Source organism: Cryptomeria japonica, chromosome 10, assembly GCF_030272615.1.
Source record: "Cryptomeria japonica chromosome 10, Sugi_1.0, whole genome shotgun sequence".
Classification (NCBI taxonomy): Eukaryota; Viridiplantae; Streptophyta; class Pinopsida; order Cupressales; family Cupressaceae; genus Cryptomeria; species Cryptomeria japonica.
This window is the reverse complement of record NC_081414.1, coordinates 760,078,569-760,150,657: the sequence shown is the minus strand read 5'-3', so window position 1 is coordinate 760,150,657 and position 72,089 is coordinate 760,078,569. Positions and strand designations below refer to the sequence as shown.

General features: G+C 37.5%; 2 protein-coding genes across 2 annotated transcripts; one reads left to right on the top strand and one right to left on the bottom strand.

Annotated features, from left to right (window-relative positions):
- Positions 1-26,561: 26,561 nt before the first annotated feature.
- Positions 26,562-27,416, top strand: LOC131030730 (18.1 kDa class I heat shock protein-like). The gene is made up of 3 exons (XM_057961625.2): positions 26,562-26,621; positions 26,717-26,919; positions 27,070-27,416. The coding sequence occupies exons 2-3, from the start codon at positions 26,748-26,750 to the stop codon at positions 27,339-27,341; spliced, it is 444 nt and encodes a 147-aa protein (XP_057817608.2). The 5' UTR covers positions 26,562-26,621; positions 26,717-26,747; the 3' UTR covers positions 27,342-27,416.
- A 3,139-nt stretch (positions 27,417-30,555) lies between these two features.
- Positions 30,556-61,587, bottom strand: LOC131030727 (transmembrane emp24 domain-containing protein p24delta9). The gene is made up of 4 exons (XM_057961622.2): positions 61,050-61,587; positions 59,614-59,823; positions 31,054-31,130; positions 30,556-30,969 (listed from the first exon to the last, which is right to left on the bottom strand). The coding sequence occupies exons 1-4, from the start codon at positions 61,278-61,280 to the stop codon at positions 30,825-30,827; spliced, it is 663 nt and encodes a 220-aa protein (XP_057817605.1). The 5' UTR covers positions 61,281-61,587; the 3' UTR covers positions 30,556-30,824.
- Between the last annotated feature and the right edge of the window lie 10,502 nt (positions 61,588-72,089).

The following is a 72,089-nucleotide window of genomic DNA, read 5'->3' as shown; positions in this document are numbered from 1 at the left end:
ACTTGAAGTTCCTTCCATAAACTAATCTCTATAGATTCCGAAAACAGGATCTTCTTCAATTTCTTAAACTTCTTCTGAGGCACCAGGCTCTGATACAAATTGTTGGAAACCAATAACACTGAGAGGGGGGGGTGAATTAGTGTTCTACTAGAATGGAGAAATTTAACCTTATTAATACAACAACTTATCAACCGATAAACATAAAAGCATATAAAAATAAGCAAAAATGTAATCACAAATATGAACACCATAACACCATAGATTTATACGTGGAAAACCTCAAAGAGGAAAAACCACGATGGGATTGGAGACCCACAATATCTATCCACCGATCAAATGAATAAATATTACAATAAGGGGTCTGCACATGCAGGAAGGCCAACAGCCTAGAGCACACTGCTCATCACAAAAGGAGTCTTGCTAATTACATAAAACATCAGAAAATAATCTAGAATGAAGATTGAACTACAAGAATAGCATCTCTCATGCCTGAGTACAATTTTGGTTAAGCTCAGTACCGAAGGAATAAATCCTCTTACATAAACCCAACTCGATCACCTATGATAGATCAAATCCTTTACATGAATAATTACAACATTATTCGCTCACATACATCCTGATCATTATCCCTTCTATTTTCTACCATGATCTACAAAGAGATCTTACATCATATATATACGAACCCTCAACCACAAACAATAAGATTGGCCACTACACAATAAAACAATTACATAATTACAAAACATGTCGTCCTAAGACCAAACAAATAATATCCAATCCATAAGATATCCCGAAAACACATCGAGAAGTCCAATCCACACATTACATTAAGTCAGTCCATTGGCTAGATAAACTAGGACCCAGTTTAGGTCCACACACGCTAAATCAATGATCCCAATCAACCAAGTCTCAAACATGATCACCATCAACATCCTGAATCTATACTAGAAGCCGCACCAACACCACTTATGCATAACATCAAAGATCTTCATAAAATATCTGCCGATGAAACCCTCACCGGTTCAACAAACCAAGCTTAGTAGCATACAAGATAGAATTCGGTCACCAAATCAAAACCAACTGACTGAACATGAATCTGAGTAGCATGAATAAGCCTATTCCATAACCCAAACATACCAGATCATACCGGATCATCATGATCTAGTCCAACCAGAAACCAATCATCCTACCGAGACCAACCAGATACCAGTAAATGGCTAAAGCAGCTAGTGTTGTTGGTGTTACCAATGTTGCCATCAATGACAAACATCAATGCAACACATAATCAATTCATCCAAATAACCAACAAACATATGGCAGATCAAGTCCAAAAAGGTAACCCTCGGATGGTTTTCCACCATTGTTTAATTAAGTTATTGATTGAACAAACCCTAGTGGAAACAAATCTTGGAATACAGTGGGTAAACTTTCTTGCTATATGTAGGGCTCAACTATTAAGCCGGGTACCTAGTATTAGGGAAGCTGCGGGCACTTCATCCTCCTGGCCTACTGAAATTCCTAGTGAAAGTTCTTCTGGTGAAGATGAGGATACCACTCCAAAGGTTGCAAAGAAAACTCATGTGGCATGAGGGCTTGCAACTAAGGGTAAAAAGAAGGAGAAGATAGCATAAGAAAGTATGATTAAGAAAAAGAAGAAGGATAAACTCCTTGGTCTTACTTTGAGAGAACCAGTATCACAGATAGTCATCTCTAAAAAGAAAAAAGGGAAGAAATCTAAAACCTCTGCAGCAACCCGAAAAATGGAGAAACCAATTGTTGAAGCAAGCCAATTTGGCTAGAAAAGGAAGCAAACAGAGAAACCCTCTACAAACAAACGACCTATTAGAACCAATCATAAGTTGAAAAATAAATTCAAGAGAAAAATAGCTGAAGGAGAGAAGATTGATATTTCGAGCTCAGATTTTGAAAAGGGAGAGGCTCCTCAAAAATATTCTCCTGAAATTCCATCTCCACCTTCCTCTGCTAATGAGGAAGAAAACCAAGAGCAAGAAATGTCCCACTCTGAAGAATTATCTAAAGAGGAAGGAGAATCAGGAGATGTGGAATTCTATGAAGCGGGGAATGTAGCTCATTATATCACTCAGTTCATGATAGAAAAAGAGACACAGGATGATGCAATAGAAGAAGAAAAAGTAGCAGAAGAAGAAGCAAATGCAGAAGAGGAGGTGTCAATTCATTCTGGAGAAATTAGAATTGACCTAAATATTGGAGACACTCCTAACCCTCTGTAAATCCACCGTAAGGAACCTAATATTGAGAAGGGGACTACTGCATCTGGATTTTGGCTGAAGCTACTAAAAAAGTGAATCTAGAGGAGCAAAGGAAGAAGATTATGGTAAGTAAACACAATCCTCCCTCATTTTCCTAGGTTTCAGTTGCTATTGAATTTTGGAAGTTATTAGAAAAGAGGGAGGAAGAATGGAAAAAGGAGAAGGAAATGTTAGAAGAAAAACTAAGAAAGAAATATGCAGAAATAAATAGGTTAGAGGATAGAATAGACAATATTGCTACTCTACTACCTCAAGCAATTGAGTTTAGGCCACCTCCTAGCATATACTCCCTTTATTTGAAGGAATAGCATCTTTCTTACAAGATAAGCAAGGAGTTTTTTTAATTAAGTTCATCAATAATGACCCCTGAAGAATTAATCAATGCTTATAACACCTCCTCTCCCCAGTAGAAGAATTTGCTATTTGAATTTTATATTCATAATTATGCCATCCCATATACTCCACAGTGGAATCCACTCCTCTCAATCAGAGACATTCACCTTGGGGAATTTATGTCTTACATTTAGAATGAGAATAATAGAGGTGAGCAAGCTAAGGAATACCTAGACATGGAGTAGATTGTTCCTTTTCCATTGAGAGATGAAATAGGAGATCTTGATGAAATATATTATAGATGGAATCAATTTACTATTGAAGCATATGTTAAGAAGAGGATCCTATTATTGAGGGAAGAAGTTTATGGTGAATATGATTAGAGCCAGCAGCCAAAAGAGTATATGGACACCTAGACCATAGATGGAATTGGCTGCCTGAAGATCTGAAATGAGTAGAGCCTCATTCCCTCTGGAATTATCATGCAGCACTCAGAAGAGAAGCCAATTACATTCACTTGGGTTGAGCTCAACAAGAAAAGTGGATACACGTTATCTTCCAGCCACCCATGTTATGGTGGCCTATTCCACATTGGGAAGAATTGCAGTATTACGATGTAGAATAAGAGAGGGACAGATGGGAGAATTTCAAAAAGGATTAGGGGTTCTATTGGAGCCCTATTTCTAAGATGAGAGAGAAAACTTATGTTGATGATTTCAGACTGCTTACCTGGAAAGAGAATCAAAAACATTTTGATAGTGGACCAACAAAATCTTCACTTGGGGGGTGTGATGAGCCTTAGTTTTATGCTTTTATTTGCAGACATTTTGCTATGCTTGGGATTTTTATATATTTATTGATGGGCTTTATATCATGCTTTAAGCGACTTTATGGACCTATTTGATCATTATGTTAACTATAGTTTGAGACCTTTATTTTGACAAAAGCATGAACTTTATGAATGTAAGTATAAAGTATTTATTGTCTTTGTGTGATTGATGAATGTGTTGCAATGGATGCTCATGAAATGTGGATGGGAATGCTTGCTCTGATCTTGGTGTTGTAGCTGCATGGAAAAATACTATGATAAAATGGGGCTTCATTTATAGTAGCATGGCAACATGGATAGGACTAGACAGTAGGGCGTGAAGGGGTCAAGGATTGTTTCAACTCGGGTGCTAGTTGTCCAAGCTCATTAAGGAATCTTCATAACAATCATGATTCATTAATAGTTATATTAATAGTCATGATAGATGTTAGAGAATATTTAGGGAAGATTTGCAGATGTTCAAGGATGACACAGAGTCCTAATTGTCTTAGTTTTCCTAGATTTCATAGTCTAAATAAAAGCCTCCACCTAGATATTAGGAAATGGAGTGACTCTTATGGGAACTGTTGCAAGAATGGATGTTATAAACCCTTCTCGTGTTCCTTAGATAGTTAGTTATTGTTTTTGTATCAATAAATGTTATGTTTTTCAACTGATTTTTGAATAAAGAGTATATCTACTTTCTGAATAAGCTTACAGTGTTTTAATTTGGTTGTGTGAGCTCAATAAGTTAGTTTTGTTGTAACTTTCATTTCAAAAGACTCGCCCAAGGGGGGCCACTTGTTAAGGATTATGTCTAGTTATCTTTTATGCACTTTATCTTGCAATTTATCTAATTTCATTCTATTAAATTGTTTATTGTTTTCTCCTACAGCCATTGGCTATTACTCTATGTTTGTTCCTGTAGCCAAGACAAAGAAGAATAGTTATTTGTGTAACTTGGAAGAATTTACATTTTGATAGTAGAAGTTAGTATAATCTTTTTGAGTTATGATTTTAAAGCAAGTTCTTTTTGAATGAAGATTTGTTTAGTAATTCCATTTGCTTTTAGAAGGATAGATTTATTCCTAGACACACTTGGTGCATATATTTTGTTGTCCCATTTAAAAATGTACGTCCTCGGATTGATAAGATAAATGAGTCAAGGTAGTGGGGTTTGGATAGATACTCAGTTAGGAACTTGTGTCTTTAAGTTGAGTGCTAAGTTGTGTGTAACATCCATTGTTTTGAACCAACAAAAACCATGCACTAATGATGAGTCACATTGTTTGTCACTAGGAGCAAGGGTTAATGCTTTTGAAAAATGTGAAGATAAGTCAAGATTAACATCAATAAACTCATACATATCATCATAATCATTAGAATCAACATTATTAGCATGAATAACATCATCATCTATATTAATAAAAATAGAATATCTAACAAGAAAAGAGCATGAACCGTCATTTTTCTTAAGCATTTTTAATTTTGGTGATTTAGGTTGAACTTCCTCTCTAGGGTTAGGAAAAGAATGGAAAAATGGGATCAAGTCAATATTTAGTGTCTTTATGGAGGAAATGGTTTGGGAAGCAACTTCACAAGCCTTAGCACGACGTCTTCGTTCACATTCTCTCACACAACGGTTCTTTTTAGTTTTAGTCAAGACTTGTGAATGTTGCAATTTAAATAGGCTTTGTATCTTCATTTAAAGGAGGGGGGATGAGAGAAAACCTACTAGGTTGAGACATATAAGATGTCAAGCGCTCTCCTTTGTAATATGTAGGAGGTGAGACTAAGGCATATATGGGAGGAATATATAGAGTAGGAAGAATACCAAGACCATTATGGGGAGGAGGAGTATCCATAGGTATAGGATCTCTAGGCTTACTCAAGGAGATGATCATCTCATTTTTCCACTTCTAATAAGATAAGAAAAGGATCACTTCGAGGCTTGAGATGTTCAATTTGTTGAGGACAAATGTAATCAAGGGAGAAATTACAACATTTTGTTGTGGGTTGGTAAAGGCTATGATTAATTGTTATCATAGTGTCATTTTGAGGGAATTTTAAACATTTATGGATTGTATAAGAAATAACTTCTATGGAAGAGAGCCAAGGATGTCCCAACTTCAAACAAAATTGATCCAATGTAGGAAGGATAGCAAAAGCCACATCTAAGCACTTAGTACCAACCTCAACAAGGAGAGTAATAGAACCTGTGATGGGTGACTCATTCATACATTGGAATACGAAAGAGCCTAAGAGAGTGATTCTCTTTGACTAACTCTTACAAAAGAGAGTCAATGAATACTTTTAGGGTTTAGGGAAATTTGAATGTAAAAATTAAAAATTATGATTAAGCAATGCATTTTTTTGTAACAATGATTGATTAATCAATTAATTGAGAAATTTGAATTGTGATTTTGAATAATAAATGTCTTTATATCATAACATAACATGTAACAATAATCAGATCTGAAAATACTTTTGAAAAATTATGCAACACACAAGTTAATTCTAGAATAAAAAATTAGGGTTTTTTGTGATTTTAAACCTCTAAATCTATGAAATTCAATTGAAAGTAACAATTATGAGTGCAAATTTGAATTTTAAAATGCATTAAAAATTATATCTAAGACAATAAATTAGAATTAGGCATGCAAAATGTTGGGTTCACCAAAATCTAATGTAGTGAAAATTGAGAATTAGGGTTTAAGATAATAATACCACTAACTAGCCCAATTAACACCGCAATGTTAAAAGAGGGTTGAACCCAGTAGATCTAGGCTCAATCCTTATGGGAAAGAGACTAAGATTTTGATTGGATTCAACTAGTTGATTATGATTTACCCTCTTTCTTAAGTTGAATTAGATTGATTGTAAAATTAGGGTAAAACAATGAATTATTGAAGCAATATGACATAAGCAGTAAGCTATGGATATCCCATTGAGCCACAAACTTGGATCTAGGCAAAATAAGATCTGTCTAACTATAATATCAAAAAATGTACCCTATGCAACTCAACGCGACAAATGGAATTTTCCTCCACATTATTGGAGGTCCAGTGTTGCCATCTTTGTCCTTTTGTCCATCAAGACCACCTTGTCAGCTTCAAACTAGAATTCTACCAACTCTATTGGCATGACACCTTCAAGACTATAGCATGGCATGGAGATGTCTACAAAGCGCGCTAGTGTCTGGCGAATCTAACAGTCTTCAGGTGGCCATTTGAGTGTTACGCCTGCACCCGAAAGGAATCATAACGCCCTTGCATGCGACCACTGACGTCGACTTTCCTTCTAGAGCCTTTATCTATCACGTTTGAAGGCATTTGGAGGGATTCTTTTGGGGAAAAAGTATTTTTTCTTATAGGTTGAAGCTCTTGGCAATCTCTTTGGACAGCATTCATGATTTCTCTTGCGAAGACTACATTGTTGCAGCTCTACGAATAGCTCATGATACCATTTTCACTCGCATCATGAAAAGGGGAGTTTACTCATCATTTTCTCCTTCTATTTTACATATTATCATTCCTTGTCTTGCATCATTTTCCAATTGTCTTTATCATTTATTTTTCCCCATGGCTTTTATCTAGGTTATCTGTGGTGATGCAAACACTAAAACGGGGGTCTGACTTAGGTAGGCTCCAAAAGAACAACCCCCAACATTTTCCTTTTTCTTGTGTGTAGGTTCTCAATCGTGAGAAAGAAGTTAATTAACAGGAGGCTTCAATCATGGATTGGTCGTGACTTCTTTTTTTTCTTTCTATTTTGTTGTAGTCATTTTCATATTTCTCAACTATTAGCTTAGTTTATTGGTTTTATGTGTTTCATTGTATCATCCACGCATTTGGATATTTCTGTATGGATTCATGTACCTTATATGTACAAGACGATGATGTGTTGCCCTGTTGTCCCAAACCTACATGCTCGTCCTTAGGACAAAGGCTTGGTAGATCCGTTTGATAACCCCAGATTGCGAGAAGTTGCTCTAGTCTATCATTTTTATCCCCTAGCTCATCTTAGCACCAGTTCGAGTGAGGTATCAAAGGGTGGATTTTTTCTCTAGGATTCATCATCCTTGAGGTAGAAAATTTCCTCCATTACATTTTGGTGAACCCGACATGAACCAACCTTTATTTTTGCATTATTTCCTCCATTACATTTTGGTAGCCATAGTTAGGAGGTCATCTAGGCATATTTTTCCTCCTGATTGTTTTAGTCCTCCTTTTCCCAACATGATGTTTAATTATCAACTTCTTGACCCGAATGATTTCTTGTCTTCTTGTCCCCTTAAGTCCATTTTGACAAGGGGGGCCTCTCCACCTAGTTCGCAATCCAACTCTTAGAGTAATTCTCCTAGAAATTCCACTCCATCTTCCCCTCCCGTTGTTGATCATGACTTTGTTCTCACTATTGATTTTGAGAAAATTGACATGCTTGAGAAGAATCTAAGAGACTTTGAGGGTTTTTTAAATTGGGAGAATGTCCTCCCCCATGCTGGAAATATCGTCAACACTCTAAGAGACATGTTGATCTCAGATAGGAGAGGCCTGGAGATATTGAGGGTATTATCTATGATTGTCAGGAATCATGTGCCTTTAGCTAGTGCCTCTCCTAAGGATAGCCAGTTCGACGTTTGTGGCTCTCAACTTGGTGTGGTAGTAGTACACATGGTTGATCTCAGTCCTACTATTCTTAGTATCACTTCTTCATCTACCCCCTTAGGCTATACGGGTATGTCTAATGGCTCAACCTTTTCCTTCGCTATAGCCTAGATGTCTACAATTAGCACTAGCACTATATTTTTCAGTGGCACTAGTCCTTCAGGAGGTTCCAATGGAGGTGATGGCGGATCTAGCCCACCTCCAACTCCTCCACCTAGTAATCCAGTATTAAATGCCATCTTATAGAACATGGGACAGTTGTAGTCTCAACTCACGAACCTGGTTTCTGCCTCTAGTCAATCATCTATGCCTGCATATTACAGAAAGAGTCCCCTTGATATCACCATCTTGAACACTATCCTTCCTACTGTAGATGAATCATTGAAATTTGATAGGTTTAATGGTGATGGGGACCCTAATGTGCACATTGATTCTTTTATGACCATGTACAGTGACTATCATAGCCTGGACTTGTGTTGCTTAAACTATTCTTATGGTCCCTTAAGGGTACCATGTTAGAATGGTATAGCTCTCTAACCGATCATTCTATCCGCACCTTTGATCAGCTTATGGAACTTTTCCTTAGACGGTTTCAAGCTAACATTGGCATTAGGGTCACTATCGCTGACCTTTTTCATTTTAAACAAAAGACGAATGAAAAGGTCAAAGATTTTATCTCAGGAAATCAATCAATTTCCACCAAAATCCCCTTTTCTCTACTAGATAACGATCTGCAAAGGATGTTTATCAGCAATCTACAATCAGCATTTAGGGAGAAGCTATCTCTCAATTGATATCAAAAATTTGCTAGCATGTATTTCGTGCTTATAGACTACTAGCACACCATGTCGTAGTTCAGAGATTCTACTTTGAACCCTCATGGTGGGTCCTTTGTAGGCACATCCATGAAAGGGACTAGGAAGAATAAGGTAGTAGCTAATGTCATGGTTGTCCCTCCAATAGCTATTTGATAAGGCTTGCAACAAAATAAGGTCTTCACAAAATTGAATGACTCTTACTTGAGCATAATGTTGTGATTGTTGAAAGAAAATCTAATCACCCTTCCTGAGATTAGACTGTTGTCTGGTAGCAGACCCTATCCGCATTGGTAGGATGGATCCAAATTCTTCCATTACCATCATGTTCCTAGTCATGACACTGAGCAATGCTATCATCTTTGACACATTATCTAGGACCACATCAACAGTGGTGCATTCAAATTTGATGCACCGAAACACAAGTCAAACAAGTCCTTTGATAAAACCAACAGCGACTTGCAAATCTATACCAATCCCTTTCCCTCACATTCAAAAAAATTCATCTCTGCATCGATCCTTCTTTGGATGATGATCCATTCATTAACATGGTCACCATCACTCCCATTTTCTCGCCTCCTAGTAAGAAGGGTAAGTTGTCTGGCATATCTTTAACATTCACCCCTTTGGATGCCCCATATTGTGGAGAGCCCACTCCTCTATAAATATCTGCCAAGTTGAATGGTCAAACTATCACAGGTGTCATGGTTGACCCATCATGCGAAATCGATGTTATTACATAGGAGACTCTAATCATAAATGGTTGGCATAGGCTTGCATACGATGAATGTCGAGCGACCCTGAGGACACATGATGGGTTCTCTATTTCTCCTTTGGGTAGCATCACCTTCACAGTCCTTGTAGGACCCAAGGTGGTATCTTCTGCATTTGTGATCATTCCTAAGTCAGACCTATTTTGAGCTAAGCTAGGCATTCCCTAGTTGATTTCCATGGAGCCAGTCCCTTCAGCAATTCATAAATGTCTCAAGTTTCCCCATGAGGGTTTGGTGCAGGTCATCCCGGATACTAGATATCGACCCCTGGTGGCCCGTGGAGATTTTTTATTAGATCATTTTTGGCCTACTCTGGTAGGACCCATTCTTCCCCATGGTTATTTCATGTACCGTGCATACTATCAGTATAAGGCGAGGGAGTCGGCCCCTAAATCAGTGTATCCAAGTTTTTCATTGCCTCTTCCTGCATCAACCTCTGCTCCATCTATTCCGATCTTGGAGCGGGTGGTGCCTCATGTCTCCTCATCATCAGAGGTCAAGGTTGAGCCATCTCCCTTGAATAGACCTCCACATCCATCTAGGACTACACAGCTTCTTGTGGTGTCTTTTATTCTTATGACTACACGTACTGTAGAAAAGGGAAAGGTACCTATGTTGTCAAAGTTTGTGGCCCAACCTCCCTTTGATCTCTTGAACATGGTCGATATCCCTCATACCTTTCGTTATGAGAAAGGGAAGCATTACTCTCGATTTCACTCATCACCGCTCATTTTTGCTTCACAGTTTGCGTCGGCACCCTCTGTTCCTCTATGATGGGAAGCCCTTCTCAAAGAGAGCTAATTACTTGTTTAAGTGCAGTCAGGCATTATCCTAGTGGGATTCATGCATTGTTCATATGGTCTACTAATCAATTTAGACACCTCATCTCTCTAAGAGTGCTCCCAATCCAGATGTGCTCGCTGGTTGCTCAAGCATGGTTGAGATTCACAAGGGTAAATCCAACCTTACACTCTAAAACCCCTAACAAGTGCTTGCAGAGGTTGTAGTAGGTATTTGGGATGTTTTTCAAGGACAATCAATTGGTTTTGAGTGAGGTTTTTATTATTTTCCCCATCACTCCTTCCTTTTCCTATTTTCTAGGCCTAGTAGCCCTAGAGCCCCAACTAACCCTACCTAACCGGTTTTTGTGAATTTTCTCCCAATTTCTCCAAAGCCCCACACAAACTCTTTGCTGATCAAGATACCCTTTTGGAATTAATTTCCAATTTCTAAATTTAGGAATCTCAATCTAATTGTACAGGTACAAAACCCGAGAAATGCTTGTTTTAGGTGGTTTTGGGCTTGTTTTGGTCTTTTTCCAAGAGTTAGGTGTCTTCCTTGATCTGCCACACCTCCAAATTCACACATATGTTATTCCACACATCACTTGATCATCCCAAACACTTTGTAACTCCAACCCTTCTCATTCTTGCAAACACTTGCATAATCTCATTCATTTCCTAATCGGGCTATGACTAAGCTTGCCTAGGAAATGATGCTCATTGGCCTTTCAATGACCTCCAAAGGAAAATAAAATCTATATACATTGTACAAAGTTTCCATGCCTCGAGTCCCAAGGGCTATTAAGAATAACTCACAGGACTTTAAGCTGGAACCATGTTTGGGCCTCTCAAACCCTTACTCAGGCCGAGAGCTTGCAAAATTGAAAACTCAGTTCAAACCTACCAATAAAGTAACCAAATTGCTTTTTGAGAACTACAAGAACATTTACAAAACAACACACAAAGTACATCAATGCAATCAATCCATTAAGTATGGATTGCTGCTTTAATTCTTAAAAAATGCAATGTAAAACTTCAAAAATGGTCACAAAATGTATTCCAATCAACTCCAGTCATTCAACAACCTTATTACATTCATTCTTAGAGCTTGTATATGCCATTTGTATATGCAACCTCTTCAATTTTTCTTCCTACCCATTGATGAACCTCCCCCTAAATGGGTGTAGGTTTTCATTGCTCCTTCTTTCGAGCCACCTCTCATTACCTCTTTGTCGGACATGCCTCCATTGTCTCGGCCCATCAACATATTGGATACGCAAGTGGTGTCTAGTGCATATTTATCTACTCCTCCTACTTCACAACCATCCTAGCATTAGAGTTTTCCTGGAGTAGTTCAGCCTGCTACAGTTAAAGTGAGACTTGCTTCTCCTGTCTAACCCAAATGCAAGCTTGAACAGGGCCTCACTCTAGCATTTCAATGGCATAAATCCTTGCAGGTATGTTCCTCCTCCCTTCCTTTTCTTGTTTCAGTGCTTGTTGTTTTTCCTATCTCTTTGTGTGTGATTGAGAAGGCCTCGCCTTCTCTTGAGTTTGTCACTGCCCCTATTCTAGAGGCTAGTAGTCCTATTGTGATTTCAAATTCTCCGAGTGAGTCACTTGCTTCTTCTATAGAGGCTTGCATGTTTGACTCCTTGGAAAATATCCTGGCCTTATCCATGATCTTCACGTGATCGTTGACCCTTACCTCCTTCGAGCCTGTGGACGCGGTCATTGCTACTACTTCATCCCTTGCTCTCGTTGCTGGTGAGGCATCCAATGAATCTCTTGTGGTTGTGCCACTTCAATCTCATCCTCCCTCCTCATATGATATCAATTGGGAGGAAGATGACCTGGTCGTTGAAGGCCTCTAGGGCCCTATCTTTCTTTATCTTGTAGCATATTTTGTGTGCATGCCTATGTACTTTATTTATATGTGTGTTCCCTCTTGAAGGACCCAAGTTACTATGTAGGTACTTGGATACAGGAGGTTGACTATCTTTATCTGTTGTGCACTCTCGGAGGACCCGCGTTACTCTGTAGGTGCTCAAATAAAGAATATTTTATATTGTACATCTTCTTCTATTTGTCTCTCTACTTTTTGTATCTATCGTATTTTGTTTTTTCGACCCTAAGGGACGATGCAAAGCATTGGGGCATTTTGTGCTTCCTTCCATGTTGACCCAACTTTTTATTTTATCTTTGTCTTCAAGTGTTGTTCTTCAGATCTGAGAACTTTGGCATCATGACGATATACCCATCTCGCAGTTGTATTGTGTATCTCTTCTCACTCCTATGGCTTCTGATGCAAAACTATCGGATCCACGTGTCCTCTTGCCTTTTATTTCTGATGTTGTGGACATATTTGTGTCACTAGCTAATGGTGGCATTCCATGAAAAAATCTCACTATTTTGACGTGCCAAAAATACTCTTCTCCTTAGAATGACATGCCTTTCACGCATATCATTCTAAGGGGGAGCCATCATATCTGTATAATCTACTTTTGTCATTTAGTCTTTTGCATTAGCATTTCTTGTTGATCATATTTTCATGCTTGCCTAGGTGAGGGCCAGACCATTTGATCTATCCATATCGGCATGTCTCATCGCCCTATCATATGGCTATCTATCATAATGTACTTTGTTATCCATACCGGCGCATCTTATATCATGATAGTCATTTATCTCACATATTTTCGTATCTAAGGGCTTTCCTCCAAAGTGAGGCTCATTTCTGTTACGCTATCATTTTTTAGTAACAATATCTATTCCAAATCTCATCTTTGTCTCACTGGGGGCAACCTCGTCTGATCAATGAAAATCTACCTCCCTATCACAACTCTCTTCTTTATCTTCCTCTACTTTAGCTTCACATCTCTCAGCAAATACATGCTCGCTAAAGTGGGGGAAAAATGTCATATCAAAAATCGCACCCTATGCAACTCAATGTGACAAATGGTGGTTTCCTCCACATCATCAGAGGTCGAGTGTCACCATCTTTATCCTTTTGTCCATTGAGACCGCCTTGTCTACTTCAAACTGGAATTCTACCAACTTCGTTGGCCTGTCACCTTTAGGACTATAACATGGCACGGAGACGTTTGTGTGATGCACTAGCGTCTTACGAATCTAACAGTCCCCAAGTGATCATTTGAGTGTTACGCCTACGCCCAGAAGCAATCATAATGCCCCTACATGTGACCACCGATGTTAGGTTTCCTTCCCTAGCCTTTATCTATCACACCAAAAAACATTTCAAGGGACGCAACTAAACTGAGAGAGAGAGAGAGAGAGCAAGATCAGAGTGACTGCTTTGATGGCTCAACAAAAGACTTTAAATTCTCTAGGAATTCACTTTACAGTACATAGAAAACCTTCTACCACTCCATTGCTTTCATTCGAGGCTCAACTGAATTCTCGATTGCTTTGTTACTCAATCTGGCTTGAAAATCACAATTAAATAAGTTGTATGCATACATAAATGAATGAGCACATAAAATTCATTGCTGCCAATGGAGTTGTTGTCAAGTTTAAATCTCCATCATGGATCAAGGATAAACAATGGCCATCAGCCAAGTTTGAATCTTCTCAATGATATGACCTCATGTACAAACAACCTGTTGAGTTGTTGGGGCTCAAGAGGCATTCCAACAATAGACAGGGCTCAATAACTTCCAATTCATCATCCACATAAGGCACCACATAAGTACCAAAATAACCTTTGACCATCTCAACTTGTTGGGTCATTGGAGCCTGAAAATAGCTCCAAAGATAGTGCTAGCTCCACTAAGGGCGGGGCCCACTGACACAAAATTACCACAAAGCCAATTGAAATGAGCCCACAAATATCGTTAATACTCAGGTTGTTGGATTGTTCAAGCTAGAACATAGCTCCAATGACAGTATTAGCTTCAATGATGATTCGGGCCACCAATCATCAAAGTCACTCACCTTAGGTCGTTAGTTCGTTAGGGCACAAAAGAGCACCCAATAATGCAAGAAGTTCCAACAAGCAAGCTTTAGCACCCCACTTCATGTGACCACAACACCGCAGGTCATTGGGTCATTAGGGCTTAAAAAGGCACCTAGCAACAATGGAAACTCCAATAAGTGGGGATGAACACTTAAAGAAATTCAAAGGCACATGGAGACAACTTCATTCTCTAAGACATGAAAGGGTCCACGAGGCACGAAATTTTAAAACATAAGATAATTTCTTGACACTCTAGACCTAGGATAGATTGTAGTGATCAACTAGAAATGAAAACTAATACATGGGGCCAGTTATTTAATGATAAGGAACACATGATTCATGACTTCAAAAATGGAATTCACCAGGCAAACTGGTGATTGAGAAATATAATGTCACAACACAAGCCAAAGGTTTAGGGTTTAGGACTTAGGCCCAAGAAAGTTATATATACCCCAATGACTTTCAAATGGTGAACTAAGGAAAAACCATGACACAAAATTATGGAAATTTGGCAATCCCAACAAAATGTTTGATGAATGTAGTATTTTTTTATATAATAAAATTTTATGCATTTTTAAAGGACGGTTTTCGTTATGGCACAAATTTTAAGACAAAAATGTTGAGTCTAGGGGAACCGATCCTTTTTAAGGAGATTAATATAAATAATAAATAAAATATTAAAAATGGAATTAAGAACAATAACAATGTGAACATTACAAAGATATTAAAATAATATCTAAGTTGGAAAAGCCTTTTAAAATAAATATAACACTAAAGATAGGTCAATAATGTTTTTGCCCAATAATTAAGTAGTAAATATGCTTGAAGTTGATCTAAAAAAATTATGTATCATTAACAACCTCCTTCAAGAGGCTTTCAAGCTACCCAACCACTCTCTTTAACCTAGTGATAACAAAAATAATTACTCAATAATTCATTTTTTTTTTAGATTGACTTGAGTAAGATCTCCATTTATTATTTAAAAATCATTGGAGACCTCTGAATGAGTGAGATTTATATGTGCAAAACATTATTTTAGTTGATGAGCACTACTTCCAAGTGTATCATTATCTTAAAGAAGGTGAATAATGATTTTATGCTTGTATTATGATTTTTTAGAAATTATTTCCAAGTTAATTACAATGTAGTGGAAAAGTAATTAGTGTAGTATTGAGTCAAGAGACCAATAACACACTTTAGTGAGAAATTTGGTGATAATCTATGCAAAATTACAAGTTATTTTGAATTCTAGACATTATTATCTATTATGATAGTTGAACTAGTAACCATGGATAGAACTAAGGGTTTATATGTCATACATCTAGATTTTGTAAATGCATCACACACATTCATATGACTAGGTACGCTACATACAAAGACCTATATGAAGATTGTTTATGTAAGTACTTGACTTGTAGATGGAAATTGTGTGATTTTTTAAATTCAATAAGAGAGAATCTCATTCATGATATATATAGTTACACATAGACAATTTCGTCACAAATATGATTTAAACCTCATGAAATAAAGGTATTATAGAGTGAAGTTTCACTCAGAAGAAAAATTGATGAAAAATTCTCGAAATAAAGAAGGAAGAATTTGAGTGGAGGAGATAAGTGAAAGAGAAAGAGGAAGCAGATGTAGAAAAACTAGAAGAGAAAGTAGAAGAAGCGAGACCACAGAGGGAATGGGCCCTCGAGGGGGCCCATATAATCCACAAAGGGCCCAATGAGGAGTCATTGTTACACAAAAGCCTTGGAGCCAATCAAAGTATAGAACAAGAGGAGAGATGGATCGCATTCCTACACGTGATCATTGCATTCCTACACGTGATCATCGCATCGAGAGGATTCCATGGTACGACAGACCCACCATCTATGGACCACCGATATGTAGAACTATCCCCCCTTTTGATTTTTTTAGGGTAGGGGTAGAATTAGGGCTTAGTTTAGGGCCTACAATTGGTGAGGCCCACGCGTTGATCATCATTTCAGCACACGCACGAATGGGTTAGCGCGACCGCTAGCGAACAGCATGGGTGCTCGCTGGGAGAAGGTGATTAGAATAGGTTTTTGGGGGAGGGAAAATGTTTAGCGCGGGTGATCGCGCATCGACGAGGGTGCTCACGCATCCACGCGGGCGCTCGCGTTAACGAAGGTTGCAGGCAGGGTTGGGGGAGGGTTAAGTTTCTCTGTTAGTGCATGCACTTGCATTTTGGCGTGTGCGCCACGGTTTTGGTGCGAGCACTGAGTAAATCAGTGCGTGCGCTGGGGGGAGAGGAGCTTAGGCGTAGGTTAGAAATTTTGGGATTGGTTGAGGGTATGGTTGGTCCCAAAGGGTAGAGTAGGACTTGAGGACACAGAAACGAATGAATTTGTTTGTTGGATGCAGGCGGAGTTGGGGTCGTTGGCTTCGAGGGAGCACTGGCCTGCTACAATGAGTTTATATCGAGAGTTGGGGCATGATGAGTTGGAGGTTTTAGCTACTCTAGGGTTGCATTATGTGGGAAAGTGGTCGAGGATACGAGTGCATACTACAATGATGATGGCATTAGTTGAGAGGTGGGGCAGCAGGTATAATACCTTCCGTCTTCCTAGTGGAGAGGCGACAGTGACCCTTTTGGATGTATGGAGGATCTTGAAGATCCCCATTAGTGGCGTCATCCCAGAGTATCATTTGAATGCAGCGTATTTTATCTTCGGGTGGTTTTGCGAGTATGAGACCCCACCGATGTTGGATAGGAGTAGGATGCACTTGGGTAGGACGATGGGTATTCGGCGTATTCCTCGCGTGGTATTGGTGATTTGTTGATTCTTGAGTGGACGGATTATACCTGATCTAGGCGTGCATGGATTTCCTGTTGGATGGAGCGGGTGTCTTTATTTCATGGTTCATGATGGCTTGCAGTATGCATGGGGAGCGACGATGTTGGCTCAATTATATCATGATATGCATCTGGTGGTGTATAGAGAGTATGCTAGTTTGTCCGCAGGAGTGACACTTCTCCACATCTAGGCTTGGGAGCACATTGTGTTTACTCGACCACTGGGTGTACAGGACAAGCAGGACCGTCAGCCATATGTGGATAGGTACAGGGGGCTGTTGCACTATACTCAGATAGGGTATGTATGGTTTTGGCATCGGATTCTTGATGAGCTTATGCAATTTACATGGCGGTCATTTTTGGAGTGTGAGAGATGGAGGGGTGACTAGTAGCTACACTGGGCTGGGGTGGAGATGTGGATATTTGGCAGATTAGTGTATATTATAGAGTATTATGCATCGTACAAGGTGGTGAGACAGCTTGGATAGGTTCAGGATATAGTGGGGGTCATCCCAGTATATCCTCGGATTACACGGGAGGTGAGATTTTGGGGCCCGACAACGAATCCATTGGAGGGCAGGACTAGTTTTCAAACAGTGTCTCATTTGGTCTGGGATGAGCGGATGGGGGTAGGTGAGGATCCAGGGATGATAGGGGGATACAGGAACTAGTGGGAGGGGCACTTGCCAGTATGTCTTACCATTCCTAGGGTTTTTGAGTATGATGAGCTACAGTCGATCATAGACCAGGTAGTTGGTGGGGAGGATGATGGGCCAGGGGAGAGAGTTGTGGTTGGTGCAGGGTGTGGTGCTGGTGGACAGTAGAGGAGGGTCAGGATTGTATGGAGGAGGGATCCAGAGGAGGGAGAGGGAAGGGGAGCACCAGTAGGAGAGGTTGCAAAGGCCGTGGGTGGCGGGGGAGAGGATGATGTACATATGGATGTACCTAAGGAACGGGTGGAGGAGAGGGTAGGAATATCACAGGTTGACCTTAACAGAGTGCAACAGGAGAGGGATACTACTCGGGTGAGGCTCCATTCTCTTTAGGATGAGCTACAGAGAGAGAGAGAGAGAGAGAGAGAGAGTTGAGAGGGAGAGTCTAGAGGCAGAAGTGGCATGGCTGCAGTGGGAGATAGTGGACTTGACGGAGAGCCTCCATATAGCGAGGACAAAGGTGGATGCCCTGAGGCAAGAGAGGGAGGAGTCTGAGTGGATTCTAAAGGAGGCACAGACAAGGACAGCTATAAAGGCCCTTCAGGATGTTGTTCGTCGACAGGATGTTGAGCTAGAGGGGCTATAGACTAGAGTGCAGAGGGAAGAGGCGGATGTGACATGAATGTGGAGGGAGAGGGATACATACCATCAGATGTTAGTTCCTACAAGGCTTGGGTAGATGTACTCTGATATGATGCAGCAGCGGGATAGGGAGGAGAGGGCAGTTCGGGAGGCAGGGTACTACAGGGGGTTATATCACGGAGCAGTACCTACGGCACAGCGAGCAACCTCGTACACTGAGAGTGTACAAATCTCATAGGACACAGAGCCAGAAGACAAGTGGATCGGTAGGTTTTAGGCCACCGAGAGGAGAGGGAGCGGGAGGATCAAGTGGAGGAGGTACAAAGGAGGGAGGGTTTGGTGGGGGAGGAGCTCCTTGGACGATGACTTTCCCTCGGCCAATGGTTACATTGCAGTCATTCTGAGACTAGGGGGTGGAAGGTGTAGCGCCTTGAATGACTATCCTAGCAGGGTTAGATCTGCTTTGGGAAGGGGGAGGGTTAACTCCTTGGATAGTTATGACATTGATATGATTGTCTGCGGGCTCAATGTGACCTACTAAAGAGTCAAAGTCGGTTATGTGATTAGTGTAGTCATAGTTCACCATGTTAGATGATGAGCCTTTTCCCTTATCATGTTTTGGGAAGGGTTCCTGGTACATTTTGAGTTTATCATTGTTATTACCAGGTTTTGCATTTGCTACTTGAATTTCACCCCTATCAATGAGATCTTGTATGTAGATTTTAAGCTTCATGCATTTTTGTGTATCATGTCCCTTGATACGATGATACTCACAATATTTATTCTCATTATACCACCTAGGTTTGGGTTGATTGGGATCAAATGGACGAGTGATCGGGAAAACCACTACGCCTACTTGAACAAGTTTCTGGGAGACCACTTCAATAGACTCAGCAAGAGGAGTGAAGTCTCTTGGTGACCTGTTATTGGATCGGGGTGGTCGCCCCTAGATTGAGACATTGTTGTGAGGCTTTTGGGATTGATTTTGTATTTTTATTGTTGAATTGATGATTGGTGGTGGTGGGTCTTGGAGGAGCGGCAACGATCTAGACCCGTTTTGTATCAGTTACACCATCATTGACTACGTTTTTGTTCTTGGACCAGAATTTTGGTTTGTCATTATGGTAAGAGAAAGAATTTTGACTTGATCTTTGGTAGTGTTTCAAGGTTCCTTCCTCTAACAAGACACATTCGAGGGCTAGACCCTTATCAGTCAATTTTTGGAAAGATTTAATACATTGAGATGTCAAAGGTCTTGATAGTTCGGGCACCAAATTCTTTTGAAATAATTCAATTTGGTGTTGTTCTGGCATGTCCCATTGGAATTTCTTGATGAGGTGTCGCCATCTTTGCAATAAGTTAGTGAAAGTCTCTTCGGGCCTTTGCTTTGTGTTACACAAGTCCATCATGGAAACATCATTAGCCATATTGTAGGCATAGTGAGCCACAAACTTCTCTGCCAAGTCTAGGAAGGAGATAATGGAACCTCATGGTAAGGACGAGAACCATGCGAGGGCATCTCCCGTGAGACTCTTGGGGAAGAGTCTTCGAAGGTATAGGTCACTATAGGAGACTTCTTGACATAGAATGTGAAATTCCCAGACATGGTCATGAGGGTCCCCTTTGCCTTCATACTTGGTGAACTTACGAATTTCAAACCCTGGGGGATAAGGTGCAACTGATATAGACGGGTCATAAGGACAAGGACAAAATTCCTCAAATGAGTAAGATTTCCTTTTGTTAGTTCCTTCTTTCATGTCCTTGATGATGTTTTTCATGTCCTAAATTTCTTTAATGAGGTCTTGTTGTGGATTTTGGAAATGATGGATTGTGTTCGCCCCTAGAATCGGATGAGTCATGGAAGGTGCACCACCACTAATGTATTGATATGATGAGGAAGAGGGGACGTGAGATGTGATGACCGACATCGCAGGGACTTGAGTGAGAGTTGGTTGTGACCCGTAAACTGTTGCGACGGGATTAAGCGCGACCCGAATGGGGCTAGTGGCATTGTTGATAGGAATGGAGGTTTGTGGAATAGAAATATATGGTTGAGTAGAAGAAGATGGTATAGAGGCATATTAGAGAATAGATGAGATCGGATTTGATAGTGGTATAGATGGTAAGGAGGAAGAAGGTGGAATGGAGACCACGGGGGGAGGTGTCGCGGGTGTTATTGATTGAGTTTGAATGATTGGCGAGGCCGCAAATGATTGAGTTTGAATAACAAAAGTGGCATTCTGCATGGGAGCGAGGTCTCCTTGTGGTTGTTGACCAAGGGTGGATTTATCAAAATCAGGTGGGTGTTGAGCTCCATTTTCAAGGAGGGTCTTTAGAAGCGCAATAGGATTTTGTTGGATAAATTTCTCCAACATCTATTGATTATAAGAGTCTGCTAGGAAAGTTTGTACTTCTAGAGAGAGCTCATCTTGGTCAACCATATTAGGATTTTGCGTTTGATTTTGAGTGCTAGGTTGCACACTTTGTGTAGGATCTTGTGTAGGATTTTCATAATGTCTGGCATACCATATTGTTGTTGAACCATCTTTTTCTTTTGAGATCGAGTTGTGACCATACAAGAATAACCTTAGAAAAGATTGGAGGAGGAAATTTTTTATGAGAGGACTTAGCAAGGCTATTAGATTTTAGGATTTGAATTTGATGAAAATGGGTTTTTGCTAATTGATAGGGTCCTTGGATTAGGACCTGGATTTGATTAGGATTGGCACCTTAGTCCTTGGATGAGGATCTTAGGTGGGAGATGAAACCACAAGCGAGGTAATGACCAAGTTGGATAGAATTTAGACCTTGGAATGATGATTAAAAGCCTTTCTTCCACTAAGGGTTGACTAATGACCCTAAGCAAAGCAAAGACGTAAGTTAAGAGTCTTGATTGACTCAAAGGATAAGGCAAAGGTACTTGGAGAGGATTCTTCTTCAAGAACAAAAGCCAAGTGATTAAGGATGAGGTCTAAATGAAACTTCACAAGACATGCAGCCTTAATGTGAGGTTAAATTGGATTAAAGGATGATTTGATTTAGATCTTGAGAATTGATTTGATACCTGAAGGTGATTGATTTAGTGATTGATTGATGTGCTAAGTCCTTAGGAAAATATTGAGGATGATTGATTGAAGAGAGATGATAGTGATGATTAGAAGAAATTTGGTGACTAGGCTATCCTTGGCATAAACATGACTCAATAAATGATTGGTTTGGATGGCAAGTTGTATGAAGGGACACAACCACCCTGATTTTGATGATAGTTGGTGTTAAAAGACAAACTTGAACCTTGATGGAGGGCACGGACTCTTAATTCATCACTAGCATCAAATTCATTGCTATGACCATGGATGTAATCGTGGTAATGATGCAAGAATGTCCTATGTTTAAGCAAGAGTCTGTGGTTTGTATACCAAAATTTCTAACATCTAATGAGTTGTGCTTGTGTGAGGTTCTTCTTCTTGATAGGTCGGTGGATTGACTTCTTAGGATGTTTATACAACTTAGGTTTATGGAACATGAGATGGACGGAGTTTCGATGCAACTAGGACTTTGTGTGGATGGTGACTAGAATGTGACTTGGGTATGACTATGTTTGGAATTGTGACTAGGATCTTGACTCAGATGATTGTTTGCTTTTAGACAATGTTTTTGCAAAGTGTTTGAGGATAATGATGTGTTTTAAGTCTACTTTTGGCAAGCAAGTATCAAGTAAAGCAAACACAATGATCAAATGAATTTTAGCTCAAAGACACTCATGCTCATGTACAACATTCTTAAGGCTGGCAAGGACAATAGTCATTGGATCCCAATCGATTTCCCAGCTACGCTTACCTAGAGCAGACACTTAGATGCTTGACCCCACTAGCTCCCCTCCATGACACTCACTTCTCTAGGGCAGCCACGCATCAATTCCCATGAAAACTTCTCATGGCGAACTGTGTGTCTCTACTAAGGGTTGTAAAAATATGGGCGGCTTTAGAGGTCCGACCTCTTGCACCAATGACTAGAAGGGTTTTTGCCACTATGCACAAGATGTTTAGTATGTCTTCTCATTAGGAGCTACCTTTCATAGTTGTGCAAGCACAATTGAGGCCTATAGCCCAATGAAGCACCAAGAACTTAGTAGTCACGCAAGCATGATTGAAATCTCTAGGATCCTACTAAGCACCCAATGTGAGAGTGAACTCTCATATAGCCCCAACCATTGACCCTTTCATCATCAATGGCCTATTTATTATAGTGAGTTGGGAACCCCAGGTCCAGGTGTACTCACTTGGGTCGTTCCCCTCTTACCTTCTCAAAGAGCAAGTTGGGAGGGCAGGCTCGCTAAGGGTAAGCATGCAACAAACATGAAAAACTTGAAGGGTCTGGATTTCTAATCGTCTAGCTAGACGAGAGCATACTCTACTACCTTTACGCTTTTCACAAAACACAAAAGACAATGGTTCATTTATCCTCTAATTAGATCTAGGTGCCTAGTTAAAAAAAAGACACAATATTTGGTTGGAACTCCTAGGCAACCTACAAAACAATTCGGATTAGTAGTTTTTTGTGTTTCTTAGATCTTGGACAATTAAAGAAGCTGCAACACTCAAAAAAATGAAAAATCAGTAGTTACTTGCAGAAACAGCGCACGCGCTGAACTGCAATCAGTCGCGTTGAAGCGCTTGCACAGGCACCAAAACGCCTGCGTATGCACCGCAGTTAGCAGAAACCTAAACAAATAAAAAAGCAATTAATACAAATAAAAAAGCAATTAATACAAATAAAAATCATGATTTTATACTTGTCAGTCGCATTGTTCTGGATCGGTCGTGTTGTGATGAATACTAAGAGGGGGGGTGAATTAGTATGCCAAAAATCTTTGCACTTAAACACTTTGCTAGACTAACAATAAACCGGTAAAACAGTTTAGCAGACAAACCGGTTAGCACACATGCAAACCAAATAGCAAATAATGCATTCACCCATAGAAGCACAAACACCATAACACAAGAGATTTTGACGTGGAAACCCAAATGGGAAAAACCCTGGTGAGATGGAACTCACAAGTAACTATCTGCAAAATAGGAACCAGACCGGTTAAGGTCTTACAATGTTCTTTACAAGAACATATCCTGGTAGGAATCTCAATCTTTGTTAGGAGATAAGTCTGATTAAAGACTACCTTGCTAGAGGATTTTAGATCCACAGATGTGAACCACCTTGTTAGAGGATTTACAAAAGGCTTTTGGGCCTACCTGGTTAAGGGCTACAGACTTGTCGAAGATGTGAGTAATCAACAAGTGAGTGATCTAGCTAATAGCACAGATTGCTTGGTTAGATCCTTGATAGCTTGTTCCTAATGCATTCCGGCATTACTTCAGTCTTCTACACATTCATACTCTCTCCAACTCCTCAACCACCTTAAACCCTCGCAACAATATCAACAATAACAACAACCTAAAACCCTAGACATGATGTCCTAATAAAGGAATCTGATTTCATGTCTGTCCAATAGGATTACAATACAATTTCCTAGGTTCAATGCATCTAGACATATTCTGTAACACGACACAAAAAGCATCATTAAAGTGTCGGCACTATCAAACAATCGGTGGATGGTAACTCATCACAAAATGTCGGTTGGTAACTCATCACAGAGTATTACCGGTTCATACAAAATACTAGTTCAAGAAAAATATCGGTTGTCGGTTTGACAAAATGAAGACTGGGAAATATGTGTTCTGCCACTTTGATCCTTCGTACCGCTTGAGATCCTCGAACTGCTTGGGGTCAACATACCGCTTCAGATTAGTAATCACTTTCTGCAAAACACCAATAGTCTAAGGACTATAATGCATCATACCAGTTGGAACAAGTATCAGTTGAGCCTTAACTTATACATACAAAAGTGATCTCAATGCAAGTGTGTGTCCATCAATGACAATCACAACATAATCATCAAAAATGTCAACACGTTAAACTGTCTGTGCACATGTTGAAACGCGTTCACTCGTGTCGAAACTTCTGCACTCACGCTAAAACACTGAGACTTGGAATAAAAGTTAGCGGTTAGATTTCAAAATTCAAATTTAAAAAATTTTGGGCAGAGGGCAAGATTTTTTAAAAACAGTCGTGCTGATGTAGTTACTCCCGTGCTGAAACGCTTATGCTCGTGCTGAAACGCGTGCACCTGCACTAAAAAGACAAAAAAGATAGTAAATTTCAAAAATGACAGCGAGAAAAAAAATTGAATTTTAAGTTTGCTCACGCTAGTGCGCACACATTGAAGAGGTCTGTCTGTCACGCTGAACCCAAATCGATCGCATTGATTTGTAGGTGCTCGCGTTGTTCTGATACCTGCGACTTACAAACTCACAAAAATGTTAGATTTAGGGATGTGGGTCCCACTGGGCGTGCTAGAATGAAGATGGTAAAAATGTAGCAAGGTGAATCCAAATGGTTAGGATACAAACAAAACACTAAAACATATTAAAACATGAAACATGAATCAAACCACATGAAAACATGAAGACAAATGCTTATACCTTGACAACCTTTACCTTCTTCCTCGGATGGAGCTTGGATGAAGTCGAAGTGCGTCCAAATGCCTCCAACGTGATGTTGATTTGCTCCTAGATTGTTTGATGTGGTTGGCTCTCCAACATTGTGCACAAAGGGATGTGATGGATTAAGGATTGGAGGATGATATGGCTAAGTATGGATGAGAAGTAGCTTTGGCATGGTAAGGATGCAAGGATAGTTTCCTAGGCACAAATTAGCACCATGAATTTGCTAAAATTGGAGATGGGAAATGAGGGGATGGAGTCCTCAATTTATAAGGAGAGAGGAGGAATGGAGGGTTAGGATTGACCCAAGATGGAGGGTCAGGATTCCTTGTGAGCCCACACAAGGCCCAAGAGGAGGTGTGGAGACCAAGAGATATGTCTTAAAGGCATTTCTTGTATCCACACTCCTCAAGGTTCATTGGGAAGACTTCCCAATGTGCCTTGAGAAGAACAATGGATAAGATATTTCTTGAAGAATGGAAATGAAGAATTAAAAATTCTTCAAAAGGGGTGCTCATGAGGATTGGAGGAATAAGGAGGAATTAAAAATTCCTTGGAAGATGAGATGCCTAGATGAATATGAGATTTTAGGAAAAGAGCATTTAAAGAGAGTGGTTGGATGGAAGGGACAAGGAGTTGACTTTGTGGCTAATAATGATGATTAGCCACTAGCAACTCATTAGGAGAGGGATTAGAAGAAAGATTATGAGGGATTAGGATAGATGAGATTTGTAGGAGGATTTGACTAGGAGAGAGAATGAGTGGGGGGAATTAAAAATTAGAAGAATAATGTTAAGTGAGTTTAGAGAATTTCTAGAAGAATTGATTAAGTTATTGATGGATTAGCAAAAAAGGTGATTTGTAGGAATCACCTAGGAAATTAATTAGTTAAGAGGAGAAATTTGAGGAGATTTAATATTGAGGATTTTTAGAAGAATAAAAAGGAATTGATTTATTAAATCAATCAACAGACTATAGTGACAATATTAATTATAATTAATTAATATTAAGACGGAATTAAAAATTGTAAATTAATTATATCAAGAACTTAAAATAATTAAAATAATAATTATTTTTAAGCGTCTACATTTTTTTCTGATTATTACATCATTTTAATTAGAAAAATTTATATCATATAATATGAGATCGTGTAAGCCACTACACACAACATATTAAAAAACATTTTTTTGTATTATAAAAATAACTACAAATATCAATACCAGCGTTGATGAATGTGTGAAATACCAGTCCCTGAGTTTACAGTCATGCCCATCTATTTCTCAATTACATTCCCCACTCATCCTTGTTAAACGTAACGTATCATTTTTTGGAATTCCAGCGAGTTAGCTTGAGCGCTTCTTACCTACACCTGTCATTTCTATAACGCTTCACTGCCAAAGCCTTTACAATATTTCCAGACGCTTCACCTCCCATTTCTCTCTACTATATATATATATGCACCATCGCAGGCAAAACCAAATAGTTCGCTTTTAGCAGCTTGTTTTGGTAGGTTAAATTGCAGTTTCTGTAAGTTATTTAATTTCCATTTTTAAGCTAGATTGTTAAGACTAGTAATGTTTTTTGGTATTTTTTATTTGCAGTGAGTGAGAGGAGGAGATTGATAGTATTTCAATGGCACAGTCTGATTGTCAGGGAAGGAGAGGTGGTGTGGTGATGGATTCACTGGATCTCACATCCAATATGTGGGAACTATGTGCCAACACTGATTTGGCACACACCATTTATATTCCTGTGGATTGGCTTGAAACTGATCAAGCCCACATCTTCAAAGCTAACTTACCTGGTATTGTTAATGAAGTCATATGGGTTTAAATAAGCTGTCATTATTTCAGAATGATGTATGAAAGATTTAATTAAGTAGTTTTTTTAATGTAATTTTGTGGGAAAAATTTATGTCAATGGATTTTAATGTTTCTATATTTTGTTTTGGAAGGTTTGAAAAAAGAGGATGTGAAAGTTCAAGTGGAAGACAAATGTGTTATGTACATAAGTGGAGAGTGTAAGAAGGATGAGGTGAACAACAATGACAAGTGGCATCGTTTGGAGAGACCACATGGCCCTTTCTCTCGTCGCTTCCGCCTACCAGGGAATGCCATGTTGGATCAAGTGAAGGCCAACATGACAAATGGAGTGCTGACTGTGACAATTCCAAAGGCAGCTGAGAGTAAGCCTAAGGTCATGCCAATCAATATATCTGAAAATTAACTTCACTAGTATGTGATGATTTTGTGTGAAGAATAAAGCATAGAGAAAATATTCTCTGATGCAATTAAAGCAAAGTTTTGGTTATTTCAATATATGAATTAAAAACTACTTATTTTGAAAGAGGGCTTTTGTCAAAAATTTAGAGTTTGGCATATTCACTTCTTCATAAAGATACATATTATTTAACAGAAAGTGGAACATTTATTTATGTGGGATTATATTTGATATTTTTTAGTCAAACAATTTAAAAAATAAGAAAAAAATAATATTTTTATATATTGCTAGTGAATTAAAGTATTTGTAATATCAAATGATAAAGTGGAAGAATTTTATTTTTCCTATTTTCACCAATACATATGTACAAATCTTTCAAGAATAAAAAATATTCTCTTGCTAAGAAATATGTTTCAAATGGACATTTTTTCTTCCTATCTAAGTTTGAAACCCACCTACCCTATATATTACCATTATTACTTTCTTTATTTTTTACTTTCTATCTTTATTTTTTACTTTCTATATTGCTCCATTCCCAATACCACATTTCCCAAATGTGCATGGTAATTATTATCTGTAATTATTATCTGTTACATCTAGTTTATTGCTTCTAGATATTTGGCTAGATGTATCACCTAAAACTCAAATTTGAGAAACAAACCATTGAAATTAAAATTGTCACAATATTTTTTTATTTCTTAGACATTGCCCATAATTTTTAATTTCTCATTCAAGGGATTGGAATTGACATTTGAAAATTATATACAATTTGTGACAATGTTTCTTATCCTTCTGTGTAATAGTTCACAATTTCTATGCTTCCAATTTTCCTTATTTCATAAATACATATTTTACTTCAATTTGTTGTCTTCATATTTATTTTTTGGGCTCTTATAAATCGAATATTTTCACACAAATTTATTTTTTTGAACAAACACTACAATTTGGTGCATCTAATTGAGGTCAATATGTCATTATATTACTGCAATGTTTAATCTCCTTCCTCACTATGTTATGTCATATATTGCTACATCATAATGCTTATGATCTAGAGGGTTTGTCAAGAGTTTTCTTAATTACAAAGATAAAAAGCCCAAATCTACCTCTTCAAGGCTACAAATCTATTATGCATGCACATAATGCAATTGTAACATGTGAGTTGTGAGTAATGTTATGGAGAGAGTAGAAAACTAGCATGAAGCATATTAGTTGAATCATGTAGTTATAATGGATAGTACTTGTACAAACTAAATGGAAAGCTATGTTTCTTCCCTTAATGGTTTCCACTTGTTGTACTATTGAATGAGTTGTATTAGATGTTGCATTAAATTATACATTCTTTTATCATTTAATTTTTTCACTTATGTCATTGAGACTCGTATATTCTTGATTATTAATACAAGCAATTAGAAACCAAATAAACCCAACCGAGCACTAATCTGAGATCTAGTGACCAGTCTTGCAATTACTATTACTGTTTTCCGATACCAACAATAGTAGTTGTTACTTCTTTTTAATGCGATCCAGCTAACTTCTCAGATTTAAATGAAGTTGCTTATATAATCATTGTGCCATTGAAAATTTATGGTGCACACCCCTCTGTACACAGAAAACAGTGTAAGACAACCCCTATCAGTATGTCCATTGAGTGGAGGAATTTAACTTGTAGTCTTAGTCATTTCAAACAGTCATTGCACTAATGGCATTTTTTCCTTATGTTTGTAATAGGCTAATAGCAACTACATAAGGAGGCCCACTTAGGACTTACCCTCCTTAGGCATCTGTCAGTAGGATCAAAGGAAGCAGTAGCGAGGAACAATGGAAGCATTGCATGCTCTAAAAGCTTTGGCAAAGTGGAAAGAAGTTAATAACCAAAGTATTCCTCCATCCTTGTTTGCAATAAAATGTAATTCTCAAAGATATTCCCAATTTGAACTCAAATATACAGAGTGCAATGCCATGATAAGAAAAAAAACAAGAATTTTGTCCTGAAAACAGGAATTAAATGTGTTCTTTACTAGTTAAAAATGTCATTCTGCCTAACAGGAAATCATCTTCTGCAGTTCACATGTTTTACCCATTTTAAATAATTAATAACATGTATATGGCATGGAAAGTAAAAGGTTAACATAATCATGTCAATAGATATTAGAAACAAATGTGACCAATATACAAGGAAAACAAATGCTAACAAATGAATCTTTCAGACAGAAGAAGGCTGGGATGCCATACATTCAAATCCATTTATAGCACTAACGGGCAAATAAACAAGTCCTAGTCATGTGACAGGCTATCTAGAATAACAAAACTACTCAGGGTAATTATTAATAATTGAGCATGCTTATTACAAATGCATCTCTTTTCGCTGATGCAACATGGTAGAAAGCACTAGAATTTACAAACTATTCCCCCAGTGAGTTCATTATACAAATTTTGAAACAATCAACTGGTATAAACTTAGACCTCAACGTTCAACATAAACCCTAGTCCCTCAGTAGGGCAATCTACAATAGTGAACTCAATAGTTGCTACAATAGTTGGTCTCCTATGAAAGGAAACCCAAGCCTAGCAGAGCACATTTAAATGATGGATGCCAAAAGGGATGTAAAAAAGATATACCAGAAAACATCAAATACATAAGGAGATTACAAGAAGCTTTGTAAATGACATGCAGAAGAAAACCCAAACAGGGAGACAGCTATATCGGAATATCCTATAAGCTTTGAATTTCTTGACAAGCACAATGAGATCAAAAGAAGAACCAATAGTCATGATTACCCCTTAATGCCATATAATTTTCGTCAATTACATGTGACACAAACAAATGTCAAACTTCTGCATACATCAAAGGAACTAGTAGTTTGCAGATTTGCCTTGGAAAAAATAATAAGCATACAAACCTTTATGAGGGAATGTAACATCATAAGAAAACAAAAAAGTGCTCTAAGGATAGATGGTAAAATCAGCGAAGTCGATACAGTTCAAGACTTCAAGCATTTATTTTTCAAGACTTGAGCATTAATTTTTTAGTAGACGTCACAAGATTCAACAATAACAGGAGTACCAGTAAATTTTAGTGTCTTAGTTCTACCATGCTGCGAGCTCAAGTTGAGAATAGCGTGGAAGGAGATCACAATTCCTATAATGAAAATTCAAAATATTTCTGGATAAGCTGCTCCCAGAATTGATATGGGAAAATGGCACACACAAATCATAAATATGCAAGTTAAAAATATTTGCATAAATTACAAAATAAATTTATTGTACTTACAGAAATAAGGGTCCAAACTTTTTAAACAAAGACCCCGTATGACTCCTATTTCTGAATCTATGAATAGAACTGAAAAAGAATCTCAATTATGTCATCATTGATGTTTTCTGATGTAGAAAATTGGCTGGCACAAAAGATGTACAATAATTAGCTCCCATTTCAAAAACATAGATATCAAGAGAGAATGGTCCACATTACACTCAAAACTGCCTAGAGATTTAAAGCAATTTCTTCCTCTCAAAAAAGCTCTTCAAATGCCACAGCTGCCAAGCTGCTACCGATAAGCACACAAAGAAAGACATGATACTGAACCAAGCTATTCTTGAATTTGTTGATATATTTAGGTTCTGCATTTCTTCTTCTCTGTTAAGACACAGACAAAGAGTTAAAATAGTCAATCCAATGAAATTGTCAAAGGAAGATTAACATTTTTTCAGATGCACATACCTTTGCCGCAAATACAACATTTCTTCATGTATAGAACTAACATGTTCTTCAAGCTTTCTCAACTCTAGCTCCATACCCTGCAATATTAGGAGCCAAAAAATATTCAGTGGTTCGATGTGTTCAAAGTTTCAAACTCAGGTAGATTATCCACCCATCAATTACAAACTAAAGTCCAATAAAACTTATGAAAGGGAACTTTCCAGACAGCCTGTTTATTTTCCTAATTTTGGCGTTGACTTAAGCTAACAAACTAATCTTGCAAGAAACAAGTAGTCCAAAAAGTTGATGATAAAAGTAGGATCTTGATTATTTTGGCTGACATTCTAAAATTAGAGCATGAATAGAACAGCATATAGTGTAGATTTAAAAACAATATCCATATAGTAAGCAAACAAGAAGATTGTCAATGCATGCAGGACAGGTTTAAAAGTTTAGGATCAATCATAAACACAGAATAAATGAGGTGATATATACATTTGGATTCTTCAACTTGAAAAAACTAGGCTCGGTCCATATATGGAAGAGTGTAATGAACAAGGTCTCAACCAAGTTCCAATGTTAAAAGGTCACTAAGGTTCCACTCCAAAAAAAAATTCAGATTTTTTCAATAGTGATGGTAATGTGCCAGTTCACATTTACTTTTCAGCTTAATAAAATGCAATTCCAACCCCAACATAATAATCTGATTAATCCAAATGATTTGGTTCAGTTACAAGGTATGTCAGATATCAGTGACTGTTGCAAAGCCCTACCTGTCAAATAGATAGCTCAAGGAGTTCAAGAACAAGAATATGAAAGCTCCTACTAGGATTTTAACTCTCCCAAACCAGAATTCTAGTCTGGAAATGGGGGAGCCTCCCTTTTGGAAGAGCCATTATAATTAAAATTCTCATCAAAATCAAAGGCTCCACACCAAAAAGTTAGGGGAGAAGCCAGGCATTATTTACAATGGCAGACCTATAAAATCACCCATTGCTTGTCTGTCACTAAACTGACAAGTACAAGACCTCCCTTAGAAGATTTAATTAGACCTCTACGATTCTTAGCAATGGAGAATCAAATCCTTAATGATATCTAGGGCAATCCCAATTGAGAACCTCAGAAAGTCATCGGGGGCGACCCATGTGAGATTTAAATTAAAATATAACATATTCAACCAGTATAAGAAAGAACACCAATAAGTTGTGGTATAAGAGACAGCAAAAAGAATCTCACTGCATAAATATTAAAATGGAACCAAAATGCTATTAACGTAAGGTAATTTAAAAGGTCGACCAAGCTACACATAATTAATGGTATACCACCATTGTTAATTCAAAGGAACCTGATAGGATAAATTTTCCTCTCACTAATAACACCCCCCCTTAAAATACAACTTGGATGGATAAAAGGTGGCATTAACACACCAAACCTCTTAAGAGACAAAAAGGCCTTAACATTACCCCTAATTACAGTTTCTAACAGTCCAATCAGCACCCACAATCTTATTAGCCGGTCATCTCTCCTCACAAATCTGAACTTAGGATCTTCTAGGTCCTCTCCCACTTGTCTTAGTCACGAGAGCATAGATAGCTCATTGTTTTCCACTCCAGATCTATGATGCTGTATACATGTCCCCCTATTTTCCTTATCTTCTTCAAGGGTAATAGCAGCCCACCCAAGAAGCCTAATACAACACCTAGAAGCAGGAACCTCAAGCATAGGATTTATTTCCAATGTGGAGTTATTCCCATCCTGCCTGATGGGGTCAACACCCAAATATCTCCTCTCTAAAGCCTACAATGATGCAACACCATCGTAAAGATCCTCATCACCTCTTGAAAGATCCTCAAAATACACCACTAAAGAGCCCTCAGTCGTACTTTCAACCACACAATACCATGTTTGCAACAATGCTGATTAACATACTTCCTTCCACTATTTCGTATCAAGCATTTGACCACATGCCTAAATGGTTTCTCAACCATGGCTCTTTACTAAATAAATACAGCACAAATCTAGGCCATACATGGCATGCACCCTTAGAAGGAGAGTGAGGGATGTGTGTAGCATAATAAAGAGTAGCAAGTATGCCTAGAAAAATCATCAATACAGATCAATAAACCTCATTAGATGATTCATAATACACAAATCAAAATGAACAATTTTAAAATGTTCCCGACCACACCATGCCTTCCACTTCTTAAAAATATTCTAGCAATGCTTAGCAATAACAAATCCTTTGAACATGTCTCTACATAGTCAAATAGATGGTAACTCACAAAACATTTCCATTCTACCTATCTACTACATGGTTCTGAAATTTAGGTTCTCAAACTCTCATGCTACAATCAATTTGCATCATCAACCTTTTCCACCAATGCATTTAGACCTTGATTCTTCGGGACATCATTGAAATTTGTAAACTTGCAAGCTTTTGGAAGCTTGTAAGGCTTATACTATTACTGGTCACCTGAAAATTATTGCTTATACTCTTTGCAATAAATGTATTTGGACAAAATTCAACCAAATTTTCTTGTTAAGTTATTTGATAAACAACTAGTGAATTCATGCTAAAACTAGTAATATGGCAAACATCCTTAATTGTGCCACCCAACACAATATCACCACTACCAATTATTTGAAAAATGAATGATCTGATATAAAGAAATCTCATTATCAATTCTGCCAAATTTTTTGAACAAACTTCCACACTTGGTCATTTGATGAGTGCATCCAGAATCCACTATTGACAAAATGATTGGAAGTCTATGTGAGAAAAGCATTAGAAGTGAGAGATAAACAAGCGTCACTATTCTTACCCTTTTCATTGTCCTTGCCCTAGCACACCTTGAGCAACAGAAAAAACTCTGACATAAAAAACAAAACTCTAGCATATCCACTCATGACATCCCAAAAATGAAGCAGAGAAATCACTGTCACAACTCTACAATCTGCCAACTAGGGAATGCCTCTGCTATCACCAACCAAAATCATATCACTGACACTTAATCTCCAAGTGTCCAAGTAAAGGTTCTGAACACACCAGCACACCCAAACCACTATAATCAATAAAGCATCATTAGAATATATGCATATCCATCTCCACGAAGTATCTGCAGTGCTTGTCACTCACCAAAGTGGAACCAATAAATAAATGAACTGTATCTGGAAAAACACTCACAACCAACTGCCCTAAATCCTGCCAAGGCTCAAAATCAAACTGCTCATAAAAAGATGTCACCATAACCAATGTGGAAATATAAGGACAATGGTAATCAATCTGAAATTCCACTGAAAATATAGGAGAAATGAATATGTAACTAAAGAGTCATCTTTGATGATCAAATCACCTCTACCAACCAACCACAACCATAAAGAACTTAACTACTGGTCTGATGAAGTCATCCAAGTCATCTACAGAATATGTAAATAATTGAAGAGTTGCCTCGGATGATCAAATCACCTCTACCAACCAACCACAACCATAAAGTACTCAACTGCTGGTTTGATGAAGTCATCCAACTCATCTACAGCCCAAGAACTTAAGTCATGTATAGGCTGATCAGAAAGTGGACAGCAATACTAACACTGGGATTTTGCCCACAACTCCAATCCTCAGTATATCTCCTCAAGTTGTTAGGCAAAGTCATAACTGCAAATGCAAAATTCTCTGATCTTCTTGCTCAAAGGAAAAGCAATCCTTTGCATGAGTTCAACAAGCTCATCATCCAGAATCCACAATTGACTAATGATTGGATGTCTATGTGAGAAAAGCATTAGAAGTGTGAGATAAACAAGCATCACTACTCGTACCCTTTTCATTGTCCTTGCCCAAGCACACCTTAAGATCTTTGACCTCCTGCATATGATACTTTCAAATTCTACCCACAGGCATCCTCAACATTCCAAGCATCTTGCGATTACCCTTTTAATCACCATTACAAGAACACTTCTTGTTCTTATTGCCATCGTCTTGGCAATCTTCCCTTGCATGTAAATCCCTATATTGTTCATATGTTTCACCTTTCCCTGACTCAAATTAGCCTACAACCTCAATCCAATCACAACTATCTTGGTAATAAATCTCATGTTTTGCAACGAATAAGGAGAAAAATCCAACAAATGATAGCCCTGCCTTCATCCCTTGCTATGGCTTTGCCAGAGAAGAATATGGAGAGACATACATAATCAGAGATCTTCAGACTCTCAAGAAAAAGCGCAATGATCTTTCTGTCCTTTTTCATGTATTCGTTGTTTCACTTGTCCACTGAAACAGAAGGTCCTTCAAACAATACAATAGTCTTCACTCCTATCAAAAACCAATAGATCATGAACAAATAGCTCATAATTCAATTTGGAAATCTGAGACTCATCAACCTACAATGCCTTTGAAAAGATTCAACATAGCTTGAAGTTATTTTGACTACTTGAGTGAAAACGGAGCTCAAGTACAATATTGGTAAACACAATTCATGCTTCCCGATCCTTCCATTTGTGGTTAGCATCCTTATCCTTGATCAAACTAATATAACTGTTAAGTGCTCTGAAATATGTTTGAACAGTTCAAGAAAGAGCTCAAACAGAGTCCATATGGCAAAAATTCTGGCATTTCAAAGTATCCAAATTCTAATTTAAAGCACAAAAATTTAAATTTGGAGCATTAGCAGTAAATATATAAATTGCACCATGTTACTATCAAATCTGTTGACCATGCAACCTGCTCTCCACTGATTGGACTACTAACTGAACTGTTGTAATTTGTTGACTGTGTTGACTAGACAAACTAATAAAAATCAATAAATAATTGGGCTAATGACTCTCCAACATATGTCAACCACTCAACCTAAATTTTCAAGAAAACTTCCAAATTTTTCATTTCCACACATGGTATCTTGTGAGTAACCAGCCATGAAAGATAGGCCATTAATGGGGTGCTTTTAAGGGTCAAAATCTCTGTAGTCAATCTCTTTGAATTGACATCTAATAATGTTGAAATTTGAAATGCATAAATATTATCCCAACAATTTTACCAATTTATTTTGATTCCCAAGGAATTAATATAGTTAGGTTAGAATGTAGCTATGATTAGTGTTTCTAGTAAATACTCCATTTGCCTAGAACCTCTGTTATTAAATTTTCTGTGCAGTGAACCAGTATGTTTCCAACTTAGAGTTACATTCTTATATCAAGCCAATTTCTGATTATGTAAAGCTCATTTTAAGTTGAATTGTCTTCTCTAAAATGCCATTCTTTTTGTTCACATGTGTTCCCATGAATTAAGGGAAATGAATAATGATTTGTCATCATTATATTAATAACATCTTGTAAGAAACTCGCCAAAGCAGCCCATACCTACAATAGACATGTGACAATGTTGATTGCTGTGGGATGATCATGGCCCACGTCTAAGCATATGCTATGTTTACAAATCTTAAGAATGTTGTGTAAGCTTATCCCCATGCTGTACTAAAGGGGACACATGGACTTGCTAATAAATCCTTTTGAAATTTTATTTGGTTGCTTCATATGGTCAGTCTAAGTCACAAGGTTCGCGTTCAAGTTCGTGTTCGGCAACAATGAAATTCGGCCAAGGGGAAAAATTTGAAAAAAAAAATCATCATTAAATTCGCCTTATATAAATTTGTTTTTTTTCAAATATAAGTAATTTATTCACAAAATTATAAACATTGCTATATTTTAGTTAATAAAATTAATAATATACATAAAAATAGAAATAATATATTACACAAATGATGATATAAAAATATATAGAAAGATAATGTAAAGAAATAATATTAGAAATATACAAATATTGTATTTTTTTTACATTATAGATATGTAATTATATTTATATATAACTATATTAATAAAATATAAATTAACACACACACACACACACACACACACATATATATATATATATATGTTACATAAAAAATAATATTAAAAAGGTACAAAATCATATTAAAAATTAATAAAAACACCTGGAGACTCCTGCTTCATAAACTGCCACTTAAGGACAACAACGGAGACCCCCTACTGTGTAAACTTTGCCATATCCCTGAATCTGTATACCACATTTTTTTTTGTTGTCATTTTGCTAAAGAAGTCTGGAATCTATTTGGTATCTCACTTAATAGCAATTGTTTTACTGTTGAAGAGATGGTATTTGGTTATATTAGAGGTGGCAAGAAACATGCTAATCTTTTTTGGTCTGCTCTCTCCTTGGAAATTATGTGGATCATTTGGAAATTTAGGAATGATGATGTGTTTAATGGAAAGAGTAGGAACCTCACTGAGTCTCTTAGGAGACTCATCCGCTACCTTGTTGCTATGTAGGTCACAGTGGTACTAAGACTGGAGGAAGACAAATTTGACAGGTAGCTAAAGAATGGGTCTACTCTAGTTTTCATCAGAGAGCTCTCACATGGCTTCACTTGGGATCGCATGGGAAGCAATAAGACTCATTTTGAACAAGGGCTGATGAGATTCATGCAAGAGATGGAGGCACAGCAACAGAGAGAAGACTTCATCGAGCTGGAGCTGGAAGGGCTACCCTCCCACCCCTACAGAGATCAGTTTGCAAAAGGTAATGTGCTGGTCAGGTGCGAGGGAGAGCTAAGCTGGATTGCATGGCTCCCCCCCATGGGCGACAACAATGATCCTGATTCCTCCTTTGTGTTCAATAAGCTGTATACCCCGTGATGCTTTTTGATATGTCTATCATTTTGTGTAATTTTGCTCCAATGTAAATGATCGTATATCATGTCTCGAGATCCTGCCTGATATAGCTCCTGCAACTTATGTTTTAACTCTTTAGTTGGCTGCAAGGTATCCAGCCAAAACTCTCGAATTTTGTAACTGCTGTTTTTATGATGCTTAATACAAAAAAAAATTAATAAAAACATAATAACATAAATGATATTAAAAACATATTAAAAAAATAAACTATCTTTCATGTTTGGTTATCATCAACTGCCACCCATCTTTTGACTTGCATGACCCAAATCTGTTAAACACCTAATAAATTGTGAAAAAAAAACTCATAGAAGAGGCGGTCTATTGCTGAAACACAGCAGATAAGAGCTGATAAATGCATCACAATATTTGAACTACCATAACACAAAATATTAGAACAATGCCAATGAGCCATATATCAGCTCCAGCCTCTTTCAATCCACACCTTAAGATTCTGTTGTATATTCACCATAGAGATTATTTCTGTAATGGCTGTTTGTTTGAACTTTGTTAGAAAGTATAGAACCTATGATAAGGTCTGCGTGTAACTATTTTACTACCCATTCTCGCCACACTTTAGAACCTACCATATTGTCCTTGTCCTGTCAATTATAACAGGTGGAGTGGCTATCTCTCATTCTTCAAAGCAAATCAACACACCTCTTCTTCATGGTTATGTATGGTAGTCTGCCCTCTAATCATGTTTTCTAGCATTAAGATCTAGATCCTTCTGCAGATGCACTTCAGTAACTTACAGATACTGTGCTTAGAAAAAAGAATGCAGGGCTATCTTGTCATTGGTTTTGATAAGTTTGATCACCTGTTGTAAAACTCAAAAAGTACATTTGCAATGCCCAGATGACCTAGACTAGTACAAAATAGAGCAGCATTGACTTCAGCAAATCAGTTTTCATCAAGACAGAAAAGCAAAAACTCCAAGAGAGCTATATCAACTAATATGGAAAACTGTATGGTATATCTACAGAAAAAATCCTCTTTTTTCATCAGCATTTGTCATGCTGGCCATAAAAGCTTTTATGTATGTTTCTCTTAAAACTACTGCAAGCTCATTAATTCCTTCATATTCACCTAAACACTTATAAAGCTTCATTACACTGAAATGACCATAGAGATTTGAAGCAATGTGCACGTGACAAGATCAAGAATTAAACACTGGAATCAAATCTCTGTCTTAGTTGGAAACCATATAAGCAAAAAGAAGAAACCAAATCACTATTTAATGATGGTCATCACATTACTACAGACAATGATGAACTTCAAGCATTCTGTACAGTTTTACAGACCCTGACTGTATGTTCAACGTTGCACTACAGGAAGTAAAGAGGGCCAGTGAACTGAATAACAAATTTCAAATATTTTGTAATTAAAGTAGAAAGGGAACAACAAAATATTAAAATCCAGAAGTTGGGGAAGGAAAGAGAGGACATCAAGGATGGATTGAATAAAGTGGTTGACACCTATTATTAATTCCAGTGTTGACAGCTTGAAGTTTCTGGAAGATTAGCATTAGAGTGCTAAAGGGAAAGCACAGGGATAGGTTTTTGAGCAGCAAAAAGTTTCATGGTATCCAACAAGGTGTAACATAACTAACTAAAGCAATAAAGAGAAAGATGAGATAAGTGCCAAGAAAGTACAATTTATGCATTATAAGCTGAAGGCAACTGAGGCCCTGCACAAGCTGTAATAGGCAAAAAAATTCTTGTTCATTTTGGTCTGTTGGTACTTCAGGCTTTCCTGTTGAGTTACTATTACTCTATTGTTAGCGGTGGATTTGTCCCTCTATTTGATGTCTTGGGGTTCTTGTTTTTTGTTCTTTTGGTGCTAAATCATGTTTAATCTTGCTGCAGTGTATCACTGGTTTTGATATTTTTTGCTGAAAGGTTGCTGTAATGTTCTGTAATGTCTGATGTACAGGGTTTATGTTCCCACTTCCCTTCAAAACCAACTGATCTTAATCAACACAAATTCCAAAGCCATAAAACACTTGTCTACAACTTCTGTTGTCTCAGCAACACATACAATCTCAATTAGTGCAGTTGCCAGGTGTTCACTATCAGACCTTGTGAACTTCCCAATGGCCATAAAAGTTTGCCGTAATCTATCAATGTATGCTTCCTTAGGCTATTTTGGACTCCATTTATTTCATCTAGGGGTGAATAATTGCCAAGCAATTAAAAAGCTAAACCTGAATCCTTAGACAGATAATTTTTTGAGCAACATCCAGATTGAATATCAATCACAGTGATAATTTCTCTGACATCCAGATAGCATATCAATCACAACAACAGCAACCAATTTCTTGTCAATCAACATCAGTTGCATGGGCCAGAGCGGAAGTCAAAAATATGAAAAGTGATGTCATTTATGTTTTCAAGGGAACCATTGGAGTAAAAGAGACTGAAGATACTTATGTGATGCTTCTTATACAAGGTCTTTGAGATCAAGACCTCTTTTCGTTAGAGTTTCCAGTCTATACATTTCAAAATTCTTGCCTTTTACCGTTGTTGACGTGTATTTTGTACACGACCAGACACAGAATAAAATACCTAAAGGTACCTTATCCTCTCTTGAATAAAGTCTCCGAATGCTGAAGATGTCACAAAAAGGATCAATCGGGATGACTTCAAGGTTCTTTGTATGTAGGATCTCTACATGTGGATAAGCACCAGTGGTCGTTGTATATGCTGTTTCTTCAAGGGGTCTTACGTAACTTTCTGAGAAAGCTTGTCCGTGTTACTCTCGTTTGACTGCAGGAACAGGATTTTCCTAATACTAACAGATTTTCAAAAAAATAGCAAAAGATAAGGGTTTCAAGGGATGAATGCTAATCTAATCCTAAGAATGACTCAATGTAGGCTAGACTTGGTAAGATTCTACCAATTTCAGTATTGCCAAGCAATTACAACTCTACTGGAATTGATGCGATCTTCTAAGGTGATTCAGTGATTTTCAAATCATCAAGGATATAGATACAATCATAGAGATACATATCAATATTTCAACAATGATTGAATGTTTAAGCAATCTCAATATCTCCAGTTGACCACACAAGGCATCCTTACAATCAGTAAGAAGCTAGTGGTTTGGAACATGAATCTCACCAAAGATCAGGCACAACACTTAGTCCTTCAAACTTAAACTTAAATACTACTTCGACTGAGAATGATTCAAGAAGATAAATAATCATAAAGATAGCCACAAGTATTGCAATAAAACACCATAACTTCAATATTTTATTGATCTCAAAGCCAAATAGACAACAATTGTTCAAAATTCTTTCTTCACTACTCAATCTTGCTACACAATAACTTTCTTCTCTAAGCTCTCTCTCTTCTCTAACTTCTAACTAATATCAAAATGAAAATGAGTGAGGGTATATATAGCATCCTCAAATACAATGAATGATCCACATCGAAAGAAGATCAATGGCCAAGATTTTGACACCTAAACCCTAATTAGGGTTTGTTACAAAAAAGGTCCCCATTTAGATAAACATCATTAAATGCATAGCCAATATTTAATTGGCACAAATATCGAGGAAACATAGACCAATAGGAATTAAGCTGCCACATCATCCTATAACAACTTTTCATCTAGAATTTTGTTCCCTTTCCTATGCTCTTTTTTAGCATATCCAACGAATCTGGACACAATTCCCTCAATCTCAACAATGGGAATCTCAGGAAGATTCTTCATTCGTTCTTCCAAGTGAAGGACTTGATCAAAAGCAATGAGAAGAGCTACCTCCCATCCACGTTCAAGTTCTTTGATCTTCTCAATCAGGACCATGGTAGTGAACATCAGATCTCGTTGCTCATCTGTGATGACGTTCTCCTCTTTGCGAAAGATGACCTTGACTCTCTCCTCCAACTCTTGGATGTCCACATCTATCTCAATCTTGATCCACCTGCCAAGAATGGTACACAACACTTCAAACACCTTATCTTGAATCGGATGGATGACACCTTCAACTTGACTGCATTTGGTGTTGATGTCTTCAAAAAGAACCTCTTTCATCTGGAGCAGAGCTGACCACTGTAGGAGGTTATGAGTTCCTCCATCCATTATCTTTTCTTGTGCCAGGATCCGTCTTGGTGTTTGCCTTATCACTTGTAGGATAGGAATGATAACATCTCTAGTGTGAGTGAAAGCGGCTACAGTTATCATTAGATTATGGATAACCTCAAGGACCTGGATAGCTCGATGAATTGTCTTCATCATTCTTGTTGCAAATTCAACGGCTACCGTGTGGGATTTATCGATCCAAGAGCTCATAAGTTGAACCAAGCTCTTGACCCTTTCTGCTTCGCCAACTGATTCAAGAGGAAGTGCCTGTAAAGGAGATACTGCTGGATCCTGACGTCTCAAGGGCTGATTGAGATGACTAAAATAGCCTCTCCAAGCACCGACCTCTCTCTCAAGCTTCTTATTCTTTTCCATTTCTTCTTTAAGTTTGTCTTTAAGTGCTTCAAATGAATCAGTTGCCTCTTCCATCGCTTGTTCGGTAGTAAGTGGACCAAGCTCAAATGTTTCTAAGTCATACTCATCTACAAGAATCTCACCCTCATACTTGTCCACTACTGGTGTAGCTATTTGCAATTTCCTGGATCCTGTCTCATCCCTTAGTACCTTGGACATCTTTGTGGCCTTCTTCTTTTCCATTACCTCTTGAGAATTCCTTATAAGGCTTTCTAAATCAAATACATCTTCTTCCTCTTCAACCACAACTACCCTTGTTAGTCTCTCTTTTAACCAATCCGGAATGGCGGATCTTGTTTCTCTTACTTGTATTTCTTTAAGCAGTGGTCCATCCTCATGGAGAGGAGATGTCGCTTCATCATCATTTTTCTCTTCATGTAGTTCATTAACATCAACTTGAGGGGATTGACTTGATGAATGTTGAGGCGTCTGTTCCTTTTCTGGCTTGTCATCTTGTACCATGGATTCCATGGATTCCATAGATTCATCAACTTCAGGTACCATCTTCCCTTGACCTTCTCCTTGGCTTGCCTTCTTTTCATGTCGAGAAGATGTGCTTGATGGGTGACCAAGATTGGCTTCTTGCTTCTTCTTGGAAGGTTCCCTTTTCTCAGGTCTTTCTTTCCTCTTTGCACCTCTAGGATGAGAAGTGTTTTCACTCACGCTTGCTTCTCCTTCCTCTGGTCTTGTCTCCAAAGTAAAAGTCATTGATACATTCTGCTCCCTCAATTTCTGATGTTGTACATCCACCCATCTGCGAGTACATGATAAAACGGGAGCCATCAAAACTCTCAAGTCTAAAACCTCGGGCTCATTCCAATCTATCTTCACTCCTTTGTCTTCTTTCTCATAGGATGACTGGAGGTGCCTACCATTATCCTGGGCTTGATCAGCTACTCTATAAACTTTGCATTTCCTGATGAGATCTAAGGGTAGCCTGGAATGCATCTTTCTTTTAACCTCTAAATCACTTGGGAGATTCATCCAAAAGTCCTCCACCTGAAACTCATGTTTGTACTTCCTGCCGACTGTCTCCTCCATATAACCATGAGGATCAAAATTCTCCCACGAGGCAAAGGATGTCAATGAGTATAAAGATAATTCCTTCTCTGCATCCTCCGAGGCTTGAGCGTTAGGACACACCTCAACTGAATTCCCCAATATGACGGGCACGGGAATTCCATTTCCATGCTTGTGTCTGGATGCCTTCGCATAAGCTGCCAACTGTCTAGTCACCTCAAGTAGCACCATCCTGTCTGTCGGATACCTCGGCAACATGTAGGGAGACGAAGGACACCCATGAACTCTGATGTATGTAAACTTTGGAAACTGGATGAACCATGCACCATACTTCTTCACAAGCTCTTGTGCATCCAAAGATAATCGATTATGAATCCCACCTTGCAATATGCTAGTAATGTTCATCGTGAAGGTGTCATTGACTAACTTGTAGTCACTTCTAGGCGGATGATGCAAATGAACATAAGAATCACAAACTCTCATTTCCCCGGGTCCTCTTCCGATCACTCCTCTGTGAGGTAGCCCTGCATACTCGAAACTCCTGATTAAGGCATACATAACATATGAGCTCATGTGGAACAATTTGGTGGGTCTTAGCCTTCTCAACTGCACATCCAGACAATTGCTAATAATTCTGGCCCAATGAAGCATTCCTTTTCCTTGGACTATCACTTGAATGAAGAAGAACATCCACTTTTCGAAGTAGAAAGCTTGAGGAGCCCCTGTAACTCGATTGAGCAAAGTTATCAAGTCTCTGTATTCCTCAGTATTCCACGGGGACGCGTCCCCCCCCTTTTTGGGTGCGTCCCCCCGTCAGAGACGTCTCGAGGACGGGGGGACGGGGACGCGACGTCCCTCGCCGTCCCGCCACCGCCACCCAAACGCCGCCGGGACGTGGAGACGTCCCCACGTCTCCCAGGGAGACGTGGAGACGTCTGGGCGTCTCCGTGGGAGATGCCTGGGCGTCTCCCCGTCCCTCAAGAGACGTCCAGGCGTCTCTCGAGGGACGGGGAGACGCCCAAGCGTCTCCCGCGTTCCCACGCGAAAAAAGACACTTTTTTAAGTTTTTTTAAAACATGTGCCTTTTGGGGGGGTTAAGGGGTAACCCTAATTGGACGTGGGCCCCACCCTACCCCCCAAAACAACACAAAAGCATGTTTATTTTGGATTTCACTCTCATTTTGGAAAACTGATTTTTTTTCCAGCAACTTGAAGAGGAGGAAATACTTGAAGAAGATTGATTGAAGGGGTGAGAAAAGTGACTGCAAGCGTGATAGGAGCTAGAAGAAGCAAGAAGAAGAGGAAGAAGAAGATTCTTCCACATTTTGGAGAGATTTTTCAAGCACAAGGTAGTGTTTTTCAACTTCTTCTTTTTTTTTTTTTGTTTTACTTTCTGATTTTCATTGTTCTATGTCATTTTTGGTTTTTTTTTCCCTATTCATCTCAAGACTCAACATGAGATTTGATGTTGAATCTTGAGGGCAAAATGATTCATCATTTTGCCCTCAAGATTCAACATCAGATCTCATTTTGAGATGAATAGGAAAAAAATTTAAAAATATATTGTTAAACAAGGCTGATTTTATTTTTATTTTTATTTTGTGAAATGCAGTGTCAATTTCACAATGAGCTCCCAAGGCACGAGTGAAGATGACATGGAAATCCATTCTCATAGTGAGAATGATTCAGAATATGAACCTGAAAATGAGGGGGGTGACCATGGGGCTGATCCTAGAGCCCAATTTAATTCTATGGCAAGTGCACCAGCTAGTACAGGTTGCCCTTCAGAGTTGTTGGCACCATATGCTAGGGGTCATTTTGATCCTAAGTCTCCTCTAAAACAGTTTGCTTCACAAATATCAGTACAAGGCACTGCATCACATTCAAGTTGGGGAACAAGGAAGTGGAAGTGCAATATTTGTGACAGAGAATGGTTCGGTAGCATTAGCAGGGTGAATGCACACTTTCTGTTTTGGAGAGGAAAAGGCGTGAAACATTGTAAGTTTTTGGAGGAACCCAAAAATATACAATACAGAATTGAGTTTAACAGGCTTTGGGGGGTTCCAAATGACACAAATATTTCAATGCCTACTACTTTGTCTGCTAGGGCATCACTTCACGACAACCAGAATGTGCCAGTGCCACATACTTCTCATGCTTCGCAGGCGGGAGGAATGATGTTTGGATCTCCATCTACTTCCACTTCTACTGCCCATCTACTTCCACTTCTACTGCTTCCAGGGCTGGGAAACGTAGGTTGCATACACCACAGAGCAACCCCATTGCTGATATGTTTAATGTGCAGCTGAGAGATGAGATAGATGAATCCATTGGCAATTTCTTCTTTGCCAATGGCATTCCATTTCATATTACACGATCTCCTTATTATAGGAAGATGATGGATATGGTGGCCAAGGGAGGACCATCTTATGTGCCACCAGGGGAGACGAAAATGAGGACCTCAATCTTAGATAAAAGCTATTCCAAGATCAATATTTTGATGGAGGAGATGAAGGCATGTTGGGCGGCATCGGGGTGCAGCATAGTTATGGATGGGTGGACGAACATTAGCCATCCTCCACTCATCAACGTCATGGTCACATGTGCAGAGGGCCCATACTTCCTTAGAGCAGTTGACTGTACAGGGCATTGTAAAGATGCTGATTTCCAGTTTCAGGTCCTCAGGGAGGCTATTGAGGAGGTTGGGCCACAAAATGTGGTCCAAGTAGTGACAGATGCAGCCTATGTGTGTAGAGCAGCAGGGAGACTCGTTGAGGCAGCCTATAGACACATTTGGTGGACCCCATGTTGTGTGCATGCCATGAACAATGCACTCAAGGACATGGGGAAGATTGACTGGATTAGAGGAGTGGTCAACGATGCGAGAGATGTGCAGATGTTTATCTGCAACCACCACACTTCACATGCACTCTTCAGGACCTTCGCGAAGAAGGAGTTCTTGAAACCAGTTGAGACTAGATATGCATCCTATTTCATTCTCTTGGAGAGAATGATTGAGTTGCAAGAGGCATTGCAACTCATGGTTATGACTAATGAGTGGAATAGGTGGGCTGAGGCCAAGACAGAGCAGGGGAGAAGGGTGAAGGAGATAGTGAAGAGTGATGTGTTTTGGACTGATGCGAAATACATTGTCTCCATCATTTCTCCAGTATTCCAGGTGATCAGATATGGGGATGGAGATGCACCTAACCTTGGAGAGGTGTATGAGTGCATTGACTCTATGCTTGACCAGATGAGGGCTGCTGTGCGAGTGAAGGACCCCTCTCTAGCATTCTACAATGAGCAAATCCGGCCTATCATTCAGAGTAGATGGGACAAGTTGAACACTCCTTTGCATATGGCTGCCTTTGCCTTGAATCCTAAGTGGTACAAGGCTAGACCGGGTAGAATGACACCAATTGAGGATGATGAGGTGAAGGCGGGTTTCTTTAGGTGCATAGAGAAGATGTTTGATTCCAGAGATGCCGGCACAATGCGCACTGAGTGGGGAAGATTCGCCACTCTTAGAGGTTATTCAGATGCGGCAAAGATGGATATAGACACTATGGCACAGGAGGACCCACTTTTGTGGTGGACTTGTCATGGCCTGAAATCTTTGACCACCACTCTAGCCATCCGTCTGCTATCCCAGGTTTCCAGTTCTTCAGCTGCTGAGAGGAACTGATCTACATATAGCTTCATCCACTCTCTTAAGAGGAACAGACTTACCTCTAAGAGAGCAGAGAAGCTTGTGGCTGTACACAGTGCTTTGCGTCTCATAGACCGCAAGACACTCGTGTACAAGGAGAGTCCAGCAGCACGATGGGATGTAGAGTCAGAGGAGCCTTCACAGATTGATGAGGATGATCCTACCACTTCAGATACAGGGCTAGTTGGTGTGAGCTTGAGGGACCTTGATCTTCAAGAGTCCAGCAGTTCCAGTGAGGAGGAGTTCGCAGATGATTAGAGGCCTCCATTAGCTACATTTTGAGTTTTGTCATTTTGTCTTTGACTCTAGTCTCTTTTGTAATGCTATTGCTACACGTATTTGTATTTGGCTACTCATTGTAATGATGAATTATGTAATCATCTTTATTATTATAGACTTTGCAATGGCATCAGATATTCGTATTTTCGTTTTCCTTTTTCGATATTCATATGATAGAAATGAGAGATCTCCAATTTGACAATTTCATTTGTCAAATTTTATTTAGCATTTAGCAATTAGTATTACTAATCTAAGTAATCTTGGTATTTCCTATAGTTTCATTTGAAATCTAATTCTTATATTGTTATACTGTTATACATCTTTTCAAAACTAGTTTTTCAAGTACTATATGTATATATATGAGCACCACCACCCCGCCACCCCCCCGCCGTCCCCAAATTTAGGCCCTTGGTCCCCCCGTCCCGAAAACGCGTCCCCCTCGTCCCCCCCGTCCCCAATGCCCGTGAAACACTGGTATTCCTCCTGGAAGTCGATCCTATGCGATGTATTGGGAATCTTGTTTAGGCGAGGCCGACTTTTGAGCAACCAATTCTTATTGATGAGATTCAGACAAGTATCGGGATCATCTTCATAGATTGACCGAGCTCCTTCTAAGCTTTGGTAAATCATATCTTTATGCTCTGGAAGATGAAGAGCTTCACTTATAGCTTCCTCTGAAAGGTAAGCTAAGTTGTTCCCTTCCTTGGATACGATCGTCCTTGATTGTGACTCATAGTGGCGGGCGCACTCGATCATCAGCTCATGACACTTGACTGCGGGAGGGAAACCTACAGCCTTGATGATGCCACTTTCAATTATCCTCTTTGCAACAGGTGATGGCTTGCCAATCTAAGGGACTTCTCGAAACTTCTTCACATTGAAGTTTCCTAAGTTGGTGTCTCCGATATTACTCCATTTGGACACGATCCTGGTCTCCAATTCGTCATTCTTCTGATCTTCTTTGATGAGAGTCGGGCGACTAGTAGATACTCCTGCCTTTGGAGTTGCCATCTTGATACCTACACAACATTTCAAAATTAGTCCTTGAGCTTTAAAGGGTAGAAAATAAGACTCAAAAGGAGGATTTAAGATATTAATTAGGAAATTTCATGATAAATCTAGAATTATCATTTCCTAATTAACTAATCAAAAATTCTCAAGCTTTAGACCCTTTTTTTTAAATGCTATTAAAACAAGCCTTGACAAGGAATATCAAAAACGAGTCTATACCTTCTCTTGAGTACTAAACTCAACTTTTGAAAATGATGCAAGAAAAATGGATTTTGCTAGGCAAGGTTTAAATCATAGCCCTCTCTTGGATGAATTACACCTCCCTTAGCCTCCAAAAGAGCTTCACCCCACTTAGCCTTCAACACTTAGCAAAATTTCGCCTCCAATCTGCTGGATTTCGCTCCTCAATTTACTCTTCAATTTCGCACTTAGAAGGAGTGAATGAATGATTTGAAATGTGAAGCAACACTCCTCCATTATATAGAGCACTCACCCTACTCCCTTCAAGGCCGACTTGGCAAAAAAGGGGTAAAAAATAAATAAAATCTCTAAAAAAGGGTGGCCGACTTGCCTATAAAGGCAAAACAATTCCCTTGAGCGCTCATTTTAAATTTTAAAAAATTAATTTTAATCCTCCAAGGTAAAATTTTGATTATTTCAAGGCTTAAAATTAATTTATTAAATGCAAAATACTTTTAAATTAATGCGAATTTAAATTTAATTTTCCAAATGTCTCAAATTTAGCAATTTTGGTGATTTAGTGCAAACTGGAGAATATCAATTTTTTGATCAAGGTCTCAATGAAGCTTGCTAATGATTTCGCCTTGGACCCTCTCCAAGGGTCAAGAGCGATTTTCCAAATTAAGGTGAATTCATATCCAATTAAGGTCTTGCATTTCAAATTTTGGTATTCTGCATGAGGAATTTAGGTGGAAATGTGGATTTCGCCCTGGACCCTCTGGAAGGGTCAAGAGCGATTTTCTCATTTTAGGTTGTAATCCACCTTAGCTTGATTGTTGAACTCTCAACGCAATTTCTAAGATCCATTTCCTTGCACCACCGAGTTACTTCATCAAAAATCTTGAAGGAAATAACGCTTTTAGAGGAATTTCACCCTGGACCCTTTGGAAGGGTCAGAAGCGATTTTCATAATTTGGCTCGAAATTGACATTTTTCAAAGTTCAAAATCTCTTCAAGGCATCTCAAATAGGTCTTCTCACTGAATTCGAGACTTAGTTCTATCCAACTTAGGAGAAAAAGTGTGATTTTGGTGTTTTTCGCCCTAGACCCTCTCCAAGGGTCAGGAGCGACTTTTTCTCCTTAGGCTTACTCCTTCATCAACTTCTCTCGAATCTTTCCTTCATCACTAGGTAATGTCCTTCCTCATCCACTCAATGCATACTTGGTTTGTTGTTGCAAGGTAAAATGGGTATTTGAAAGATTTTCGCCCTGGACCCTCAGCAAGGGTTAGGAGCTACTTTTGCAACTTTGACTAAAAATCCTCATTTCCTTATCTAAAAACTTCTTCACCAAGCAAGATCATGTCTATGCCTCCAAACCAAGCAAGAAAGTCCTCCTTCCAAGTTTTTCGCCCTGGACCCTCAACAAGGGTCAGGAGCGATTTTTCTTCTCCTGGCTTTGAATCGTCAAGTTTTGAAGCAAACCACTACTCATCATGATCTTAAAGGGCATCTTTACCTTAGTGCATCCTTGCCTTAGCAAAATCTTCAAAGAAATAGGTAGTTTTTGTGATTTTTGCCCTGGGCCTTCTACAAGGGTCAGGAGCGACTTTTGAATTTTAAGCATATTCCTCCATTCTTTTGACTTCAAATCACCTCTAAGGCATAACACATCGTGTCCTTCTCCTATCCAAGGAAGATATAGCAAGATTTTGTCTTAATTCTACAAAAAAAGGAGAGAACCTTGGAAATTTGCTATGGACCCTCTCCAAGGGTCAGGAGCGATTTTGATAATTGCCTTCAAAACTTTCATTCTCAACAATCCTTCTTCACTTCAAGGCATTTCAAACATCATTTCAAACTCACGCCTAGGCTTAGCTTTGCTCAAATTTTGGAGGAAAAAATAGGTTTTAGAATTTTCGCCCTGGACCCTCTCCAAGGGTCAAGAGCGATTTTTCCCTTTTGGGCTTGGTTGCTTCTTGTTGGCCATCCAAATTATCTTCAAAGGGTAAAACATGCCTTTTCACATCCACTCCAACCATAAAAATCATTATGGCCTTGCAAGGAAAATGTGTTTTTTGAAAATTTCGCCTTGGACCTCCTGAGAGGGTCAGGAGTGAATTTTGTAATATTGACCAAAATGCTTCACTTTTCACCTTAAAACCTCTTTGCCAAGTAAGATTTCATCCTGTACTGTGCTATGAATAGGTTTTCATGTCCAAGAAAGGTCAAAAAAATGTGCTTGAAAGGAATTTCGCACTGGACCCTCAACAAGGCTCAGGAGCGAAATTTAGGTTTTCAACAACGTCCTTCATCTTTTCGAGTTGAAACTTTCTCAGGCGGGTAAAGGGAGTAGCTCATTTTCCATTCATGTTCAAAACTTGATCTTTTTTCACTGCAAAATGAGGAAAATTCAAAATTTCGCCTTGGGCCTTCAGCAAGGGTCAGGAGCAAATTTGCCTTTATAGCCCAAAATTCATCAATTTGCACGCTTTTAAACCCTCAATTGCATCAAGTGACGTCCAATCTTCCTTCTGGGAGACCTTGCACAAAACAAGTTAGCCAAAATTAGTGACAAATAAACTTAAACAACATTTTCGCCCTGGACACTCAGCAAGGGTCAGGAGCGAAATCCTCATTTTAGGCTAAACTGCTCAAAATTTTAAGTTTCAAACCTCTTCACAAGGCAAAGTCAGGTCATTTTCAAGGCCAGGAACCAGTAACAAGCCTACTCAAAACAAGAAATTGTGCTTAGAATGAAGTTCGCCCTGGACCCTTAGCAAGGGTCAGGAGCGATTTTTCTATTTCAGGCATCATCTTGATCAAAAAAAGTCTCCAGGCAAGAACACACAAATTCACCTTCAAACATGTCAAAACTTAGTCAAAATTGTGAAGGAAATCCAGTCTACGAAGAATTTCGCCCTGGACCCTCAACAAGGGTCAGGAGTGAATTTGACATTTTCAGGCTCTTGATCCATTTCATTCCCTATTTAACTTGGCCGACTAGATTCTCTTTCTTCACTGACCATGCTTAGTTAACTCAGACTTAGAAATAAACTGGACCTTACGCAAAAAACCCCTATTCAATCTAGACCTGACCTGAGACCTGTCCTATCCCTGACCTAACCAATTTGACTCTCCTGAAAGGAATACCTCACTCTGACAATCTTGAATCCTCAGGCGTACTAACAATTGTCCAAAATTTGGTTAGACTCAACTTGAATGAAACCCTAAAACTGAGCTTCCAAGGCTCAACCCTAATCCAGCTAGCTCAGACAAACCACTCACCCACTCAAAATCCTAAAAGCAGAGAGAAAACAAGCAGAGAGAAAGCAAAAGAGGGGGTCCCCGTTCTTAATGGGGCGATGTGAGAAAAGGTCACAACAACCGTATATTTAAATTTCCATGACAAAGGATAGACATAGAACATTCCCTTACTACAGATGTTTAGCCAAAAATGTCTCATAAGTTGAGGTAAAGTATGAGCAATGATATTGCTACATGTCCGTAGAAGGAAACCAAGAAGCATTGTTACCAGGTTTGAAATATATGATTAGTTTGGGTGTTCAAAAAAATCAAAATTCCAGGCTATTTTTTCTTCAGCAATTGAAAAATACAGATCAAATCAGACAAATCGATACACAACTGGATTTGAAACAAGTCCGACCAGATTTATTGGTTGACAAATTTCTTCACTATCACCACAGCTGAACCTTCACATGACTTCCTTTAGGTCTTCAATGTGTGCCTTTTGTAAATAAATTATAATCCACTTAAATCAGGGGTTTCCATCCACAAACTCAGCAAGGAATATAAAAGGGTTTTAGTCCTTTATTTTCTAACCTAAAGGAGTTTTCCTGCTCCACAAGGAAGTGTAATCAAATATATAATGAATTCCCAATGATATCCTTCTCCTTTGCTTGGTTTTCATTCAATACCTTTTTCCCTCCAAGGATTACAACTATTCAGACATCCATTAATAAACATTAATTATAATTCCTTTTTATTATATTACTTAATTCTTTTTGGAAGCAGCTTTAATTTCTTAAGTGTTTCTTCTTCTGTGATTGGGGATGATGTGGATTGGGTGATGGTCCTGATTTGTATTCATACAATATTAACTTGCTTCACAAATGCTATGATGATCGATATCCATCCAATTCTTGGACCAAGTTGTCTTTATTACTGTGCATCACTGGCAATGATATCTCTTAAAAAATTTGCTAGCAATGATGCAATAGACCCAATTCAGATTTTGACCACTCTCTGTATTGAATGGTTTACTTTCTCATCAATCTGGGGATATTGTAATGGTCAGTCTCTCTATCATTTCTTCTGGGTTTCATTCATTCTCTATTATCTGCCCAATCTTTTTTAGAATATAATAGTAAGTTCAAAAGGCCTCACATATCTACCAAAAATCGTCAGGGAATTCATCCTCATGAAGTTCAATGCAACAAAACTCAAGTGAAGAATCATGACAGATATTAAGCGGCTGCAGAGGAGATGGCAGAGCCTCGCAGTTCATATAATCCCCTGTTTGGCAATTGAAGCCTTTTGCACCAGTCTGCTAGCTGCTCTTTCCCATTCTCCTTACAAGCCCATCTGCTTCTCCTCCTACAGAAGCATTGTTTTAGTTTACTATTTTTCTTCCAAATATGTGTGACAATTTGATGGAGTGAAAACATTTTCATGTTTGTAGGTTACATAATCATCATGTCAAATTATCTCTTATCATTCATGATTTCGTTTTGAAGATGGGGATAATTACACTCTCTTTCCAAAGTTGGCTGTCCATTGCAACTTAACATGCATTCTTCAGCATTCTAGGTATCATCATGCAGTTTGGGATCATTGCAGTTTCCAAATCTCTGGAAACAATACTTTAATTTCTTTATTATTTAAGCTATCCTTTATTTAAAATCTGCAAGAGTGTAGTTAATGCCTACAGATATTATGCCCTTACTACCAAGCCTTTGGCAACATCATCAACATTCCTTGAAACAATTATTACAACTTTACCTGCTTGAATGATTACCAATTCCCTCCAACTTGTGTTCCTTAAGCAAGGCACAAAAATCTGCCATATTTCTAAATTTGGTTAAAATATCTTCTGATAATCATTGCTAGTAATATCCTCACAACTGAGGTAGGTATATCACAAATATAAATTATCTGCTTCAATAACCATACTAATACTCTCTTGTGAACTGTATTCGGCCAATTCAACTAGAATGGAGCTACTACAGAGCATGAAATTTCTTTGATTTTACCCAAACCATTTATAGTATTCATCTTCTAGCTTAAGTATTGACATTCAAGATGTATATTCTTCTCATTTACTGTGAGACAATTCTTAAGTTTGATTTGATCTTTCCATGAAAGAAACTCTGCTTGAATTGATCAAATATGAAATATCTTTTTGTTGAAATAATAGCTAGTTTGGATCAAATATAAGTATTACTTGCATTGGGCTGGACCCAAACGCATTATGTAACTTGTAACCATTAAGGATGTTGATATTTGTAGCTAAGTCGGATCCCCTCTAGAGCCGACCTAGCACACTTAACATGTGTATGGCCCAGTCAGCCTTCTTAACATGTGTATGGCCCAGTCAGCCTTGGCCATGTTTGCTATTACATTTTGTTACATAAATTCTTGTTTAGGTCTGGCCCTATTTGGGCAGTGTATGTAACTTGCAAATATGAAAATTGGGCAAAACCCATAATGTAACTTGTAATAGGTCAAGTCCTATATTGAATGTAACTTGTATTGAGGTAACCTGTAGCGTGTAGGGCTGACCCTATATTGGGCGCCTAATCTAAAGCATTATATTGCTCCTTGTTGTAAGCCGACCTATGATGAATTGGGAGGCTAAGTCTCATATATATACAAAGTGTGAATCATTGTATCAACACACATTTCAGCGATAAACCATCTTCCTTCACTTAGCGAACTCTCACTTGCGGTGATCAGCGAGCCATAACTCAAGAGCAGCGAACTTCTTAAGGACAGTGAAGATACCTTTAAGGGCAGTGAAGGCACCCTCAAGGACAGCGAAGTCATCCCTGAAGCCTGCAACTTCATCTGCTAGGGCAGCGAATCATTCTGAACCAGAAAATCTCCTTTCATGACAGTGAATTCAGTTCTCCATCTTCTGTGACAGTGCACTTACCCATTGGTCTGCTCATTCATATCTTGTCTAGCGGATTTCCTTATTTGCTCAGCCAAACAAGTTCAATGTGCATTGTGCCCTAGTTCAATGTGCATTCTGAGTGCTTCATGTGTGAAGCAGATTCTAAGGACATCTACTGATTATTATATAATAAGATCTGAAATTTATAGCTGGGTTTTTCACCTCCAAGAGGGAGGTTTTCCCAGGGTATCTGTGTGTTTTGTGTTTGTTCTTCATTGCATTCTGATTTATGTTGTTTATTGTTTAATCTGATTGCTAAAATTAACACTTTTGGTATGCCTAATTATCCCCAACACTAGATCTGCCCATGCGGCCAAGTAGGTAGCTATCCTGATGCTGATGTAATAATTATCCACAATATGTATTGCAGTTAAAGACAACTAGCTGCAAAACTGAAAATGTTCTAGGTTTCAGATTGTCACGAGTTTAAAAAAAACGAAAACATACTTGAAAAGAAGCCAATATCAATTCAAGATTGAGACACACCAAGATCAGTGTGGACATTACACTCGCCAAATTTCGAAAGACACCAAGGATAGCACAGACACTGCACTTATCCAAGGAAAAGCTTTTTGTGGATTGTGTGCATCACACTAGAAAGACATCCTCTATCCTTAAAGGTTAAGAGACTATCTATAGTCACTTATCTTTCCCTCTTTTCCCTTTTACACATGGTAACATTATGCTACTTTTTCCTTTTTGTTTCTAACTCAAAAAGGTAACTTTGTTCTATTAAACATAGTGTTCCACGGAAACGCGTCCCCCCCCCTCAGGCCCACGTTTCTGAGACGGGGAGACGGGGACTTGGCGTCTCCCGATGTCCCACCACCGCCACCAATGTTCTGCTGGAGATGCAGAAACGTCTCGATGTCTCCAAGTTTCCTTGGGAGACGTCTCAGCGTCTCCACGTCTCCTTGGGAGACCCTTAGGCATCTCCAAGTCTCCTTGGGAGACTCCCAAGCGTCTCTTGAGGGGCAAGAAGACTTGTAGGAATCTCCCATCCAACGTCTCCAAGACTCCTTGGGAGACTCCCAGGCGTCTCTTGAGGGGCAAGGAGACTCGCAAGAGTTTCCCGTTCGAACACGTCAAACTCAAAAAGCAATTGAAATTTTTATTTTTTTTAATTTTGAGCGATTTGAGCATTTTGCCATTTTGTCTTTTGTAATGCTATTGCTATTTGCTACTCATTGTAATGATGTATCATGTAATCATCATTATAGACTTTGTGATATCAGATATTCATATGATATTTTAATAATAGAAATCTCCAATTTGACAATTTCATTTGTCAAATTTTATTTAGCAATTAGCATTCAAAAAATCTTAGTATTTATATTTAATATTTCAAAATTTGCTATTTTGTAATTTTACTAATTTCCTATGGTTCATTTGAAATGTAATTCTTATACTCTTATTACTTATACATCTTTTCACAAATAGTTTTTCAAGTACTATAAGTATATGTATAACTATATCAGCACCACCACCCCGCCACCCCCCACACCACCGTCCCCCCACTGTCCCCAAACTTAGGCCCTTTGTCCCCCCGTCCCCGAAACCCATCCCCGCATCCCCCCATCCCCAACGGCCGTGGAACACTGATTAAACAGAATACCATAATTCCATTGAATTGTATCCCCCCTCAAAAAGCCATGTTTCTGAAACCAGGAAATCCCCTTGCCATCCCCCCACTGCCACCACCTAAGTGGGATGTTTCCAGGGTGCCCTGAAGAAGCTGGGGGCATCTCTGGCATAAAAAGTCAATATTTTATAAAAAAGCATCTAAAAAATCAATGTTCCTCTATTCATGATAATGATTTTGATTTGTGTCAAAGCTTTTAATAGACAGACGGCATAATGTCATGTACAAATGATTGACCTTGAATGAAGGAAGGAATATCTACAGAATATTGGAGATAAAATAGACAACTAAATTGTAAACAACTGTTACTGTTACAAATACTTGGATAGACACTCTATTAGCCATTACTGTTTTTATTTCCACAAGCGCTGTAAGAAGTTCCTAAAAACAGAGAAGGCATAAATTAAAAAATTCAACAACAATGTCCATGTCTTCAACTGCATGCCCTCCTCATTTAGACTGATCAGAATACCCAGCTTCACCTTTAGTTCTCTGAAGAATGAAATTTTGGTCAAAAATAATAAGGATTTGATGTTGATGAAACATAGTATTAAATTTTGAAAAAGAGAATGTGCCACGAAGGTCCATGTGGTCTTGAATGCCTTAATTTGGTCTTGATAGCAGTGGCTCCACCCCTCAAACCCATCCTGTATTGCCATAGGGAACACAACAGGGGCATTGCCCTCGGACCCTGCAAGGTGTACTGCCAATCAACCCCATTGGAAACCCCAGCAACTGGCATACCCCTGTCGTCCCCAAATTTGGTTCCATGGTCCCCTGTCTTCATAACCCATCAGTGACGTCCCATAAAACAATGCTTAATGTAATAATAACCTCTTCCCATAAGTTTTCTATTCTAAGATTACCACAGAATTATTAATGTCACATACAACCATCCTAGCCATTTAAACATAAAACTAGGCTTTTTCATAGCACTTCATTTATAGCCACCATTTATTCTTAGCTAAGAGAAGAATACTGTCCACATGCTTTACGAGAAGCTAATAGATAGAGCATCCAAAATTTTATCAGGTATGATAATATATTAGTGCTCAATGTTCATTGAAAAGGAAAGGGTGAATTTAACAAAACAAAATAAAGGAGTAATACAATTTGAAAGCATATTGAATTTAACAAAACAAAATCACTCACTACTAAACACAGAAAAGGAGACTAGAACTCTTAATTCAACAAATAATGAGAACAAACTGTCAAGATATCTAAATTCAAAACTGTAAACTTAGATCTTTAAAATATAAGAAAAAGTGTATCGTGATCAGACAATTTTATAATACATCTAAAGAAATGCATAAGCCCCTGGCATATTCAAATCATAGTGAATGGTATCTGAAAGATTATTCTGTCAGTTTACACTCAAACTAATGAATTAGCAAGATTCTTAGTTTACAAGTGTGGTTATGGTAATGCCATTTTTAAATTAAGAGTGTGTATGTATGTGCACATGTGCACATATAAAAGAAAAAATATTGTTCTTTGAAAGAGCCCAATCATTTCTCATTCACCCATTTGGAGTAATATTTGGCACACATATATCTAAAACAAGATTTGTCAATTCAGTGAACAACAAATATGTATTGTCTAGCTTTTGCTTATGAGGAATATAAACCATTTATCTTCATCTTACAATTTTGTTACCATATTCAATTGTTCAAGAAAAATTGTATATGAATCAAGAAATTTATATCCTTTTTTGTTTGTAGAACATGCTTTTCACACAATGACAGTTCAAGCTAGGGCAGAAAAGGATGCATAGAATTTTAACATTCCTTATCTGTAATGCAAGGGATTAAATTTTAAATTAATATACAGAATATGCATCCTTGCTGGAGTTGAAAATTGGATGTACGATGATTAGAAAGAAAATCTGTTAGAAATGGCATTACCCATGTCCAAGACCCCACAATGCCAACTTGCTATGTGAAAATGTGGAAGTCCTCTGTCGTGATTGTATAGAGGCCTGCTGAGGCCTGCTGAGGGGATCCCCAGATTGTGTGGATCAAAATCAATCATCCTTTCTGGAGTTGATCAGCAAATATTTGGAATAAAAGAATATTTTAAATATTTTTTGTTTTTTTATGTTTTTGGTTTATAATTGTGTTTTGATATATTGTTATGTTTATACTTGTGTCTTCATAATTGAAATCTAATTATAAATATGTGAATAATTTATTTTGAATGTTTTCTTTTCTTTTAGTTTTCTTTTTTGCAATTTTTTTTTTTTAATTTTCATAATCCTAAATGGATATGGCACTAGTGAGTCAGATTCGTTAGCCAGCCATATTAAAACCAGCTCAAATATGGACTTGTCTATAGATATGTCCAGAGACAGATATGATCTCCACAACATATCCAAGAGTGTCATATTCATATCATGTGCAATATGCAGATACACATATCTGGTAACGGAAGAGTAAATATCCTACAACTTTGATGTGACCGTAATGATTTTTATGTTTTTCCAATTTCCATTCAAGTGAGATTGGGTGATCGTCACTTTTGAGCTTTCAAAATATGCAATTCTAGTATCTTTGTTGAAGAGATTTGTGACATACTTTCGTCAGAGGCTTTTCTTTATTTTCTTTCAGTGGTGAAGGTAACCACGGGAGATGCCAACAAACATTCCTGACATCAAGCATCCTCAAAAGGTAACAGTTTACTTCATTGGTGCAGAGACACATACCATTACAAAATGCACATTCAATACCCAAGATATAAATACCCCAAATTAGCAAGCAAGCATCATCTCTTAAAGTAATCCTTCTTTCAATGGTCAAGAAAGGATCTGATAATGTGGGTTTAAGTTTAATCTCTTGCTTGAAAACTTTAATTTAGACTAAACCCCACTTCTCACCAAGAGATAAAGTTTGAAAAATAAACTACCAAAATTATAATAACTGAGGGTTTCAAAAGCAATCCATCAGGGCAATATTTGACTGATTTGAATTTTGCCTAACTGTTACCAGCTAATCCACAAAAATTCATGGAAATTTTTTACTTTGTATTAGCATATTACACCTGATTAGAATCTCAAAGCACCAAATATGCTTAGAAGACGTGTTTAATCATAATGCTTCTAATCTGCTCTGTTCTGGAAGTAAACTTTAACACTTAATGAAACCTACAGAATCCTTGAAGCTCAGAAAAGAAAGAACTCATATCAATGTGCACAAATGATGGAATTAGTATTTTAGTGAAATACTAAAACAAAAAGTATCAAAGTAAACTTGAGAAACAAATTGGCAATTAAACTTATGAAAAAGGGTATATGCTTTGTAGTTCATACATCAATTTTATCTCTCTTGGCAATCTTTGTCCAGTCCTTTGCAAAAACACCAGTCTTCCATTCGATTTCAACAGTTGCCTTAACAACTGGTTGGACAGGAGGTATCCAGAAACAAGCCAGGTAATCCCCTACTTCAGTGGTGGTGAAGGCAAATTGTCCTGATTCTACCTTTTCAGCATAATGCACGCTATTTCCATAAGGAGAAGTCACCTATACCAAAAAAACACAAGAATCAATGAAATATTAACATATAAACAATGACCATGTCTCATTCTTGACAATCCCTAATGCCCAAAAAAGTAAACCCCACCCTAAAATTTATGGAAAACATTCTGAGGTAAAACATCAACTTGGGCCATCACAACCTGAAAAGAGACATTTATTTCAAATAGTTGTGGTTTAAGTTTTAAAAGTAACCAGAGACACTCATAAGAGTGTAGCCTAGATTTAAATTCCACGGCTTAATAACTCAACCCATAAGTCCAGCACACATGTGGCGAGCTGAAAAATCAATTTGGACCCTGCCAACAACACAAAAATCTATGAAAAATATTAGGACACCGGCAGTAGCCACATCATGTTTCTCCAATCCTAATCCTACGAAAGTGAATCCAGCCCTAAAAAATTAAAAGGGAAAATAGGAGTAAAAATTCTCAAAATTATAAAAATGGTCAGCAAACATATAAATCTAATCAGATCCCCCTAGACAAAATAAATGAAGATTGAATTGGCTGGAAGGATCGTGGTGTAATTGTAATGGAGGACACAACTAAGAATACAACCCAGGTTTACATCTACCCACCATAATTACAGAGCCCATAACTTCAGTAACAATGTGGTGAGGCTGTCGAGTAACACTTATAGGGTTTATATAATTATAACCTCTATTTACAAATATTAAAAACGCGGTCCAACCTTATCCCACATCAAACTAAAAGCGAGCAATTTCCCTCACTCAGAAGTTATGAAGTAAAGCAACCCAAATTATGAAATTGAAACCTAATTGCCCCACTGAAAAATATGAAGAATGAAGTATTACTTACCCTAGTAGGATTCAAATCTCACAGTCCCCACCACAGTAAACACGCGGCAAGTTTGTGGTCAATGATTAAAGGTTATAAGTCTTAACAGGCTAATCCCAAGCACACCCTGGCCATCTCCATATTTAAGGAAGCAATTAGCCCTTACCAAAGATTTTTGTAATCTACCGGCAATGATTAGCTCTTACCCAAAATTTATCTAATCTACTAGCAACAATTAGCCCTTCTGTCACACGAAAACCTCCCATATAACAAGAGAAAAGTTTACTTTAACTTACTCTAAGATAAAACCTACCCCAAAATTTATCAAATAATCTACTGCCCAAAATTTGCCGTTATGTCAAACCTGGAAACAGGAATAATTTTGAAAAAAAATGGTGAGTTTGGCTAACTTACCCTGACAGTGAGTTTGTGATCATCTGGCACAGGCTGTGTAGTGATAGTCCCCAAACGATGTTCATCTGAACCAGGCGCTACAACATGATAATTCCCCAGCACCATAACATTGTGTTGAATCTCCTCTGCTATACATTTGGTCTGTCCTGATGGCAGATCAAACCGAAGGCACTGAGTACCACTAAAACTCAAACATAACAACACCGAAACAAAAAACCCAAATCGCCCCATCTTATAAAAACTATTGAGTAAGCCAAATGATGCCTCTGAATAAGTACAGATCCGATCAAACTGATGCCATTAAAAAGCCAAATCGGCAAAGCATATGAAGATTTGGTAGCACAAAACTTATGTGGGTCAGTCGCGAAAAACAAGTCAAGAAAAATTTTAAATACTTCGAAGACAATCTTGTAATATGGGTGCGCAGGATCGTGCCAACGGGTGTGCAGGATTTTAAATTAACAATTGACAGTTTTTGCCTAGTCGGCAATGTGGTTGATTTCTATTGGATTGTAGAGAGGACTGTTGAAATTTGATTGGTTGCAACACGCCGCAGTTTGTTAGTGTTGCCTGTTTTTTTATTGTGGAACATCAATATATTTATAGTTCCGTCCTTCCTCATTAAAAGAGGCTTTAATACAATTTTTTTATTAGTACAGGGATTCTATAGTCCAGGAAAAAGTCAACTAACTAATATATAGGAGCAAAATAAATAATTAATATATAGGATCATTCAAGCTTGCATCAGAGTTGATTTGGGTCATGAGTTTGTTTTCATTGGTTCCAAACTCTGAGGCTTGCCCTTGGGCTGAGACATGGGATTCCTTTGAGTTATAGAAAAAAATTTAAAAAATTCAATGATATTAAACAATTTTAAAAAGAAAATAATATAATTGATTTTTTAAAATAAAATACCTTTGAGTTATAGAAAAAAATTCAATGATATTAAACAATTTTAAAAAGAAAATAATTTAATTTTAATTTTTTAAAATTAAATTTATTATTTTAAAAAATCAATTATATGATTATATTTTTTCCTACAAAATTTATATAAAATGATACATATATAAAAAAGATCTTCACATCATATTAAAATTTAGAATGGTTATCAATTATATGATTATATTATAAATGAATTATTATCAAATCATGTACATTTAAAATGGTGTAAATATTTAAAAATAAAATAAAATAAAATCGCATCATATTAAAATTTAGAGTGGTTGTCATATTATTTTTGTCTTGTGAGGTTGTAGGATAAATTAATATGAAAATTACTAATGCCATCAAAGAAGTAGTTCCGTATGAAAATTTACTTATATTAATTTTATATCACTATATACTAATATCTTATCAATTCAGAACTAAAATTACAAATATACACTATTCATATTAAATCAATTAAAATGACATTGATAAATAATAGAAGAATGGATTTGTCAAAGATATTAAATTTCCACAATTCGTGATGAATATTATGCTAAGTTTTTGGATTCAATTGTGTATATTTTGTTTGTATCAATGTTTCGGATCACACTCCATGATCCATCATTAGGATGAGAGAGAGTACTTATAATTAATATGTATTTTATTTCAAGCTTCCTAGTGTGTCTAACATAAGGAGTTGCATTAGTGTTGGTTTACAATGCAATCTAATTTTTATTGCATTTGGAGAGGTTGTCGCCCTCAACCTCTCCACATCCAACAACGTGTCCTTGTCCTTGCTCTCTAGCCTTGGCACAAGCTCCTCCAACTCAAGTATAAGCTAACAACTCATCCCATTTAGGAGTGTTTTTTGGCATGTAATTTTTTATTATAAATTTACATATCAATTTAACTTGTCCAAATCAAGCAAACTATGTTTTTACCCTCCAAATATATTACACACTACTTAATAATTACATTTTAGTATGGTGTTGACACATAAGCTTCTAAGGTTTATAACATATTCATTTGACTTCATCAAATAATTAAAACTAGCAAACAATATAAAATTGCACTAGCTTTTAATTGGCAAGAGGTTTTAAATGTAATAATTGTAGCCTGCAATTTTCAAGCATATTGCAAAATTAGAGATTCATTATAACAACAAATAGTTGATAGTGTATGCTTATGGATTGAACTATTTGTTATTTTTTGAACATCGATATTTTGAATCACATTACATGATCCATGATAAGGATTAAGAAAGAAATCTACTTTAAAACATTTTACAATTATAGTAAATTGTGAATAAATTAAGCACATTTTTACATAGTATGGGATCGATCTTATCACACCACTACAAAGTAAAGGAAAAATCATGCACTTTAAAAAATATGACACTAAAAAATGCTACCTAAGAAAAAGAATAGAGCCCTAAAAGTTCTCAAAATGAGAATGGTTTAACAACACCTTTGAGAATCTACAAATTCTTGAAAAACTAGGTACCAAAATAAAATAAAAAGGACTATGCCACTACAATGAGCACAAGATTCTACCCCAAATAAAAAAAATGCTCATAAAAAGGAGGTCCTTAGTTGAGTTATGTTTGTTTGAAGTTGAATTACGAAATCAAAATTGCTAATCGAGAGGGGTTAGATTGGAGTGACTTGGTAATGATCGTTTGGATGTCAAATTTAAGATAGTCCCAAGATTATGGTCATATGGTTGTCAAATTTAAATAGTTTCACACCCATGATCATTTGGTTGTCAATTTTAAGATAGTCAAACCAAAAATGATAATAATTTTTTTTGTCACAAAAAAATGAAGTGTTATATATGAAAATAAGAGTTTTTGGGTCTTCTAGAATCAACATAAGGTCTATTTTGACCCAAAACGCTCAAAACTGAACTTTTGATATAAAGTCACAAAAATAAAAGCCTAAATCTAATATTTATATTAGTTTTTTGATAAACTAGGTCATCATTCAATGCAAGAGAAGATCATACTCAATTTTTCAAGATCCACCAAGATTTTCAATCTTGCAAAATCTTTAAGCACAAATTGCTCTCAAAGTTGAGAAGGGGATTTTTAGATCTAAAGCTTCGATACCATGCTAGAGTCACTCAAGGACTCATGCTCCTAGGATCAATTGCAACCAAAATTCTTCTACAAGAGAAAAAAATCAAGAGCATCAATTTGTAATAATGGATGCAAGATAAAAGTATATCAAACTATGTTCAATATGCAATAGATCAAACTATGATCAATGCATTATAATGGATTGAGATTACAAAGAGAGCCCCTTGGTTATATAGCCAAGGTAAGCATAATATTATTCAAAATGTGTCTTAAACTTATGACTTGAGACTTAAAATGGTAACTATCATATGTGTACCCTAAGTAAAATTAAGTAGCAAGTGTGAATACAACCTAGATGAACTAGATATGTAAAACACCCCTTTCACACCAATAGAACTAATTAGTTTTAAAAACTTGAATGATTTTAGAAATGATGACACTAGGGGACAACCTAAACTAAGAAAAAAGAGGGAATCCGTATTTTTCTAAAAGAAAAATGGGGTGTTGTTAAAAAGCCCACAACACCTCTAATTGAAGATATAGGAGAGAAATAGAAAGGGGTTTGATAAATCTAAAACAAGACATTCTACCTTATGTTGGAGTAGCAAATTATGAATGAAAAATTTAATAAATTCCATAAAAGAATGCATGCAACAAGAATTATTCAAAAGCTATCATAAAACATATGTGAAAATCTACAATGATCTCCTTATATATGTAGGACAAGGAATAAGTAGGAAGGTGCAAGTAAAACAATGACTAACCTTCCCAGAGATGTGCAACATGTAAACTAGCTCTCTAATACATGTGACACAGGTAGGACACTAAATAAAAGTGTGAGAGTATGTGTCATGCTTCATGTGTTTATGAGGTGAGATAACTAAAGCACTAAGTAAATTTTAGCTAGTGTGAATAGATCTACTATGTCTAGGAACTAGATGTATAAAATCTCTTTTCACACTAACACCTCCCTTAAGTACTACTTGGGGAGAAATTCACTAAAAATATGAGTCTCGACAACAAATCATAATGAGGTACTCATGTACAAAATAAAAGTCTCTATAAAATGAACTAAAGGAGAAAACCTTGTGGGAAAAATCCTTCTCCAAAAAAAAGAACTGTATACAAAGGAAGAAGGACTCAAGACCCCCTAAGGACAAGTTCCTTCACCCCAAGAAATGGTGCAATGAAAGATAGTAAGGAAACGATAAAGGTTAAGTGAGTATTTCTAAAATGTGTTCCTCATTAGTCAAATACTCTAAGGGGAGAACGTTATCATGGATAAGTTGTCAAATAAAGTGCATGTGAATTTCAATGTACTTTATCTATTGATGCTCAATTAGGTTAAATGAAATATGGATGGAACTTTTGATATCACATCAAAGAATACTAGGATGATCATGTGGTAGAGTAAACTATATCATAACATATCAAAGTCATAATATCTCCTAGTTGTCAATAATTGCACCTTGACACTCAGCCTATATGGAAGATAATGTAATAGTAGTTTCCTTCTTTCAAGACCATGTGATTGGACTATAATCAAGACAAAAAAAAACTAAAATCGGACTTCCATGAGTCAACGTCGCCTACCCAATCAAAGCTAGCATAGCCTACTATTAATGAAGCTCTTGGTGTGTACTAAATGCCAAAATGAGTGGTACTGTGAACACACTTCAAGATGTGCTCAAATTCCTTCTAGTGATTAATGAGGGTCATTTGAAAAATACAAGACAAGCAAAAAGTTTAGGTGAGATCAAGATGAGTGTGTGTCAAATGCAAAATACTACATGTTGGACATTGTTGCTCTAGGATATGTTGTTGTCATTAATGTCAACATATTCCTATGATTTATTTCTCCAGTGATTGCAGATTGGTTTACTGGGGTCATGGTTTGGTGTATGGAGTATTTATAGTATCATTACATCTTTCTGTATTGGTTTGGTGATCCGGAAAGCTTAATTGATCATATCATATGATCCAGTTTGCAGTTTAGTTTTTTTGATCAATGCTTTACAGAGTTTAGTATTTCCTCTGGTATATTCCAGTGTGATCAAATCTTGAGCTGAGTTTTTGGGAGATTGTTTGGGATGGTCTTGTGTATCTTCATTGCAAATGGTTCATGATTTGGTGCTCCACGAGTTATCTTTCTTCATGACAATTATTTTTGTTTGAGTGTTCTTGAGTTTCAGATATTGATCGATGAAGATTTGATAAGTGGTGTTGGTATAATTGTTATTGATGATTCTAACATGCTTGTTGGTGTTTCCTAATTGTGTCCTATTTGTTTTGATGGCCCCCATTGATCATTGTGTGCAGTATTGGTGACTTTGTTGATTTGGTGATATTCTTCGTGTTATGCGATATTCCTGGTGGTGTAGCATGTTGCGGTTGATCTTTACGTGAATTTCAGTGGTTGTGTATTTGGAGATTTCATTTAGGCCCATGTTATATCATGTATATCATTATATTGGTCCGATGGTTGATCTTTGTATCGTGTGATGTAATTTTGTAATTGTGAGTTGAGGGTTTAGCCGACCTTGTTGTCAAGGTGGATGATTTGTATAAATAGGTTATATAGTCATGTAATTTAGGTATTAAGGTTGTGTCTACATTATCAGAGAGTAGTGTATGTGTGAACAAGGGATTCATCTTTTAGTTTGGTGTATTAAGAAAAGATTGGTGTAGACTAGACAAATGTGCTTAACCAGAACTGTCATCAGGCATTTGCAGATGCTATTATTGCAATTCATTTCTTTCGAACTGTAGTCTAAATCTTGTTGTAAGTCAGTGAGACTTTCCTAAGGTTTGTAGCCTTCTGGGTCATTGTATTCTAAGCTATAAGCTTTAGGCAGTGTTCCTGAATGCAAGTGCATTCCCCATTGTAACATTTACACATACTACTGCAGAGTATCATCTTATTGTGGGTAGGTTCCCACCGTGGTTTTTCCCTTAATCGGGTTTTCCACATCAAAATCTGTGTTGTGTGTTGTGTTGTCAATTTGCTTATCTTTGTTGTTGCTACAATTTATCAGATGTGTGATTGTGGTTAAGTTTGTTAATCTAATGAAAACCGATTCACCCCCCCCCCCCCCCCCCCCTCTCAGTTTTCCTTCATTGTTGTTGCCGACAATTAGTATCAGAGCTAGATCCTCTGAAAGAAACTTAACCACTTGAGGAGATCCAGGATGGAAACTGGAAGTGGAAGCGTTATCTTTAAGAAGGAGAGTCTGAGATTTGATGGAAGTAACTATGCTATATGGAAGAACCAGATGGAGATGCACTTGAGATGTCTTGGAGAAGATTACTGGAAGATTACAAAGAATGCCTATTTTGTTCCTCTGAATGGACTGGTTACTGTTGATGAGATCAAGGAAGCTGAAAATAACATTACAGCTAAGGAAGCATTACTGAGTGCCCTGACTAATTATGAGATGACTAATGTAATGGGACTTCAGACTACACATGAGATCTAGGAGAAGCTTGAGATCTTGTATGAAGGAGATAAACAAGTAAAATTTGCTAAGTTGCAGAGTTTGAAAGGGAAGTATAAGATGTTGAGGATGCGAGAAGATGAGAACATAAATTCCTTTATGGCTAAGGTGAATGAACTTGTCCTAGGTATCAGATGTGTCAGTGGAACTCTTGAAGAAGATGAAATTGTTGCTAAGGTGTTGATATCATTGCCTCCTTCTTACAAACATAAGGTAGTTGCTATTGATGAGATATGGAGTGTGACTATTGTGACAAGAGATATGTTGGTTGGAAAGATTGTTGCATTTGAACTAAGCAAGTTTGGTGAATCACATGGAAAGTTTGAGACAACATTTAGAGCATCTGTATCCAGAAAGTAGAAGTATAATCCTGAAGAATGCAGAATATCTAGATATGAAAGAGAGAGAAGAGAGATGGAAGAGCAAGAAAGAGAATTGGATGAGCTTGAAGCATTGATTGCCGAGAGACTGCCTAAGGGAGCCAGTAAGTATGATGGAAAATTGCCTCTGAAATTTTCCTCTTGCAATAAGATAGGACATTTTGCTTCTAGATGCTCGAAGAGAATGTCTAAATATGATAGGCATGATAAATTCAATAAGCATGATAGGAATGATAGATATGAGAAGTATGAAAAGTATGATAAGCCTTACAAGCCTAACTAGAAGTATAAGCATCAGAAGAATTGTTATTATGTTGTTGATGAAGGTGTTACAAATGAAGAATTAAAAGGAGATGAAATTGTGTTTATTGCTATTAAAGAAGATGGACCGGTATCTATTGATTCTACGAGCTGCACTATTGAGGAGAAAACTTTAGTTGCTAAAGTAGAAGAGAAAGATGAATGGGTGATTGACAACAGTTGTTCACATCATATGACCGGTAAAAGAAAAATTTGTGAGTATGGAAATCTATGATGGTGGAATAGTAAGATTTGGAGATGACAAAGCCTGTGTGATCTGTGGTAAAGGTTCTATTTCCTTTGATGGTAAGCATAACACTGATGATGTCTTATATGTTGAAGGTTTGAAGAATAATATTTTAAGTGTTGGATAGATGGTTGACAAAGGATATGATTTACAATTCAAGAATGGTAAATGCAAGATCCTAAATGCCTCCAGTATAGAGATTGCATCTGGAACTAACACTGAAGGTAATATCTTTCACTTGAATGTTGGTGAGAAAAGTTTCTTGATTGCTCAGATTGATGAAATTTGGTTATGGTATAGAAGAATGTGTCATGTTAATTTTGATTCAATGATTAAGATCAGTTCTACACAAGTTGTTTGAGATTTGCTTAAAATTGTTAAGCCTGCTAATCTAGTATGTAAGGAATGTCAAATGGGAAAGCAAACAAGAATTTCTTTCAAGAGTAAGTAGTATACGTCTAATGGGTTGCTAGATCTTGTGCATACTGACCTATGTGGACCTGCAAATGTTATAAGTGTGCAAGGTGACAAATACTTTATGTTAATTATTGATGATTATTCTAAAATGATGTGGGTTATCTTTTTGAAGGAAAAATCAGAAGCATTAGATAAATTCAAGATATTCAAAGCAAAGGTTGAGACTGAGACAGGATTGAAGGTGAAATGTCTAAGATCTGACAGAGGAGGAGAATTTTGTTCCGGTGAGTTTGATTCATTCTGTGAGAAGCATGGGATTAGAAGACAATTATTTGCTCCTAGAACTCCACAGTAGAATGGAGTTGTTGAAAGGAAGAATAGAACTATCTTGGATCATGCAAGCACTTTGTTGATTGAAGGGAATATTTGGAAGATCTATTAGAGAGAAGTTGTTAGCACTATTGTTTACACATTCAACCGAGTGCATATAAAAGGTGATACTGGTAAGACTACTTATGAGCTATGGTTTGGTCATGTTCCTACTGTGAGATATTTCAGAATTTTTTGTAGCAACTATTATATTAAGAGACATGAGGACATAGGAAATTTTGAAGCAAGAAGTGATGAAGGAATTTTCTTGGGATATTTAACAAAGAGCAAAGCCTATCAGTGCTACAATAAGAGACTGAGAAACATAGTAGAAAGTGTAAATGTGAAGGTTGATGAGAATTGTGGAAAAGAAATCAGAGCATGTGGATATGATGATGGTCAGCATATTGTTCTAACACCTATTCAGACTGAAGAATTGAAGCAGAATGATCTAGTAGAGACAGTTAATCTGGATATTGTTGTTGTCGGTAAAGAGGTACATGAACCTGAAATTCACAATAATCAGAAGACTTCGAGGTATGTAAGATTGAATCACTCTAAGAATCAAATTATTGGTGATAAAAATAAAGGTGTGATGACTAGAAGAAGACTAGTTGCTGAAGAGGTATGTTTGATTTCTAAAATTGAACCTAAAGATGTTGTTGAAGCTCGCAAAGATGAAAATTGGTTAAGGGCTATGGAAGAAAAATTATATCAAATTGAAAAGAATAACACATGGGAGCTTTTTCCTAGACCTAAAGATAAGAATGTTATTGGTACTAAATGGGTATTCAGGAACAAAATGAATGAAGTCAGTGAAGTTGTCAGAAATAAAGCAAGAATGGTATGCAAAGGATATTCACATAAAGAAGGTGATGCTATGAAAACGGGATTAGTGGACAATAAAGAAATCATGTTAGTAAACTTTCAACCATAAGCATAACATGAAAATGAATCCATTTCAAAAGCATATCAAGAAAGATTAGTAACAAAGCAAATAGGAAAATAAAGAACTAGACAACTCTAATACTCCCCCTATGCTTGATGATGTTGGCTCGTCCTTGTTCCTCCCCTCTCCAAGTCCCAAATGAGTGTATCTCTCAGCTTTTAGCACTATCCATGGATTTCATATGAAGATTCAAGATGGTTGTAAATGAAAAAAAAATGCTTATGCAAGTGTAAAAGGTTTTCTATGAGAAAGCTCCTAATTAATGCCTATGAGAATTTTAATATAATAACAATGCTCTCCCTCTTTTTTTTCTTGGGGAATGAGGTCCTTTTATAGGGAAAAAAGTTGATTGAATGGCTAAGATTGAGTGGGCTTGTGAAGGGTCAAGATTGATGGGTTTGGGATCTATGTGATGGCTTTCAACCCAATCCCATGATGACAAGTGTCACTATGAGAGGCCTTGAGAGGAGAGGGAAGAAGCATTAAATGCTTGAGATGACATGAGGTTTACCCTAGGAGGGTTTGGTTAGGCTCAAGTTAGTGGATAAAGCTTTTATCCAATAGATAATGCTTTTATCCAATGGATAAACTCTTGTGCAAGAGTTAATGGAGATAACCATGGTCAAAGCAATGAATTCTTGAAGAGACCCATGAATTAAATGAGGGTTGAGTTAGAGAGAAAGTCTCTAACAATGTGGGGAGGTTGAGTTAAACATTAATGGCTATGTAAGAGCCACAAAAGCTTTGAAAGACTTTGTGGGTTAACTTGTTGAAAAATTAAAGCCTTTAATGCATTTCAAAAACTTTGATGCATTTTTGAGAAGTGACTTTAGTTTGGGAATGTGCAAATGATTAGAGAGGGGGATTAGGCTAATTAGAAGGGGTTAGAAGAGTCCAGAAGGGGGTTAGAAGAGTCTAGAAGGAAGTTAGTGAGCAAGTGGGTGAGGATAAAGGGGGATTTTAATTAAAATAAAATTCATTTATTTCAACTAAAATTGTGCAACTTGCATTTGTAGGAGAATGCAAGTGGGAGGGTTTTAGAGATTTAAATAAATATTTATTTATTTAAATGTGAGAGAGATTAATTAAATAAATATTCTTTATTTATTTAATTAATTGTTAGAACATGGTTAAATGAATTAAATTAAATAAATTGAATAATTTATTTAATTAATGGGAGAAGAGGTTTAAGATGAGTTAATTAAATATTAAATTAATTGATTGTTGATCGATGGTTAAATAATCAAATAAATACTAAGTATTCAATTAATTAAGTGGACAGATTTGGGTGTCTACAGAAGGAATTGATTATGAGGAGACTTTTGCTCTAGTAGCTAGACTTGAAGTTGTTAGACTATTGCTTGCATGTGCTGCTTATAAGGATTTCAAGGTATATCCGATGGATGTCAAGTCAACATTTCTGAAGGGTGATCTTGAGGAAGAAGTCTACATTGAGCAACTTGATGGATTTTTATTATCAGATGATGGAGACAAGGTATGCAACTGAAGAGAGCTCTTTATGAATTAAAACAAGCTCCTAGAGCTTGATATGTTAGACTGGATAAGTATTTGCTGAAATTAGGATTTAATAAAGGTACCACTGATAGTAATCTATATTTCAAGATTGATAATGATAACATCTTTATTGTTGAAGTTTTTGTTGATGATATTATCTTTGGAGGAGATGATAACTTGAGTATGAAGTTTGTTGGTGATATGTAGAAAGAATTTGAGATGTCTATGATAGGAGAGATGAAATTTTTCTTAGGTTTGCAGATTTCATAGACTAGAAAAGGTATTTTTATATCTCAAACTAAATATGTGAAGGAATTATTGAAGAAGTTTTGGTTAGAAGACTCTAAACCAGTTGGAACTCCTAT

Coding starts and splice junctions, on each gene's coding strand:
- LOC131030730 (XM_057961625.2), top strand. CDS start 26,748: ATGGCACAGTCTGATTGTCAGGGAAGGAGAGGTGGTGTGGTGATGGAT. Junction 26,920..27,069: donor CTTCAAAGCTAACTTACCTG/GTATTGTTAATG, acceptor TTGTTTTGGAAG/GTTTGAAAAAAGAGGATGTG.
- LOC131030727 (XM_057961622.2), bottom strand. CDS start 61,280: ATGGGGCGATTTGGGTTTTTTGTTTCGGTGTTGTTATGTTTGAGTTTT. Junction 31,131..59,613: donor CCAAGAGAGATAAAATTGAT/GTATGAACTACA, acceptor CTAATATTGCAG/GGTATGGAGCTAGAGTTGAG. Junction 30,970..31,053: donor ATGTTGTATTTGCGGCAAAG/GTATGTGCATCT, acceptor GTGTCTTAACAG/AGAAGAAGAAATGCAGAACC.